The sequence below is a fragment of the Panicum virgatum genome, chromosome 4N, assembly GCF_016808335.1.
Source record: "Panicum virgatum strain AP13 chromosome 4N, P.virgatum_v5, whole genome shotgun sequence".
Lineage (NCBI taxonomy): Eukaryota > Viridiplantae > Streptophyta > Magnoliopsida > Poales > Poaceae > Panicum > Panicum virgatum.
This window is the reverse complement of record NC_053148.1, coordinates 10,469,790-10,541,878: the sequence shown is the minus strand read 5'-3', so window position 1 is coordinate 10,541,878 and position 72,089 is coordinate 10,469,790. Positions and strand designations below refer to the sequence as shown.

The window sequence follows — 72,089 nt, the reverse complement described above, 5'->3', positions numbered from 1 at the left end:
CTCTGTTGTTGATTTTCTTTGTTTGTGAATCTTTGTGATGTGAATCAATAATTTTAGATCTTGTGTTTTCTTGTGTGTGAGATAAGCATATTACTTGTGTGTTATGTGTTGTATGAAGTACTGATGCGTGATGTGTTATGAATTTTAGATCTTGATTCTGAGATTGCTTAGATCTTGATTTTGAAATTACAGTTTTGGATAAATTTTTTGATTTGGAGAACTGGCTTGCAAACGCGGAAGCGGGAGCTAGCTATCCGATTTTTTTTTGTTTGTGAAAAAAGGCATTTGTCCCGGTTGAATAGCTGCCGGGACAAAAAAGACATTCACATTTGTCCCGGATGGATAGTCCCGGTTGAAAAACCGGGACAAAAAGTAGTTACCAACCGGGATAAAATAGCGATTCTGTAGTAGTGTTTGGCTTATTAAGCTCATGGTGGACTGAAGCAAAGCAAGCAAGCTCAATTTGGAAACTTCCACGCGCATGCAAGCATACACAAGACGATCGAGTTCTTCTTACGTGTGCGACCAGTCATGGCGTAGTAGTTAGTACAGCTTGAAAACCGCGTGGACGACGACGATCGCGCGGAGAGTCGACGAGGGCATGCAACTATTAGATCCATCAAATAAAGCTTCAAGTCGCAGAGGCCGGGAATGCACTAGTTGCAGGTCCAAATCAACTATAAGACCGATCACTAGTAAAAGTCCTGCCTATACGCTAGTAGTCGTGGTCTACGCATTGTGCGTGAAAAATGTTGCCGGCCGGCCTGTTGCCGTGAAAAATGTTGCATGCAGAAAGTTGCCCAAGAAAACGGATGGAAATAGCCAAAGGAAGCACGCGAAACAGCACTTGCGAACATACTCTACCCAAGTACGATAACGATGTGTAGTCGGGCGATTCTAAATTACGGGCGACCGTAGGAGGCTTCCCTATGTCGATTTTCCGATCGTCTCTTTTTTTTCCTTTTTAGCATTTTTTGTCATTTTCTGATAAAAATATTCAAGGAATATTGGCATCAATATGAATACAAATAAAACCCTTAAAAAATTCTCTAAGTAATTCACATCAATATTGATTAAATAATTCTCCAAGTATGTCACTAAGTAATTCAATGAAATATTCACTTATTAATTCACACAGTATTTCACTAAGTAATTCACTAAGTCATTCTCCAAGTAATTTACTAAGTCATTCTCCAAGTAATTCACTAAGTCATTCTCTAAGTATTTCACAAAGTCAAAATGCAATTTTCTACAATATTTTGTAGTCGCTAAGTAATATACATGAAATATTCAAGAAATATTATAAACTTTTGACATATTTGCACAGTATGAAATTGTATTTAAAGGTGATAGAAATGTTCATGTTATACTTGCCTTCCTCAAACTGCTCATGCTGCTCGAAGTGCCCCGCGGAAGGTGGCTCCAGGTACTCCTCCGAAGGATCAACGTCTACTCACGATCGCAACGTCAAAACAAGGTCCAGCACGTACACATACATGCAAACAAAGACAAATGCTAAGAAACAGTACAACAATACATAAAAATAGCAAATAAAACTGAGCTAGAACTATTCTACGTGTTACAACGATCGCGTGGACATAAAGAACACCTAAAACGAAGCTAGAACACGAAATCTAGGGCTAAAACAAGGTCCACGGACTAAACTGCGAGAAAACTGGAACTACAAGGGTTTCTGCGCAAAAATCAGGGACTAAAACATAATTAAATGTTAGATCTAGGGTCTAACATGCAAAAAGACAGGGACCGGACGTGCGGGTTCGAAAACTGGAAAGCTCAGGGGCCTAAACGCTAAAAACAGGGTTGATCTGGAATTATTTTTGAACTGCAGTGGATCGCGGGTTAATTCTCGAAAAGTCCAGGGGCTCTTTAACAAAAAGGGCAGGCTGAAGCAGTATCTAAGGATGAGGGCCGTCGGATCTGGATCCGGCGGTTTGGGTTTGATCCGATCTCGATCTAATCTGGTGCATTGGTTGCGGATCGGGCGGTCGGGACCTAACTGGCGTGGGACGCGGTGGCGCTCGGCTCAGGCTCGCCGGAGCTCCACGTTCTCGGTGCTCCGAGGGTCGATTCAACCTGTGCTCACCGGGGTGGTGCTCACCGGGGGCTCGGGTCGGCCGGAGATGCAGCGCAGCGGCGTGCAGCAGGGTCGACGGCGATGGCGAGCGGCAGCGAACGGGCGAAGCTCGTGGAGGAGGCGCTGCAGGGGTCCTTTGGGCTCTTGGATCCCGTGATTCAACTCGTGAGGGTCCTGTGAAGATGCAGCGGGCCGGGGTCAGGGCGGCATGGAGTCCACCGGCGGCGAGGAATCGTGGCGGCGGACGGAAATACATGCGGTGGCGTTCGGCGCAAATTCCGGCCACTGCAGGGGCTGTGGTCGAGGTTGGGCGGCTCCGCGAGGTTCCTGGGCTCACGGCGGAGGAGAAGCAGCGGATCGGAGATGGCGGACGCAGCGGCGGAGAAGCAGCGGATCGGAGATGGCGGAGAAGTGTTGGGAGAAGAGGAACAAGACGCACACATATATAGGATGGGGGCCTTTTGTCCTTTTGTTCCGGGTGGTGGCTTCACCCGGGACAAAGAGGGGACTGAATAAATACATCACTAGAGTGTCAAAATAATCCATTCATAATATAAAAAATTGTAATATACTCATTTCATTAATTCATTCATGAATACAAAAATCAACTATCCACAGTATGGTCATATATACAAGTACATCACATGAAGTATCTACACTCATTCTAAAAATTTCTACTATCCACTTACTCATCTAAATCTAAAAGAAAATCACACCTACATATGCAATCTAAATGTCCAAGAAATGAGCTAGATACACATTTTCTCTATTTCTAAAGCATGAAATGAGCTATACAACCCAAGGAAGAAGAGAAAAATAAGCCCCAAACCTTTAGCGCCGATGGATGGACGGGGAATCAAAGATCTTCACAAATGTGGTGAAGAAATGAGCAAGAACTCCTCTCTCCCGAATCAAGAACAGTAAGAACAAGTGAGCTGAATGGCTCGGGCGGGAGGAGAGGGAAGGGGATAAGGGGGCCAAGGAATTTTGTCCCGGTTGGAGACACCAACCGGGACAAAAGGAGGGTCTCTTATCCTGGTTGTTGGCTCCAACCGGGACAAAAGGCTGCGCGGGCCTTTTGTTCCGGTTGGAGGCACCAACCGGGACAAAAGACCCCTGTCCCCCCGCTGGCCCGGCTAGCCGTTGGACCCGAGACAAAAACTACCTATTGTTCCAGGCACAAAGACTACCAGGACAAATGAATTGGAACAAAAACACTAGTGTCGCAGCGTATATAAAGGGTACGGATCGGGGCATGCAGCTGCTTCCTTGAACGCGGCATGCATGCTGCTGGTTATTACGGCCGCATGCCTGCAACGCGCGGAATTTGACTCCTCGTGGAATTCCCGGGTCGCACACCCTCGCCTACATACGCGGATGTCGTTGCTGCCAGCTGCGCGCTTAATTTAATTTAATTTCCTGGAATCAAGCACCGACTCCACATCAGTGCAAACCAAAATCGCGATGACCTTGCCACTTTATATTATTTATTCCAGATGATTATTCGGTAGTATATATGATGACCAACGGTAAAAAAAGTTCGAATTTCAACGATCATATAAATTACACAAAATACTTTTTTTTAGATCAATTACACAAAATATTTATTGAGCCATGTTTGAGGCAATGATCGATGGAATCTGCATGTGAAAGTGAGTGGTGAAGTATTAGAGAATTTCCCAAATTTATCCATCACATTAAGCTTCTGCCTGTCTGCATGTACAGCTCAATACGAAAGAATCATTCAATAATGAAAAATTAGTACACCTAGACAAAGGGCTGCAGGATAAGGGCTGCAGGATAAGTTATTAATTAGGCAATATTTTTTAAAAAAGGGACAACAATTTTTTTGCAAACTAAACTTTCATGAAAACCCATACAAACCACGACAAAAAAATCATATAAATTCACGAAAAAATCACACATATAGATGATATGATGATACACAATCTTGTAAAATATCTTGCCCAAACTTGACTTCGTTTGTGAGATATAAAAATAACAAATTTTTAACAAATTATCTGGACAACATGTTGGCTTGAAATTTGTTATTTTGATATCTCACATACGAAGTTGAGTTTGGACAGGATATTTTGTAAGGTTGTGTATCATCATATCATCTACATATGTGATTTTTTTCGTGAATTTAGATGACTTTTTTGTCGTGATTTACACGAAAAATATGGTTTGCATCAAATATGTTCCCAATATATATACTCTCACATGATCTCATCTGAGGCGATATATATATAGACAGCGTTGTTCAATTTCTGCTCGATTCTACGAGTATCAAGTAGATGGGTTTCTTGGGCCCAGGTCTATCCCATTTCTGGCTTTAATTTGCTCTTAGTTCTGACACTAAGGAATAAGTTTGTCCTAAAAGTGTAGTTGTGTTCATTAAAGTGGAAAGCGAGTTTTAATAGCACCACAGGTGGCTTGGTGTCACATGGATTGCTTGATCCTAATACTTCATTGGTTAGAAGAGCGCGCTTATTGTATCCTGCCCCACTGTCATTGGTTAGGACCATGCAACCATCAGTTTGACATCATTATAAGTACAGCTATTTATTTTCAACTCACCACTGTCATTGAAAATTTTCATAAATTAAACTTGAATTGGCTTTTGGGTTGATCCGATTCGAGCTTATTATTGGCATATGCACTGAGGCACTGTTAGACACCAGAATTAATTATCTTATGGTAGAGTTTGAGAGAATTGCCTATTTGACATTGGATAAAATGGAGTTTGCCTATTTGACACAAAAAATAAAATGTTACCTATATGTCCCCAACCTGAGTTTTCTTTGCCTATTTGACACTGCCGTTACGTCCCATTAAGAAGCATCGTTAGTTTGATATGTGGGCCCCATTCATCATCCTCTTCCTCTTTTCTCCTCTCCCCAATCCATGGCTTCCTAACATTTGGCCACTAATTAGGAGTATTAAATGACTAATTAAGAGTATTAAATGTGGATAAATGGCAAAACTCATTCCATAACCCCCCGTCAAAATCGTGAGATGAATCTAATGAAGCTAATTATGCAATGATTAGATAATGATGTGCTACAGTAAACAATCTTTAATGATAGATTAATTAGGCTTACTAGATTCACTCGCGATTTCCCGTCCATCCGTGTAATTAGTTTTATAAATAGTCTATATTTAATACTCCTAATTAGTGTTATAAACATTGCCAAAAAATTTTGCCCAAATTTTTTCGGGAGCTAAACGCGCCCGAAAGGCTGTGGTGCTGCCGGAAGCTCGTCGTCGAAGGTTGCCGCGTCGGTGGCCGCAAAGCCATCAAGAGGCATGACCTGGTCGACCGTGCCTGATCGAGACTGCAAACGACGTAGAGCAAAGAAATCAAACCACAGAAGACACGAGAATTTAACGTGGAAAACCCCTCCAATGCGAAGTGTAAGAACCACGGGCGCCAGCCAGCAAGAACTTCACTATATCGGATGTGTGTATAACGCCTAGCGGCGGCTTACAAGAGGAATAATAAACTGTGGAGCAGACCCTAATCAAAGGTATATGTACAATGAATTTGGATTATAATATAACATACTCCACCTTAAAACAAATTTCTTATTGTAGCATATATCAAATCATCACCTGAACACAACAAAGAACAATACTCCTGGCGCCAAATAGCCTCTTGGAGCTAAGCTGTCAAAGCTCAAACTTAGCTACAGGAACTGATTTAATCATCATATCAGCTGGATTATCATGAGTACTGATCTTGCATACCTTCAATTTACCTTGTGAAATCACATCACGAACATAATGATACTTGACATCAATATGCTTAGTCCTCTCATGGAACATCTGATCTTTGGTGAGGCATATAACACTTTGACTGTCACAAAATAGATCAATGCAAGAATCAACTCCACACAGCTCAACAAACAAACCTTTCAGCCAAACTGACTCCTTGCACGCTTCAGCAATAGCCATATATTCTGCTTCTGTGGTAGACATAGCAACAACAGGCTGCAAAGTAGCCTTCCAACTCACAGCACAACTGCCAACAGTGAACACATATCCTGTGAGTGACTTGCGCCTATCCAAATTAGCAGCATAATCTGAATCCACATAACCAATAAGTCCCTGATCAGTTCTCTCAAACTTCAAACAAGAATCTGTTGTCTCTCTGAGGTACCTGAAAATCCACTGAACTGCATTCCAGTGTTCTTTACCAGGATTAGACATATATCTGCTAACTAAACTCATAGCATATGATAAATATGAGCAAGATCGAGCAAACCATGGCATACATCAAAGAACTAACAGCACTAGAATATGGGACTTTTGACACGTATTCAACATCCTCATCAGACCTAGGACACTGAGCGGCTGACAATTTAAAGTGAGGTGCAATAGAAGTACTAACTGGCTTTGAATCATGCATATTGAAATGATGAAGAATCTTGTTAATGTAATTATGCTGACTAAGAAATAATAAATCAGATTTTCTATCTATAGTAATCTCCATACCTAGAATTTTCTTAGCAGCGCCAAGATCCTTCATATCAAATTCACTACTCAATAATTTCTTCAATGTAGTGATTTCTACTCTGCTCTTGGCAGCAATAAGCATGTCAACAACATATAACAATAAGTATATAGGCGATTCACCAACAATCTTAATGTAAACACATGTATCATATTCAAATATTTTAAAGTCATGTAACAATATAAATGAATCAAATCTTTTATACCACTTACGAGGAGATTGTTTCAAACCATACAAGGGCTTCTTTAATTTGCAAACATAATTGTCCTTGCCTAGCACTATGAATCCTTCTGGCTGATCCCTGTATATTTCCTTCTCAAGCTCCCCATGCAAAAATACAGTCTTCACATCTAACTGCTCAAGCTCAAGATCATGCATAGCAACAATACTAAAGAAAGTCCAAATTAAACTATACTTCACAACTGGAGAGAACACATCATTATAATCAACACCAGAAATCTGACTGAAGCCTTTTGCAACTAACCTCGCCTTAAATCTTGGAGGCTCACTAGGAGATAAACCCTCCTTTCTTTTGAAAACACATTTGCAGCGAACATGCTTCTTTTGCTTAGGCAAGCTCACAATCTACCATGTGCCATTCTTCTCAAGAGATTGCATCTCCTCCTGCATAGTTGAGATCCACTTCTCCTTACCAACAGAATCAATGGCTTCAGTATATATTGCTAGCTCACTAGCATCCTCCACCTGTTCTGCACAACTCAAAGCATAATAAATCAAATTACACTCCTCAATTAAACGACTTGGAGGACCACAACTCCTCTTTGATCTGCGAAGAGCAATAGGTATATCTAAATCCTCCTCTTGCTGCAAAATAGGCTGTGAAACTAGATGTGAGTGCTGAACAGTATCAGGAACATTATCAGGAACATCATTACCAACAATTTCATTTTCCTGGTCATCCATAAGCTCCACCTGCACACTAACATGTGGCTGCAATTTCTCAATTAAAGCATCATCTGGGGACAGACTATCAGTAAACATCACAGACTCAATGAAAACAACACTTCTGCTAGCAGGTCAGCTCTTCCTCTCTAGCAGTTGTGGTCCTCTCTGGCAGCTGTGTTCGGTCCAAGCCTCCCAGCGACGGGCCTCCGCTCCGCTCCGTCGGAACTTGGCCCTTTTTTTGTACAATAAATTTGGATCACAGTATAATAGGCTGTCCATTTCGAAGAGGGAGATCAAGGAAGCCCCTGGCGGCGGCCGCCGCCACGACTCAGGGTCGTCAGCTGCCGGCTGGCAGCTGCGAGCGGTCGCGTGCGGCCGCGCCCACCACCTCACCACGCTGAGCACCTCTCCTAGCAGCGCAGCTCTTGCTCTTGCTCTCCAGCGCCTACCCCCTCCCTCTCTAGCAGCACACCGGCATCCATGGTGGTGCCCGAGCACCACTACCAGCCCAGCTCCCATCGAGCCCTCCCTACGCGGCTGCGGCTAACAGCGGGACCCAGCCTGGCCGCGGAGCAGCCGACGCAGCGCGGCCACCAGCCCAGCACGCAGCCGGCGCGGGCGGCCCCAAGCTCAGGTGCTGGAGACCTCGGACGGAAGGCCAGGCACGCCCATGGCTCACCCCTCTGTAGCAAGGTCAGGCCCGCATGTTAGCCACCAGACTAACGGTGTTGCCAATAGAACATGTTAGCCAATAGACTAACGGTGTTGTCAAATATGCAAAGAAAACTCAAGTTCGGAATATATAGGCAAGATTTTATTTTTTGGCGTCAAATATGCAAACTCCATTTTTTCTAGTGTCAAATAGGCAATTCTCTATAGTAGAATCGTGGGAGTACGACTTTATCTTCATCCTAAAATGCTAGGGCCTATCATTTACACACAGTGTTTGAGGGATAAATTTTTTTGTAGCAAAAATGATAGGGATAAAATTTTATAAAAAACACTGGAATCCCTATCACACACACACACACACACACACATATATATATATATATATACACACGGGAGCACTCTCGTCGAATCCCACCAACTCTCGTGGCTATATATATCCGGGGATTCCAGTCCTGGAACCGCTGCACACAGCATCCTCTCGCGACGACGAGTCGTCACACCACCCCATTTTCAGGGCGTTGGTGGTGGTAGCCTTGGACAGTCTTTGTTGGTGGGGCTCCACGTCTCGCACGAGTGTCCAGCCGGCTTCATCGCCATTGGCGCCGGGGAGCTTGTGCCACGGCCGCCGGAGCGAGACGGCGGCAGCACGATGACCGAGCCGTCGACAACGACGCCGGCATGCGCCTGCTGGTCGCCGCCCCACCGTCCGTCGGCCGCCGCGCGCGGCTGCCGGAATAATAACCGCGATGGTCCAGGAGCCTGAAAGGACGGCCAAAAGCAGGAGCCATGGGAGAACCTTTGATCCCGTCATGGCTCTTGCTTGTGGATTTCTACTTTCTAGCTAGTACAGTAGTAGCCCACTGATCTCTAAGCTGTGTAGCTACCAAACAGTTAAATTTGGCTTATGTGTTGTGTGTTAGCTATAGCTCTAGCAGGAAGTATATGCATGTATATATATAGAAAGAGAGAGGCCAATGCAAACTACTTATTAAATGGAATGCTGCATGCTACATGTGCATGTGGTGGACTGATGAACTAAGCTGGCAGCTTTTTGGGAAATTTCTTCCATACATGCATATGCAATGCATGTAAAACGCATACCAGGTGGTCTCCGTCTATGGTTGCGGCTACCCGCCCGGCGTCTGCAACAGCCGCAAACACCGATGCGGCCGCATGCGGCGGCCCGCGTAACGCCGCATTTTCATGCGGGGTTTTGCGGCAACACTCGTGCTGCAGGGTCGGCTACTAGTAATACAACTTTATGGTAGGCCGGCGATCTACTGCTATATTTAGAATGTGTTTAGATCTTTTTGATCTAAATTTTAAAAGAGAGTCTTACTATTTCGAAGCATTAAATAAAATTTATTTACAAAACTTTTTGCACGGATGTGTTGTTAATCGCGAGACGAATCTAATGAGCCTAATTAATTCATGATTAGCGGATGGTTACTGTAGCATCAATGTTGCAAATAATGGATTAAGTAGCCTCATTAGATTCATCTCGCGATTTACAACCATCCGTGCAAAAAAAATTGCAAATAGATTTTATTTAGTACTCCATACATGTGTCCAAATATTTGATGTCACATGATGCAGTCATGCTGCAAGCTGACTTGCATGAGCCAAACTAAAACTAGTTTTAGTATAGATTTACAATCCAATCCACATACTTCAAGAATCCAGAATAATGGAAAAAAATCTGAAAGAAAATAGAAAAGAACATGGCAGGGACATTTCCCGTCATAATGTGTAGAACAAAACTAGTCTTTAGCTACTATTGAATCGACAATCCTCCTCAGCTTTGCGGGGTTCTTTGTTTCCCCACTGCAGCCTAGCCGGCTTGGCTGCTTCCCAGCCATCAGCTAGTAAGTAAAATGAACAACACATGGTTGACAAATTTGAGGTTACGATAGGATGAAGCTGGTATAATAAAATACATGAAAGCAAGGTAAAGATAGTAGCAACTCACTCCTTTCAACAGACAGCTAGGTAAAGCAAGTTGGCTAAAGCCTTTCTGGAAGGTTTAGATATCACTGCAAAGTCCTGGGAATGCAAAGGGCTTGTTCTCCAGTGTTCTTAGTTTTGGATTCCACCACCACGAGCCTAGACTGAGATAAAGCGTTTAAGGGGCACTCAGTAAGAAATTTATAGATAACACTGGCTATGACAAAATAAGAAATCTGGTACAAAGAAGTTTGTAATGCCATACAAAATAAGAAGTAATTCTTAATGAAAGGGAAATACAAGAAACTGGGATTCGTTCAGTCCCTGTTTCATCATGGACAAAAGGCAAGATGCAAAAATCTCAAGAATACATGTTAACTCAAGGCGATTATTAATATCTCTACACATATATATTTGCCATGAGAAGTTTATACCATTGATGAGTAAAAACAACATCGATTGTCCATTCTGAAATAGCACACAAAGCATATAAGGAAGAACACTTCAAGCAGGTTCCTAACATTTCACTGTCAGAATTCCGGCGAGTCAGCAACCACCGGAGCCGGGAACACAGCAGTTAGTAGCAGACAACGTGAGAGAGATAGACACAGAATTTTTGGTCCTGCGACTGGCAGTTCTTTTGATCTTTGATTGATGGGTTTAAAAGACATGGACCCAGTATAGGTAAACTACACATATAGATTCACACTATGATTGCCCTTTTACCATTACTGATTCTTGCTAACCTGTGTACTGTGGCTCTCTGAATCATCTAATTGGATCAATGTAAGGATCGAATCATTCACAACATATAGTAATCAGATCCGTCTTTTTTATGACATCTCTTTGCAGTAACATACATTAGAACATCAAATGTTGGTCGTTTTGGGAGCCGACCTGTTGAGACTTGAGAGCTGACCTGTTCTTCTTGGAGAGGGACATTGTTTGCAGCAGCCGCTCAAGTTTGTGTTGCTGGCGCCCTCCTTCCAATTGCTCGGCATGATAACCTTCCCGACATTCTTCTCCCCTACATCCTAAATCTCTACTACTAAAAGGATTGTAGTGTCCTCACCCTTTCATGTTTCTGCCTCTTCATGGTTCTGCCAACTTTACATCTCAGCCGTCGGATCAATCTATCCCACATCCCTCCATTCCGACCCACCTCACACCCCCGCGCATCCCACCCACCCACTCAGCCGCCGCCATCCCTCTGCCCCCTGCAGCCGCTCTCCCCCGAGCAGCGGTCACTGCCTCTCTACCCATGCTCGCCACCGCTGGTCCCGTGGCTATGCCTCCCCCATCGTTCTGCCTCCCGACCGCCCTGCCCCCACCCGCGTCAGCGCCTCCCCTCGCTGTCTGCTCTCGCCTCCCCTCGCGCTCGCCGTCGCTCGCCTCCGGCGGCCGAGGCCCAACCTCCGGCTGGGGAGTTGGAGACGGGAAGTCGGAGGCGTGGAGGACCGGGGTGGGTTGGTTCCGTCCTCGCCAGCCGTACGGGATGTCAGTCCGCCGTTTACTAAAATTTTAAACCCGCCACCAGCCAATGGAGCCGGAGCCGGAGCGCGAGCACGAGGACGCGCACGCGGCGGCGCACGTGGAGAGGAGCCGGTGGAGGCGCGGCGCCCCGCGACGACCAGGGATTCGACGAGCTCCACCACTGACATCCATCCCACCGCGCGCTCGCCGGCCACCTTCCGGACGCCGCAGTCGGAAGCGTCGTAGGGAGCCGCGCCGCCCCTTGCTCCCCGCCGTGCAGCCCCCTTGCTCCTCCGACGCGCGCGCCCTCGCCGGCGGCCGCTGCTCCGCCCCGCCCCCACCGTGGCTGCTGCTCTGCTCCGCTCCGCCGCGGCCCGGCCGCCGAAGGGAGCGGGGGTGGGCCGCCGGGGAGGGAGGAGGCGCGCCGCCGCGCGCAGGCCCGGTGCTGGGGACGCTCCCAGCCTCGGTGCCCGCCGCCGTGGCCACGCGCATGGGCGAGCTTCACCCCTGGCCATGCTCGTGGGCGAGGCCCCGGGCCCAGCGGGGGCCTTCATCGCCGGCCAGCCGAGCGCTTCGGTCGAGGGGAGAACGCGGCCGGCCTCCGCGCGCACCGTCGGAGAGGCCGGCGCGGGGATGGCCGAAGAGATGGGAGAGGGTGAAAGAGAGCGACGGGGGAGGGGAGGAGAGAATGGCGGAGGGGATGAGGATCCGGTGCAGTAACTGCACGTGCAGTTGTGCCGCTGACACGTGGGCCCCACGGCGCATGGGCCCACACGTCAGCGGCACAACTGCACGTGCAGTTACTGCACCGGATCTCCGTCGTGGCGGAGGGGATGGGAGAGGAAGAAGGAGGGAAAAAATAAAATAATTCTAATAGATGAGGACGTGAGGCGAGGACGGAGCCAGCCAGCCAGACAAACCAGCGCAGCCGAACAGGCTGTCAATTGATATAAACAATTATTAAGGAATCTGATACTATACTGCTGCCATGTCATTTTGAGATTGACCTTGTGAATGAATTGCTGATAAAGATATTGGAGATTACAAATCATGGTGTTGCCATTTACATATTAGTTAAGTATGATTAATGTGGGTTAGTTGTTTATCAAGTTTTTGCCGTACACCTTGCAAGTGCCATACATCTTTCTACATCTTCGTGGTATAGAAACATGTAAAGCTTTAGCGCCTTTTTAGTTACTTGATCTGCTATGAAAAGATATAAGTATGAGCAATTAGAATATTTCTATTTATTGAGAATGTTAGTATTGTGGTCACTCTCTAGCATTGTGGGCTAGAAAAGATATAATATGACGCTTTAGAATAGTTTGCTGGAATCATTCAAAAAAAAAGAATAGTTTGCTGTGATGCACAAGATACTGGAATGCCAATCCTTTGAACAAATTATAATATGATGAGATATTAGATTAGAAAAACATTATAGTATGATGATATATTAGTTTTTTTTTTGAAAAGCAGGCAGGAGCATTGCCGATTCATTTAAGAAAGGGAGCAAGAAAACAAGTCTTACAACAGGTTTTGATTACAATAAACTTAAAAAATCTCCTCGCAACATTAAAAAGAACCTAGGACACCTCCGGCTTGCCACAAGCCACTCTTTTAAGGTTAACTTCTTCTTTGATCAGCTGAAAAACTTGTGGTTGCAACATCTTTTGATCAAAAACCCTCCGTTACTCTCCTTTGTTGGCACTCCCTCACACACACAACACCCTCTTGCTTGCAGGTGGAGGAAGAAGATGAAAGGAAGAAGAAGGACTCAGGAAGAGCACACGAAGTGGAGCTGCTTAAATCTTGTGAGCTGCAGCTGCTCTCCTCTTTTATAGACACTCTTGGTCAAGGTGAGAATTTACAAGTCATGGCTCTATAGTACATTGCAGCCCCTACCTCCTACTGCTACAGCTATCTACTATTACAAGTCACTACTGCCATATAGTAATATGCAGCTACTACTATATGCTACAGCCATCTGCCGCCCAAGTCAAAGGACTAGGCATGGCAAAGCACAGTGGCAGGAGCTCCGATCCCACTACTGCTCAAACATGATGACAAGCATGAGCATGGGTAATTATCTATCAATTCTTCCCCTAATTGCACTGCTCTTGTTTGATCTCCTCAACTCCAATCTTGGTCCTCAACTCTGTGAGTCGAATGCGCCCAAGTGGTTTGGTGAGGATGTCCCCGAGCTGTCGAGCTGTCTTGACATACTCGAGCCTGATCTGTCCACCATCGACGCAATCATGGATGAAGTGATACTTGGTGTCGATGTTCTTGCTTCGGTCGTGGTGGACGGGGTTCTTTGCTAAGGCGATGGCGAACTGGTTGTCCACCATCAGGACGGGTGCCCGAGCTTCTTCTCCGGTGAGCTCTGCTAGCAGCCGCCCCAGCCAAACTCCCTGGCAACATGCCGTCGCCGCCGCAATGTACTCTGCCACGCAAGTGATCAGCGCGACGACCTTCTGTTTCATCGATTGCCAGGAGATCGGGCACGCTCCAAGGAAGAAGAGCACACCAGTCGTGCTCCTTCGTCCATCAACGTCGCCCGCCATGTCGCTGTCGCTGAACCCAATCAGCTCCAGCTTTCCTCTACTCCTCCTTGGGTAGACGAGCCCGTAGTCACGCGTCCCTGCCACATAGCGGAGCAGATGCTTGACCGCGGCAAGGTGATCCTCCTGCGGCTCCGCCATGAACCGGCTCACGTACCCCACGGCGAACCCAATGTCCGGCCGCTTGTGCGTGAGGTAACGCAGTGTGCCGACGATGCTCCGGTAGCTCATGGCGTCCACCAAGGGGGCAGTGCTGTCCTTTGCCAGCTTCACCTTTTCCTCCATGGGCGTCTGGCACGCCCTGCACTCGCCCAATCCACTCCGCTCTAGCAGCTTCCTCGCGTAGGCGCTCTGGCGGAGCGTGATGGCATTCTCGGTCTGCTCCACCTCAATGCCGAGGTATGGTGAGCAGACCGAGGTCTGACATGCGGAACATCGATTTCATATTCTCCTTGAACACGTCGATGTCCCGCTGCTCAGCTCCGGTGACGATGAGGTCGTCGACGTACGTGCCGACGATCACCAGGCCTCCCTTCGACCGTCGTGTGTAGAGGGCGTGCTCGGTGGCGCACTTGGTGAAGCCGAGCGATGCGAGGCTGGCGTCGAGCTTGATGTTCCACGCGCACGGTGCCTGACGCAGCCCGTACAAGGCCTTGTGCAGGCGGGGCACCCTGTGCTCCTCGCCGGCGATGACAAATCCCGGCGGCTGCTGCACGTACACCACCTTGGCGAGCTCTCTGTTGAGGAATGCCGATTTCACATCCAGTTGATGGACCTTCCAGCACCTCACCACCGCCAGCGCCAACAGCAAGCGCACGGACTCCATGTGCACCACTGGCGCAAAGACTTCCTCGAAGTCGATGCACTCGGGCTACACAAATCCCTTGGCGACGAGCCGTGCCTTGTGCCGCACCACCTCGCCGCGCTCGTTCCGCTTCACCTTGAACACCCACTTGAGCCCAATTGGCCGGCAACCGGCCGGCGGATCCACCAGCTCCCACGTGCGGTTCTCCTCCACCGCTGCCATCTCCTCCAGCATCGCCGCCCGCCAGCGTGCCTCCTATTCTACTGCGGCGAAGTTTGGTGGCTCCTCTGCGCTGCCCAGATGCAGCTCGAGGTTGTCCAGCACATGGGCCGCCTGCCCGGGCGGACTTCCTATGCCAACGATGTCATCCACCAAACGGAATCGGAGTGGCTCGCCGGAGTAATCGGCGTCGATGTTCGGGGAGGCGCTCGGCGGAGGCGTGACGAAGCGGATCGACGAAACGGTGCTTGTTGCGGCGGAGATCGGAGTCCCCTGCCCCGCGGTCGAGGGTGTCCCCTGCGCCTCGCTCGAGGGTACCCCTTGTGCCTTGCTCGAGGGTGCCCCTGTGCCTTGCTCAAGGGTGTCCCTTCCGCGTCACTCGAGGGCGTCCCTTCCGCCTCGCTCGAGGGTGTCCCTTCCGCTTCACTCGAGGGTGTCCCTTCTGCCTCGCTTGAGGGTGTCACCTGTGCCGCTCTTGAGGGTGCTCCCTGCGACTCGCTCGAGGGTGCCCCCTGTGTCGCACTCGAGGGTGTCCCCTGCGACTCGCTCGAGGGTGTTGCTTCCCCTTTGTTGTGAGCCAGCTTCCCCGCACCGGAGTACACCATGTACTCGACGGTGAAAGAGCTGCTCAGTCCACCTGGCGTCGCTTCCCCATCGCAGGATTCCCAGCCCTAGCACGCCGCCTCGTCGAAGATGACGTCGCGGGACACGGCCACCTTGCTGCTGGCCGGGTCATAGAGCCGATAAGCCTTGCTCCCGCGCTCGTACCCTAGGAACACCATGGGAGTACTCCTGTCTTCCAGCTTGGCGAGGTTGGGCATCGTCTTCTTCACGTACCGATGCAGCCGAATGTCCTGAGGAAGGACACATCCGGTTTCCTCCCATGCCAAGCCTCGAATGGCGTCGTGCCCTTCAGGCTCTTGGTGGGCGTGCGGTTCAGGATGAACACCGCCGTGCTCACCGCCTCGCCCCAGAACGCCGCCGGCATCTTCTTGGCCTTCAGTATGCTCCTAGCCATGCCGACCACCGTCTGATTCCTCATCTCCACGACTCCATTCTGCTGCAGCGAGTACGGCGCCGTGAGGTGGCGTTCAACGCCCTGTCCCGCGCAGTAGAGGTCGAACTCGACCGAGGTGAACTCGCCGCCGTGATCCGTCCGCAGCACGCGTAGCTTCTTCCCCGTCTCCGTCTCCACCTGTGCCTGGAACTCCTTGATCGCCGCCGGCGCCTCATCCTTGCTCGACAGGAGGTGCAACCACATGAAGCGGCTGCAATCGTCCACCAGGAGCAGGAAGTAGCACCGCCCGCTGTGCATTGCCGGCGTGATTGTTCCGCAGAGGTCGCCGTGGACGAGCTCGAGGGTGTCGCCAGCGCGGTAGCTCGCATTTTTGGGGAACAGCAGCCTCCTCTGCTTCCCGGCAAGGCAGCTGTCGCACAGCTCGCCGGCATGCTCGATCAGTGGCAGCCCTTGCACCATGCCTTGCCGCGCCATCCTAGCCAGAGCATCGAAGCTCAAATGGCCGAAGCGCGCGTGCTAGCGCCACACCGCATCGTCGCACCTTGCCCCCAAGCACACCGGGCGCGCAATGTGCAGCGCCAAGGTGTAGAGGCGATTCCTACCGCGCTCGACCTTGGCAAGTAGCTTCCGCTTGCAGTCCTTGATCCGGAGCACGCCGCCGTCGATCAGCACCTGGCAGCCTCGCTCGTCGAGCTGGCCAATGCTGACGATGTTGCTCCGGAGCTTGGGGATGTAGTACACATCCGTCAGTGCCTTGTGCTCGCCATTCTTGCACTGGAACACGACCGTGCCGTGCCCCTGGATGTCGACGCCGGAGTTGTCCCCAAACTTAACGGTGCCGACGACTCTGGTGTCGAGTTCGGAGAAGGCCGCGCGGTTTCCGGTCATGTGGTTGCTCGCGCCGGTGTCGAGGTACCACTGCTCCTTTGCCTCCTCCTCAGCTCGCCCGAGGTTGACCCGCGCGCGCGGCTCATCGAGCTCGACGCGCCCGCCGCGGTCCTCTGCCTCGGTGTTGATGGCGCAGACCTGCGCCATGAGCAGCGCAGGTTCTTCCTCGTCATCCTGGGTGAGGTGCGCCAACTCCTGGCGCCGCGGCTCCTTGCAGTCGCGGGCCCAGTGCCCGATCTTGCCGCAATTACGGCAACGATCCTTGTCGGCGGCACGATCTCCGCCGTCCTTGCCGGTGCCCTCCGCCTTCCGTCGTGGCTTGCCGCGCAGCCTGCCGCGTGCGCCGCCGCTGCGCGAAACAGAGGAGCCCTCCCGCTACTTCCTCTCGCGCGGGCGCGCTGCCCACTGCTCCTCCGTGAGCAGTAGCTGGCCGCCGGCGGTCGTGCGTGCGGGGGCCTCCGCGCGGTCCTCGACCGCCTTGAGCCGCCCGGTGACTTCCTCGATCGAGAGCGTGCTCATGTCGAGCAGCGTCTCGATCGAGAGCGCAATCTGCGCGAATCGCGGCGGCACGACGCGGAGATACTTCGCCACCGCTTCCTCTTCGCCGATGTCGACGCCGACCTGCACTAGCTGGCTCACCAGAGATGTGAGCCGCAGCGCGAAGTCCTCGATGGCCTCGCCATCGCGGAACGCGATAGCCTCGTACTCCCGCCGGAGCTGCTGCGCTTTCGCCTTGCGCACGCGGTCGCTGCCAAGCCGCATCGTCTCCAGGCTCTCCCACGCCTCCTTGGCGGAGTCCTTGGCGCCGAGCGGGACGACGTACTCGGTCAGCACAGACTTGAGAATGGCCTCCATGGCCGACTGGTCGTCTTCTTCGTCAGCGGTGCCCACGGTCACCGCCGCCCACAGGCGCCTCGTCTTGAGCATCACCTTCATCAGCACCACCCACTCGGCGTAGTTCGTGCGAGTGAGCATGGGGTACTGCGCGCCGCCGATGTCCCGCACCGTCTTCTTCACAACGTACGTCGTCTGGCGCCCACGGCCACGCTCCCGAGAACGCCCGCGCCCATGCTCACGATCCAAGGAAGCCATGGCCACCAAGCTCGAACACTCAAGCTCTGAATACCACTTGTTGGCACTCCATCACACACACACACAACACCCTCTTGCTTGCAGGTGGAGGAAGAAGATGAGAGGAAGAAGGACTCAGGAAGAGCACACAAAATGGAGCTGCTTAAATCTTGTGAGCTGCAGCTGCTCTCCTCTTTTATAGACACTCTTGGTCAAGGTGAGAATTTACAAGGCATGGCTCTATAGTACATTGCAGCCCCTAGCTCCTACTGCTACAGCTATCTACTATTACAAGTCACTGCTGCCATATAGTAATATGCAGCTACTACTATATGCTACTGCCATCTGCCGCCCAAGTCAAAGGACCAGGCATGGCAAAGCACAGTAGCAGGAGCTCCCACTACTGCTCAAACATGATGACAAGCATGAGTATGGGTAATTATCTATCATTCTTCCAAATATTCCAAGTAGTGAGATATTAGAATACAAATTTTGTTATGAGACGGCTTGTGACGAGTTTTTTCAATTCATATAATCATGTAAAATAAATTTATATTATATATACAACAACATATATTATTAAGAATACTATTTTGCCCGTAGCAACGCACAGGCCAATACCTAGTACCAATAAATTTAGTAGAAGAAACAAGGTGACCTGTTCTTGCCGTTGGGGTTGGAAGACTCGATGGCGACGAGAGGGGGGATTGGATAAGGAATCTGCCGATCCATTGGCGACGTGGGGGGATGGGACAAGGAAACTGTGGATCTGCTGCCGACGAGAGTGGTGGATCCGCCGGCAACCAGCCGCAGTGGCGCGAATGGCGACTACGGCGGCGCCGAAGTGGATGGCGGCAGCCGCGCATGCGAGAGGTCAAGTGGAGGGGAACCACATACTGTGTGGCTGAACCTCCTCACCTTTTTGCGGGCTTCGCGGCGCTGTTGGGCCCCGCTGGCAGGCCGCATAGTGCCGCTTCACTCATGTGGGCTGAATTGTGGCGATGTGCGGGCTTGCGGCGCGGGTCTGTCCAGCAGGCTTGCATCCATATTCCATAGTCTCCGTCCTTACGTGTGCGATCGATGACCATCCGGCCGCGCACAGTAACACTGCTAGGTAGGAGCTGCATGCCGACGAGGCGACGATCGAGATCCGTTCGTCGCCCACGCGGTTTTCGTGTGTTCTACGGCGGAAGGATATCGATGGATCCATCGTCGGACCAAAGCTGGGGGCGAAGTCTAGTCGTGTGCGGGTACTCGAACTACTACTTGCAGCTAAGGCTGAACAAAAAACTCGTAATTCGCTAGTTCGCTCGACTCGCTCGTTAGTAGGTCGGCTCGAGCTCGATTTATTTTATAATGAGCCGTTCGTTTTATAACAAGCCAGATCGCTTTATAATGAGCCAGCTCAAGCTGGCTCGCGAGCTGCTCGCGAGCCAGAACGAGCCAAGATAAATAACAAATATTATATGAATTAGTGGAAACGATCAACGAATAATGATTGATCATGGTCATGGATAATAACATACTTATATTTTTTATTATAAAATTTATATTATTTTATTTATTTCACTTTAAATATGCATGTGATGTGTTTTTTACAGATTTATGGTTATCATCTCTATGTAAATATTTTTATACTCTGTCTCGCGAGCCAAACGAGCTACCTCGAGCAACTAACCAGTCAAGCCGAGCTAGTTTTCTGACTCGTTTGTATAACGAGCTATAACAAGTCGAACCATAACGAGCCGAGCTATAACGAGCCGAGCTGGCTCGATATCCCGCCCTACTTGCAGCAGGTGCAAAATCAACTAGTTAGGCTAGTGGTAAAAGTCGTAGTGCGTGTACATGCATGCGTGCTTCCGCAGTCATGGTCTACGCTGTACGTATGTTAGCTTTTGGCAGGCCGACCGCCGGTTGGTCTCCGGCTTGCCGTGACAAATGTTGCAGCAGATATGGAGAACTGACCCAATGCAAGAACTTCCAAGGAAATGTCGAAGAAGGAATGAACATAGAGGGAAATAAACGATACACAGCGACGTCCATGGATGCATGGCTTATGGCTAGCTTGTTGACTAAGACTAACAAATCAAAGTAATTTTCAGAATCTTCTTTTTTCTTAGAAAAATGGCTGATTGACTTGTTGACTTGCTCTGATTTGGCCCACATTTAGTATCAATCACAAGTACAAAAGAGCACAGTTGTAGGCCGTATATGGAGCCAACATTCCGTTGGCGACGTGTGGACTTGGACTGCAAGCAGGCTATGGGCTCCTTGACTTGGACCAGTCACAATGACACAATCTTACATTACAATGCAAGGCGGATTGGTCTTCGTCGAGGGTGCCTGGTGTACACAGCACTTGATGTGCTAGTCTTCGTTGAGCATGTGCATCCATTTCAAAGAAAAAAGAGCCAACTCCCTTGATGTCATGAAAATTTTGACGAGTTCCCTCAATGCCACAAAATTTTCCAAATTTCCCAAGATATTCCCAAACCATAGATCACTGAGGCCATATTTTTCAGAAAAAAATCATTTATTATAATTTTTTTTGGATTCATCAAGTCACTTTATGTTAATTGCATACCACTGAAAGAAATTACTGTATTAATAAGGCATACACCAGAGGTCAGATATAGGCCTTGTTTGTTTCCTTCCATTCTATTCCATTCTACAAAATAATCTCGCATGCATGGTGTACTGAATGAAGTCTATTTGCAAAATCTTTTTTGGGATGGGTGTAACTTTTCGCGACGAATCTAATGACGATAATTAATCAATAATTGCTACAGTGATGCTACAGTAACCATCCTCTAATCGCGCGGTCAAAGCCTTATTAGATTCTTCAGGGTCACTAGCGCGGGGGTTCTGAAGTTGGTTTTATAAACTGGCTTTATTTGACACTGTAATTAGCGGTCAAAATGTTACTATTCACTAGCACAACACAAACCAAACGGGTTTGGTTAGTGGTGAGAATGAAGTGCAGCCACATCTAATGTACTAATCATCATCTACTCCCTCTATTCTAAATTGCAGGTCATTTTGACAAGTCTAAATATATAGATTTTGCTGTGTATCTAGATATATGTAGTATTGCTTAGTTCAAACAATTTGGGCCTTGTTTGGTTACTCCTAGCGCTAGGAGGGAATTTTGTATACATGCAGTGCTAAATAAAATTTATTTGTAAAACCTCGTTATGGATGGGTGTAACTTTTCGCGATGAATCTAATGACGGTAATTAATCAAAGATTGGCTACAGCAATGCTACAGTAATCATCCTCTAATCATGCGGTCAAAGTCTCATTAGATTCGTCTCGCGAAGTAGCAGGGGTTGTGAAGTTAGTTTTATAAACTGATTTTATTTAATACCTAACTAATGGTCAAAGTTAACTATAGTACCCAGCGTTACTAAACCAAACAGGCTGATTATTGTACTACCATCCAGCACCAACGTGTGAAAAAACCATCCCAATTAACTGCACAAATTTAACTTTCACCGTATAAGCATGTGTGTGTGTAGATACACACACACACACAAAGGTGGTCGCTTTTTTAGGAACTTTTGATTGTACGCCAGCTGGCTAAAAATTCTTTCCAGCCGGCTCGGTCAACTGAACAGTACTCTGAACTTGACATATTGACGCGCGGTCTTCAAACGTTGGACAATCTACAGAAACCGTTCTTTGCATAATCTGATGAAAAGCCTGATGACGTGGAACTCAAATTTGTGTTACCACAACTACATTGCTCTACCTTTCCCCTAGATTTTTTATCCTTGTCTAAGCTATTTTGATAGTCTCTTGCCTTTTTTTTCATTTGCTTAACTAGTTCTGCCCATTATTCCAACCCATGGGCCATATGGTTTCGATTGACGCTTTTTGCAGCACAAAGAGATGGCATTTTCGTAAAAGTTGAGAAGACCCCACCTGTGTCCACCTTTCAAGTGAAAGTTTATGGATACGCCACTGCACGTGTTATCAATATTATCATGTCTGTTTCTTAATTACATACTTTACCCCGACTGCCATCAAAGAGCAGGACCGAACTGATTAGCAACTAGCAAGCAAAACTACGTAGCTCAATTATATTATGTACTAGGCAAATATGATCGAGTGTTGCTACGGACAAAGTTGGTATAAGTATCAGAAATGTATAGTTGCCCGTACGTTAATTTGTAGGGATCTACATGATCGAGTCGTTGATGGAGAGCTAGTTCGACTCGCATACTGGATGGACTAAAACTCACCAGTCAATGACACAAAGCGGATCAAATGAAAAATTTAGATGGAAACATGTGCTTCAGAAATAAGTATAGATATAGATTCGTATTCTTTTCATGTTGATTGATAACCTGTCTCTGAGTAATAACAATTAATGAACTACTGATAAACTGATCAACATGAATTCTTTTATTCAGAAAACTTTCAGATATAGTCCCTTACAATTTTTTTTAAAGAAATACCCATTCGTGGGGTGGTGCATTATTATTCAACATGTATATATGTACATAGACGAATCCAATATGAAAGAATAAAGGTATAAAGAATCAATAAGCGAGAGGTTTAATTTATTACAAACTTAGCTATGGCTTAATGAAAGAACGAAATATATATGTACTACCCTGATGTACATATATATGCATGAGCAAAAATTTGCAATCGATCGATCAGCCCGAGGACGGTGGTGGGCACCCACCGTTGGGGCTGTTCGTCTGGCACGACGGCGCCGCTCCCAGCTGCTGCAGATACAGCCGCCGTAGAAGCTCGAGGATGTGCTCCCCGGAGACGACGGCGTCTCCCGCGCTGCCGGCGAAGCCGTCGCCGCCTAGCGGCCGTGCCGAGCCTGACGTGACCAGGAACGCCATGATCGTCGCCGTCAGGACCACAGCCACGACAATAAACTTCGACCTCATCGTCATCACCACCTCTGATCCTCTCACTAGCTTAGCTAGATTCTGATCAAGTGATCGATCGAGTCTACCTCTATAGCTAGCTAGCTTGAGCTAAAATAGTGCGCGCTCCTGTTAACTGTAAGCTCTGGCAGTGTTGTGCGAGTCGTTGCATCTGATCGAGGAGCTCGCGGGCTCCTATATAGGCCGGATCGGCAGCGGTTTCTTGGATGCAGCTAGCATGCGTCCGTGCTCGTTACGTGTGCGACCGGCACGCATGCGATGTGGAGAAGTTGACTGTGGCGTTAGAATTCTCCGCGCAGCAGCTACGCGGATGTTGCTGATCGATCCTACTAGCTGGTTGATTTCCTGGAACTAACTTTGAGCTTGTTCTAGTCTGTTCGAACTAACCATTCGATTTTCTTGTGGAATTGCTGCTAAATTGAGTACACAGTATGTAACACTTCACATATATAGTGCGGTCCAACGATCATCAGTGAATAGGGAAATTATATTGACTTTATTATCTACACCTTGATAATACTGTTGCGAGTACTGGCAATATTTGTGTGTATATATATGAACAAAAGGACAGTTCTTCCTTCAAAGGAAAAAAGTGTTTATTATTTGGAACTTAAAACATATAAAAACTAGGCGTATAGCCTGCGCATTTGCGCGGCTAGTATTGAAAATTCAAAAATTCGTATGTCGTTGTATCCTTACTTAAGGATTATACTATTTTTTACCATACATCACCTTGTTCATTATCGTAAATTATATCTTATTATTGGTTAAAACAATTCAAATATGATCTACCTATAATAACAATTTGATTTGTTAAGCTTTAATAATATTATGCATATAATTATTCTTATTTTAGTTTTATTTTGATTGATTGTTGTTACTTTTAGTTTTTATTAATAGTATATGTTTGTAACGGATACATAGATAAATGGTATTTTATATTTAATTTTTCATAATGGTATTGGTGGGTGATTTTTAATTATGCATAGGATATTTTAGACTAATTTTATCATAATGGCAGTTGTGGGTTATTTTTCTATTTTTCTTCGATTTATGGGAATTTCTAGATCTTGAAAGCGAATATGAAAGCTCCGTTTGTTGGCCAAATAATAAAATAATAGGTGTAGTAGGACGGAACATGGCTCTATAGTAACTAACTTGACACTACTCCACACTTCCATTCTCTTCTACATATATACTAACCATTTGATCTTGCATGAAGATCAGCCAAGACCAAACGATTAGTTAATTGCTGGGGCACGTACGATCTGGTTGTAGTGGACGTCCAAATCAAAGGACACGGCATGTATGAGGAAGAGCCAATGACGAAACAACATCTCAGACTCGCACTACTATGGTCGGCAATTCTCAGCATGCAGCACGTATGACGCACGCATGTTGATTCTAGTTTAGGTTTCCTTTGACTTCAAATTCAACCGGCCGCACGTACGCACAGCTTGTGAATGGTCAAATTCGCCTATCAGCATCCAGGCATGATGCATGCATTCCCCTTTATTTTGGTCTCTTGGCATTTGGCGTTCGTTAGGAGTTTTATTGGTCACCATAAAACCATTTCAGCAGAAAAAAAAAACTCTGTGTGTGTGTGACAAGCATATACATTGCACATACGCACATATATGTGACGTCATGTATTTTGACCTTGAGTTCTTTTACTATGATTCTAAAGTACCAATGGGTACTTTTAGGTATTTTTACCTTAAACTTTTTCTAGCCATTGATCTATGAAAAGTATTTATAAAAATTAAATTAAATTAATTAGTATTCGATCTCACTTTATGGTACTTGGTCTCACATTTTGGAAGTACCGGGTACTTTATCCTATGTACTTCCTACCTTCATCACCGTAGGATTTTATCAAATGAACGGCTCCTATTTTTTTCAACCATTGTAAAATTTCTCTATGACCTTACTGTTGACGCCTTTTACGGGCCAACACACAAACGCGCTAGATCGCGCGAAGCGAAGAGGAGCTCCTTGCAGCGCCTCCTGCGTGGAGCGGTCAGACCGGTCAAAGGGACCGGTCAGACCGGTCGCCGTGCACAACGGCGACGATCCGACGAACGCTCGCCCGAGAGGGACCCCGTCGGGGCAAGTGCGCGTAGGGTTGCCCTAGGCTCGGCAGGCCAGCTAGGGCGTCCTCAAACACCATGAAGACGAAAGAAGAACAGTATATTGAGATTGGAAAAGAAAAAGGTAAAAAAAGATAAAAGTGTTTTGTGTTTGATCGATTGGATGCCCTAATCGGCCGTGACCCTTTATATTTATAGGGTGGGGTGGACTTATCCCGCAAGAAATCCTATTACAGATCTAAATCTACAAAGAATTCTAGTTGTACTCGGATTCCAGGTAGACCGGTCAGACCGGTCGGTGTTGCCAGACCGGCTACATGGTCCAGACCGGTCAGACCGCTCTTAAGCACCGGTCAGACCGGTCTGTTCGACCAGTGCCAATTTTGGTCGTCAACATATGCCCCCTGTTTTTTAGTGATGCTAGCATGCCAAAAAAACAAGCCTCTGGACCAAAATTGTCTAGGGACGATGATAAATATGCATCGGTCATATTTTGTTCTAAGGGCGATAAATTCTATCGGCCATATCTTGCTTCTTTTTCAAGCTGATGACGAAACAACTTGCTTAGGTCTCCATACCTGCTTCATGGTCGCCGACCTTGCTGGTACAACCTCCGCTTGCTGTTCCATAGACTCCTTCTTGCACATCCGCTGCAGCCTTCTCTTTTGCGTGTGAGACAAGCCTGAAGGGCACCACCTCGGCTGTAAATACTTGTTATCTTGCTTTATGTCTTTCTCACCCTCCTTGCTGCAATCAGGTTTGCTTTTGACCAGATTATTATTAGCAACAATCGGTCTTTGAGAGGCACCATAACTTGGATATATAGAAGAATATTGAATGAAATATGGATGCATATACATTCTACTATAATCCATAGGTGTGTAATAGTGCGAATACGACCAGAACCATGGAGCAATCGGCCCACCAAATGAATATGGCGCAAAAGCATTATTATCTTGTTGAACATGAGAAGCCGATTGCTCACGATGATCCGATGATCGATTTGTATCTTTAGCTTGATCTGGTCGCTTCTTCTGTTTCTGAGTAGCTCCTTTCTCCTCATACTTGGCCAAGAGTTGCTTGAAACTCGGCCTCTCCTTTTTATTGTTTCTGGAATTCTTTCTAGAATTTCCAGAGTGACCGGTCAGACTGGTTTCCTGACCGGTCAGACCGGTCTGAGCAGACCTGGCGCCCTTTTTCTGTTCTTGCCCCCCAGCCAAACTTAATTGTCGTTCAGCTATATCATTTGAAGCATGTTCAACATCAGAGGCAATTTGATCAATAGAACTAACCGATGTTTCTTCGATAATCGGTTTTTCTTTTTCTAATGTCAAATCTGAATTTTTAGTTAATCGGCCATCTTTTTTGACACGATAGACTTGTTTAGTCACCTTATGTTTCTTTTTCTGCACAGACCGATTTTTATGAATAAAACGGTCATTGTTGGCAAGTGGTGACTTTTAAATTGCCGATTCCTTATATGTAATATAATCTGAACAAAAATATCTAGGAGGAAACGGCATATACGAATTATAAGACCATGGAGGATAAGGATAATGCATATTAAAATAGAACTCCCATGGTACATGTAGAGGTGCTCCATAAGATGGAAACGGCATGGATATATGAGGATTGCTCCATTGCCGATTCTGTTTACGGAATTTCTGTTTTGGAGCAAATTTTGGTTGCTTGAAATTTTTAGACCGACTAGCATCATTGACATTAATTTGCATTTTGGTTTTAGCCGGAAGCTCTCCATGAATAAGCTTCGGCTTTTCCTTTTGATGCTTTTTACGGCCTTTGGCTTCAATTGTTTTCCAAACACCAATCTCGGGTTTTTTTGGGTTTAACCATCTTAGGTTTTGAATTATTTGGCGAAACCCTAGAAGAGGCAGTTTGACCGATTGGAGAATCGGTCAGACCGGTTGTGGTGCAACCGGCGCCTTTGCCTTTGTTTTGTTGCCCCCCGAGTGTAGAACTACTAAATATAGTCTCTGTATTCTTTTTAGGGAATTTTGGGTCAACAAATTCGGCTTGAGACGGCCGAATTTCAACTTGACCAGCAGCAATAGGCAAAATTTTGCAAGGATCACTGGTCGGCTTTTCAATAGCCGACTCTTGAATAACAGGGGTTGGAATTGAACTATCTTCCTTATGAATCAAATGCTTGACAAAATCAGATAGAACATCAGATAAAGTACCTGAAGATTGCATCTCCATTAATACATCGATTTTGGATGGTGGCTGCAACTCCTTCATCTTCACGACTCTTTGCTCCGTTATACGAAAACATGACAAAAGTAGACCTTCGACTGCTCTGTCGTATTCTCGCGAATACTCTTCAAGTAGTTTCTCAGATGATGTTGGATTGCTAGGGTTTGACAAATCGGCCATCATAGCCTGATTCTTGTTCCCCAGCGGAGTCGCCAATTTGTGTTGACACCTTTTACGGGCCAACACACAAACGCGCAAGATCGTGCGACGCGAGGAGGAGCTCCTTGCAGCGCCTCCTGCGTGGAGCGGTCAGACCGGTCAAAGGGACCGGTCAGACCGGTCGCCGTGCACAACGGCGACGATCCGACGAACGCTCGCCTGGGAGGGACCCTGTCGGGGCAAGTGCGCCTAGGGTTGCCCTAGGCTCGGCAGGCCAGCTAGGTCGTCCTCAAACGCCATGGAGACGAGAGAAGAACAGCATATTGAGATTGGAAAAGAAAAAGGTAAAAAAAGATAAAAGTGTTTTGTGTTTGATCGATTGGATGCCCTAATCGGCCGTGACCCTTTATATTTATAGGGTGGGGTGGACTTATCCCGCAAGAAATTCTATTACAGATCTAAATCTACAAAGAGTTCTAGTTGTACTCGGATTCCAGGTAGACCGGTCAGACCGGTCTATTCGACCAGGGCCAATTTTGGTCGTCAACACTTACATCCGGCACCACGCAAAAAAAACGGCTCAGTGAAATTCAGCAGCTAAAATTTCATTAGTAGATCCAAAATTGATGAACACTGCAACGAACCAAACTAACATTGTGTACAACCACTGTGGCCACTCCTCTAATTATTAATTAACATGAAAGCAAACAGATCATATACAAGCTCAAAGTTTTTGTTTTATATGCTCTCCAATACTTTTCTGGCCATACCAGAATCGGGCAGCCACCATTTGAGCTGTTCGTGCCGCACGAGGGGGCCCTCAGCTGCGCCGGAGGAACTGCATGGCACCGTCGCCACTAGAGATGGCAGCTTCCGGACGGCATCGACACATTTTTTTTAGAAGAAAAAGAAAACGTCTCCGGCCTCTGGTACAAAATAGAGAAAAACTAGAGAAAAGAGTACGTAAATGATTTAAAGAAATTAAAAGTAAAATCTATTATTGCTTCTCCATCCATTATTTTTAGAAAAGGAAAACTTTATTAATTTCAGGTTTGATACATCGAGGTGATAAACCGCCTTGAAATGTTTCCGGCCACTGCCCTAATGACACACAACCCTATAAAAATTTTTGGATAGAAACCAAGCATACTAATAACTGTCAATCCTAAGACTAGACTGCCACCCATGTACCCGGGCAAAAAAGCCCTTGGCCACTTAGGCCAAAAAAAAGCGACGCTGCCACAAGAGTGTCCTGCGAAGAAGGCCGTTGTAGGATAGCCCATGTTCGTAGTCAATATGTAGTCGCGAAGATAACCTGCAAGGAAGAATGTTTTTTGTACGCATTAATCGCAAATTGATCACCAGCATCAACCTCTGATCCTGATCTCGATTCGACACAGTTGAAGTAGCTTGTTGATTCAATTGAACTACTGACCATTTCTTGTACGTATTCGATCTTTTGGACACGATCGATGAGGCGATGAGAGTTGCATGGACTGTCCATGCAATGCATATAAAAAGGACATCAAGGCCGTACTCATCGTGGTAAGTACCTATATAATCAATGCTAATTTCCCATGTGCTTGCTTAACTATGCAAATTGACCAGCTCGATAGTTAGTTTATTCCAAATTTTCATGTGGAATTGCCTAACTGAGTAGCCAGCAGTATTAGTAGTCTATGCCGTAGCAATGATAGATCAACCGAAGCGAAATGGACATATATACCGAGGTCAAGCTATATATTGCAACGGGTGTGACTGGACATTTTCAGGTGATGGAAATCAAATCCATCAGCTGAAGACATGGTGCGTGGTCCGTTAAAAAAAAAAAGCCCACTGACCCTTCCTCCACTCCCGCACTGCCCACCATCCCCCTTACCCCCACTCCGTCGTCTTGGCTCAAGCGGCGGGAGCCACCGGAGACGCTACCGCCTCCCGCGTCCCCATCCTCCACAACCCCACACCATCCGCCATCCTCTTCGGCTCCAGGGGCTCCCGCCACCCGTGTCCCTGTCCTCATCAGCTCCGGCGGCCACTGCAGGATCCGCCGCCACCAGCTCCGGCACAACCTCCGTCGAGAAGCGCCGCTCCCCCGCCGCCTACCCTACCCACCGGATGTCCTCCGCCAACCGCGGTTGGCGGCGTCCCACCGCCTCGCAGCCCCGCTGTAAGAAAAATGGCCCTATTAGGCCATTATTTTGTGATTTTGGTGATTGAGTAACAACACAATCAATAGGACTAATGTATTTGTCAAGTGAACAATTATAGATCCTAGGGATGAAGCAAAAAGGCCAAGCAAAGCAAAACACGAAGAAAGAACTCAAAGATAAAATGAAATGGACGAGTTCTACAAAACCCAGTTGCACCGGATGATCCGAAGCAAAGGCACCGGAGCATCCGGTTGCCATCGGATAAGCCGACACTAGGGCGTCGGAGCAATTCTGCTCGGGTGTCAGGTCACGTGGGAGAAAACCAAGTGGAACCGGATGATCCGACGCTACCAAAGTTAGGGTGTCGGTGTATTGCCCGGAGTATACATCAGAGAGCTTGTAGAGCGCACTGGAGGCAAGTCTACTGCACCGGATAAACCAAAGAGGCTCTGGAGCAAGCGTCGGAGTAATGACATCATCAGCAGCTGAAGATCCCTTCAGCACTGGAAGATCCGACGCCCCACCGGATGAATCGACGCCACATCACCGGTTCATCTGGTGCCTCCTGCGTCATGTGTCAGAAGCCCCAACGGCTACCTCAGGACACAGTGTGACCGGATGATCCGGTGCCTACCCGTCGGTTTATCCGACGCTACGTAGAAAAGCTGAGTAACGGCTCCCAACAGCTCTATTCACTTGGTGGTCTATATATATGCCATGCCCCGGTCATTTGGAGTTTGCTGGAGTTCAAAGAAGTCACAAACACACCCAAGAACATCTCCAAACCATTCAAGAGCTTAGCACTCATATCCTTAGCCCTTAGCACACTTTGAGAGTGTTGTGTAGAGGATTAGCTCTTAGTGAGTGAGATTGCAAAGCCAAGTGCCTTTGTGCTGAGGTTCTTTAGTGAACCAAAAGAAGAATTCGGTGCGCCGGCACCTTGAATCTTTGAAGGCTCGCCGGCACGTCATCGACCCTCCGACTTAGTGTAGAGCGGCGACGACAATATTGTGCGGGGGATGTGGAGACCCCATCCTTTGTGGAGAAGCTCCTTAGTGGAACCCGCGGCCAAGGTGACCGTGATTGTGTTCACGGAAGAGACTTGGTGGCCGAAGTAGCAATACTCTTAGTGAGTGCTACAACAACGTGGATGTAGGTGTGTCTTTGTGGCTAACCGAACCACGGGATAAACATCCGCGTCAAGAGTTTGCTTTCTCCTATCCTTTTCTTTAACCTTCCGCATTTCATACTAGCAATTTGTGTGCCTTTACTTTCATAGAGTAGTTTCTTGATAGGAAAGGAAAGTAGTTTCTTGATAGGAAAGGTTGTAGATTGCTAAACTCTTTTAGGATAGGGGTTTCACATTAGAACAACCATAGTTGCACATCTAGTTAGTATATTTTAGTTTAATATTGTGCGAATAGTTGGAGCCATAGGTCTAAGTTTTTAGCTTGCCTAATTCACCCCCTCCTCCTCTTAGGCTAGAGCACGCTACCGGTCCTTCCAATTGGTATTAGAGCCGGGACTCACGTCTCTCACTAAGAAAGCTAATTTCATTGGCAATTTGTGTTTACCGGCTCATTTGATCGGTTAGGCTTCACCGCCTAGTGAGTTAGCTCTTTGGGGAAGAATGAATTCCTTAGAAATGGCTTCACAATACTACGGGGAAGGGTCAAGTATTTTACCATCTAATTTTCCCCAAAAGGTTGAGAGAAAGCACAAGAAGAAGAAGCAAAAGAAGGAGAAAAAGCCCAAGGATGAACCTCGCATTTTTCTTGGAGAATGGGTGGATGATGGTGTAGAATTAAGGTCAAGCTCAAGCTCAAGTGATGAGTCTATCAAGAGCACCACCACCCGCACCAACAAGGGAGTTTCATCATCATCCAACACGTGCCATGTGGTCAAAGATATGGATAGCAATATAAGTGATGATGACTCCGACTCTTCTTCAATTAAGGATCTTCTTGACTTAGTTCATAAGCACCAAAAAGTCATTAGAAAGTAATAAAAAAATTAAAAACCTTAATGCTCTTAATGCTTCTCTTGCTACAAATTATAAAGATTTGTTGTGCAAATTCAAATTGCTTAGCAAGAAACATGAAGAGCTCAAATTAAAATTTGAGAGCATTAATAATACAAATGACTTTTTTGGAAATGAAGCAATCTACCCCTAATACTAACTCAAATTCTAAAGTAGATGCTTCAACTTCTTGCTTTGATTTAATTGATGAATCTAACCCTTGCAATAAGAAAAGGCTATGAGAATGTTGTTGTAGAATTATGTGATAATCTCATTGCTAAGAAAAATGATGAGCTCAAGCAAGAACTACAAAGACTCATGAAGGACTTGGCTAGTTTAAAGGGCAAGAGCATAAAGAGCAATGTCCAACATTCTCAAGATAACCGTGAAAACATAGTGAAGAAACTTGAGAAGGGGTCCGCCGTGATTTGCTCAAAGTGCCATCACAAAGGCCACAAGTCCAACAAATGCCCTCAACCAAAAAAGAAGCTTTCGGATGAGAAGAACAAAATAAACTCACAATCAAGAGTTCTCTCATCTATACCAAGCCCAACCGGAGGAACAAAAGCAATAGCACCACCTATATGATCAAGAAGAAAATCAATGGCAAGGTGGTTGCTCACAAGGTTGGGAAGCAAGAAAGGAGTTAGAATCACTCAATTTGGGTGCCCAAGGATGTCATCACCAATATGAAGGGGCCTCAAATGGTGTGGGTTCCAAACGAGACTTGAAGCCCAAGGATGTCATCACCTAGAAGATGAAGATTCAAGCTAAAGAAGCCAAGCTCACATCTTGGATATTTGTTGGCCAAGTCCCCCATAAGGTAATGGTAGGTAGATTTCAATTCAAGCATTATGTAGCTCCATTGCTAGGTTGTTTGCATTGCATCACCTAGTGTTATATATGGTGGGTTGCTTGTGTCATGATTCTAAGCCATGAGCAACCTACATAGTTTGATAAGTGTGTAGAAAACTACACAAGGTTACCATTTATGGTACATGGACTTCATGAGGTATGTATTTCATTTGTGTACCATTAGCACAAGCTATAGAGTAAACTTCCCATTGTTATCAATAACAATGTGCATACATTTGATTAGTGATTCAAACACTAAATACACACATTTAGGGGTAGTTCATCCTATGATTTGTGATTTTGAGACTAACATGTTTACAAACTTATCCTTTGTAGTCTCATATTGAGACATGGTCTATGGAACTAAATTCCATATCTAAGATCATAGGCTATGTGCTCAAAGTTCATCTTGATGTACCAAGTGTTCTTCAATTCAAAAACTTTCAATTGATATTCAATTTCAATTGATATCATGAGAAGTCACCTTCAAATTGGTACATGCAAGGTAACAAGGACCCCCGGAAGTATGCATGGTCTATAACCCCTTCAATTGGTATTCTTGTCAATTCTATGCTTTTTAGGGCTACCTCTGTGCATGATATGATCGAAGTTTTCTCTTTCAAATGACTAGTTGTGCACTTGATCTTCACATTATCATTTTTATGCACATATTTTATGGAAAGCTTAGCTCATATCATGCTAGTTTCGTGATTTTGTGATCCACCTTAGTAATCATTCAATTGGTATCTTCATCAATATCATACTTTTGGATCATAATTTATGAAACTAACTCCCTAGGCTACTAACTTTTCTCTTTGAGTTGTTTTATTTGCCAAGCCTTTTTAGGTGATTTGATTCCAAAGGGGGGGATTTGGATCAAAGAAGGTGAAAATGATTATCTTCGCAAGGGGGAGCAATATTGATTTCAAAGGGGGAGAAAAGAAGAAAATAGGGAGAAACAAAGGGGGATAATAGATTTAGGGGGAGGCCAAGTCATCATTGGATGATGGTAAGCATCCAAGCAAGTGTAAGTAGTTTTCAATTGTTTTTAATTGGTATTAATTTGTCAATTTTTGCTTGCTTTGATTGTGTTGTCATCAATCACCAAAAAGGGAGAGATTGTAAGGAAAATGGCCTCATTAGGCCATTGTTTTGTGATTTTGGTGATTGAGTAACAACGCAATCAATGGAACTAATGTGTTTGTCAAATGAACAATTATAGATCCCAGGGATGAAGCAAAAAGGCCAAGCAAAGCAAAAACACGAAGAAAGAACTCAAAGATAGATTGAAATGAACGAGTTCTGCAAAACCCAGTTGCACCGGATGATCCGAAGCAAGGGCACCGGAGCATCCGGTTGCCCTCGGATAAACTAACGCTAGGGCGTCGGAGCAATTCTGCCCCGGTGTCAGCTCACGTGGGAGAAAACCAAGTGGAACCGGATGATTCGACGCTACCAAATTTAGGGCGTCGGTGTATTGCCCGGAGTATACATCAGAGAGCTTGTAGAGCGCATTGGAGCCAAGTCTACTACACCGGATAAACCGAAGAGGCACCGGAGCAAGCATCGGAGTAATGACGCCATCAGCAGCTGAAGATCCCTTCAGCACTGGAAGATCTGACGCCCCACCGGATGAACCGACGTCACATCACCGGTTCATCCGATGCCTCCTGCGTCATGTATCAGAAGCCCCAACGGCTACCTCAGGACACAGTGTGACCGGATGATCCGTTGCCTACCCGTCGGTTTATCCGACGCTACGCAGAAAAGCTGAGTAACGGCTCCCAACGGCTCTATTCACTTGGTGGCCTATATATATACCATCCCTCGGCCATTTGGAGTTTGCTGGAGTTCAAGAAAGTCACAAACACACCCAAAAACATCTCTAAGCCATTCAAGAGCTTAGCACTCATATTCTTAGCCCTTAGCACACTTTGAGAGTGTTGTGTAGAGGATTAGCTCTTAGTGAGTGAGATTGCAAGGCCAAGTGCCTTTGTGCTGAGGTTCTTTAGTGAACCAAAAGAAGAATTCGGTGTGCCGGCACCTTGGAGCTTTGAAGGCTCGCTGGCACGTCATCGACCCTCCGAATTGGTGTGGAACGGCGACAACAACATTATGCGGGGGACGTGGAGACCCCCATCCTTTGTGGAGAAACTTCTTAGTGGAACCCGAGGCCAAGGTGACCGTGATTGTGTTCACGGAAGAGACTTGGTGGCCGAGTAGCAATACTCTTAGTGAGTGCTACAACAACATGGATGTAGGTATGCCTTTGTGGCTAACCGAACCACGGGATAAACACCCGCGTCAAGAGTTTGCTTTCTCCTATCCCTCTCTTTAAGATTCCGCATTTTATACTAACAATTTGTTTGTCTTTACTTTCATAGAGTAGTTTCTTGATAGGAAAGGTTATAGGTTACTAAACTCTTTTGAGATAGGGATTTCACACTAGAACAATCATAGTTGCATATCTAGATAGCATATTTTAGTTTAATATTGTGCAAATAGTTGGAGCTATAGATCTAAGTTTTTAGCTTGTTTAATTCACCCCCTCCTCCTCTTAGGCTAGAGAGCGCTACCGGTCCTTCCACCCGCTCACAACCCGTCGCCACCGTCGATCCGTCGCCGTTCTGAGCCCTCCCTCAACTGCCGGTGGTGAGCAGCGGCCCCCTGGTAGCCCCAAAACCCTAACCTAGCACGACAAGGAATGATGGCGAGTGGCAGTGTGAGTACGAGGAAGCAGGAGAGGAAGTGATGGGCCGCAATTTGCTGAATTGAGGCCGTGGATTTCCTTCCGGCGATGGTTTCATCACCTGTAGCATATGCGAGGTATAGTCTCCATGTATTATAAATGTGGTGAGAAGATAGTACTGTTGACTAAGCCCTCGGCAATGCTCTAGCTCCTAGCTCCACATCAGATTAATTTGTAGTCTGTAGGTTGACATAAAGTAGTACTACTATGGTTTACTCACATATTGGTCAGTTCTTAAGGAAATTTCAGACGGAAACCACGTGCATGGTTCACTCAAACTTGCTCTAAGTTTAAAACTAAGCAATTTTAGTAAAATGCACCACCGGTCCTCAAACTTAGCATGTAGTATCATCTAGGTCAAAACTTTCTAATGTTATCATTATTAAGTTATAAAGCGGAAGTATTTATGCTGATGTGGAGCTTACATGTAGCCTCAAATTTTATGTTTAAATTTTTTTGGCTCAACTTTTATATTTTGAAATTTTCTACAAAATTTTATTAGGAACATTATGTCCGAATATTTTTTTCCCAATGTTTCGTCCAAAATTTATGCCTTTTCATTTTCTTATTTCTTTTTACAAATTTTGCAATATGAGTTTCATTTTTCCTACAAAATTTTATACATATCTTTTGTATTTGAAGATAATTGTACAAGAAAATTTGTCATGATTTTTTTGTGTGTATATGTTTTGCATTTAAATTTCAATTTGAACAAATTATATAACTTTCAATTTAGCGTAAACAATTGTGATTTGGACATCACGTGATACGATTAGCACGTTTAAGGATCTGAAATTGTATTTTGAAAGTTTGGGAACCTGGATGACATCTCGAGCTAAGTTTAAAGTCTGGTGGTGTATTTTACTCATGTTAGAAGTACTATGGTTCCCTGCAACGTGAACTAACTTGCCATGAATTTGAGAGAAGAACCGTGGTCCACCTCCTAACCCCCTCATCCATTTGGTCATGTATCCACGAAGCGCCAAGACCAAATTAATGAGTAGTAATAGATGGTTATTACAAAACTAATCGTAGGTAGAGTATTTAGGTGGTGGTAGTCCAAATTAAAGAGCATATATAAAAGAATTGAGATCATGATTATTTGCACAGGGGAGCAAGAAAGAAGACTGAGATGGTCGGCCAATTGATCAGCATGCAGCACCTACGGCAACCACAGGCATGTTGCTTTCAGGTTTTCTTTGACTCCAAGTGGAACCGGACGAGCATTCACAGTTTTGGGGTCAAACACCATGACATATGAAATCGCCTATATGTTGGCATGGATGGATGTATTCGTTTTGGTGTTTTGGAATTCGGCCATCTTTTTCTTCGTTCTCTTTGGAAAACTGACATATGTAAATTTGCGACCAACAACATGACCTTGCACATATAGCAATACCACCCATACATGTGACGTCATGCAAATGGGCCTTTCATTTGGACACGCAACGACCATATTACTTGAGGCGTTAGCTATGGTGACTAGTGTTTTCCTTCCAAATTTGCCTTTTTAAAAAAAATGGAAAAAGGAGGACGAGCTGTACTACTATATAGGACTAGATGCTTTATTAGAGGAAAGAATCTGGATTAGCTAATGGCCGACGGATGGCACGTAGTGTGGCTGCTGAACCTAATTTGGCCGGAAATACTAACTTTCGCCCATTACAAAAGCATTGGGTCGTTGAACAATTTCCAGTACTTGGTCAAACAGAACCTTCATGAACACCACTGCTGAACATTCATGAATAAAGCTATACTTTATTTTACTCACGTTGGATTCATTATAATGCATTTGAAGATCTAACCCTGCTTTTATTGTCCTTATCAACAATTAGTACTCTAGGAGACATTTCTATTGGCAGGACCCATGCTCAAAATTTATTTTGTATACTTATTATTATATTTTCAATATGACTTCAAATTTTCTAAAACTCATCAACTTGAATTGAAACAGCTGGCAAATTAAAATCCCCGGCCCTACACCATGCATGGCAGACATGCATGAACCGGAACCCTCATAGAAATCAGCCTAAAATGTGGTCAACAATGGGATTATTTGTTACTAAATTAAGCATTTGTCTTGAAAACCATCACTCGCAACAATGGGATCCATGTCCATAATTAAACACATGCAACAATGGGTTTGGAATAAGCGCATAATTAATATTGTCATCCCTACGATCGCAAAAAAAAACATATTGTCATTCTCATATATCCACACCAATTGTTGCTATATATTCATTTTGTATCCCCTTAGCATATACTTTTAAAACGGATCAGTCTTGAAAAGTACACAAGCCACGCACACTCACGCGTGTGTGCACCCCCAATACTAGCTACACTTAGGTACGATCGACTTTATTGGGTGACTATAAGAGCGATTGGAATTCATGTTTGTAAAACAAAACTTATACAAACTTGTAATCCCAAAGCGATTACAAAACATGCCTTTTGTAGTGTTGAAGGCATTCATTTATACTAGTCTATCAACCCGTGCTCCCGGACGGGCTAAAAATTAATATAAGAATGAGATCAATAATTATAATTATCTATCTCACGTCCTTTTCATCAAAGTAACATATCAAGTGCAAACCAACCTCTCCGTGCAAACCGTGTAAACTCCAATCTGGGCCACCAGATCAACATCCAAGGGGCATGTGGGGATTGAATAATTGTACAATTAACCACCCGCCCTTGGATTGGGTAATCACACTTTTGCAAATCCCCCCTTCCACTCCATCTGCGCCTCCCCTTAGATGTTGATCCGGTAGCTCAGATTGAAGTTTGCAGAGTTTGCACGAAGAGATTGGTTTGCACCTGATATGTTTTCTTTCATCTATTAAATATTCTAATGCATACTCTAAAATATATATTTATCATTATATAGATACAAAGATAGATTTTATTTTGCATCACACCTCCATATGTATTTAATATATGTTTAGTTGAACTATTTATTTGTGAATTGGTATTCTTATCTCTTCCGTCATACATGAATATATGATGACATATATCATGGGTAGCATTTTTATATAAATAATAATATTAATAATATATTAATAATGATAATAATATTAATTTAGAATTTTATATTAGTGCACATTAATATATTGTTATGATTTTATAATTTATATTCAGATTTATGAGTAATTTAACCTATAATAATAATGATATAATTGGATAATTTATATGCAAATTTAGGGGATTATTTGTATTATTTTTATAATAGCATAGGTGGGTAATTTACACAAAAATTAGGGAGTTACTTTAGATTTTTATTATAATGGCAGAGGTGGGTAATTTAGATACATGTTTAGAGGGTTACTTTAGTCTATTATCATAATGGCAGAGGTGGATAATTTAATAGGAAATAACAGATCCGATGGTTATTATAATTAGAGTTGTTGGATTGATGGTTGGATGTTTCTGATTTTTGTGAGAATTTATAGAATTTCTTTTTTTTTCAGAGTGTCCACTTAGGATCCTAGGTGGCTTCATGTGGAAGCTCCAAAGGAGCCTCCAATTAGTAATAGTAAGATACTTATAAAATTGGCATGAACAAAGAAAATGACTAATAAATGTGCATAAATCTATATATTTTCAAGTTACATGTGTCCCATTTTATTACAACATGGGGTGGGGGGAGAGAAAAAGGAACACAACGAAATCAAACCAGTATAAAGCATGAGCCAAAGTGAATAAAAAAACTATATAACAAATAAAGAAAGAATACAGGCACCACTACTTCCACTACTCTTATTAATAACATTACCCTCTCTCTCACATGAAAGCAACAGATGATGCCTGATGCCATGCTCAAAGATTGTTTTGTACGCTGTCCACCAATTTTCTGTCCCAGCCAAGATCTTTCATAGATCATGGGCGCCGTGGACATCCACCATTTGAGCTGTTGGTGCCGCACGAGGGCCCCGCCCCCAGCTGCTGCAGGTATATTCGCTGGAGGAACTGCACAACGCCGTCGCCGGAGACGTCCTCGCCTGCAGGCGACCACACTTCGCCGCTCAACCGCCGCGCTGCGCCTGAGATGGCCAAGAACCCCAGGATCACCAGTAGCATCACCAGCACGGCTGCAACAATCCCTCTCGCCATCGATATATGTACCAAAAAATTTTCTGTTACCCAACAACAAGCAAGCTCCTAATCTCTCGCTCGATCAACACTGTTTAGAAATGAGAAGTAGCTAGCTTCTTGCTTCGACCGGTCTGATCTGCTTCTTGTGTTCAATCTGTTGGACACGATGAGATGAGAGCTGCATGCACCGTCCATGCATATATATAGGTCATGGGTCGTACGGTATGAGTTCCTAGCTAGAATTGTTCGTGCGTATTACGTGTGTCATGACGAGATGGAGAAATGTTCTACACTATGTGAGGGCAGCAGCTGCGAGGATGTTGCGAGAATCGACAGGAATTGAACGTTCAAACGGGCACTAACTTCACATGTCGCTATGCTGCTAACCACACCCGGTTTTGTTAAGTAGTAGTGCCTAGATTATTTTGCTTTGGCAGGACCATATAAGCAGCAGTGCACAAGTTCTTGTGGTGCGCATTCACCTTTTCAGTTGCTCCGGCGTTTTTTATCAAATGATTTTGCAGAATGCGCGGCGAAAGGCAGGCACAATCAGGTTAGAGAATGGTGGATCGGAGAGTTTCTGGCGACAAACATGCCTTTTTGGATACAAATATAATGCTTCTACGGTTCGTTTGATCTGGACGGAATTGAGTTCGTAATGTGGCCGGAGTGATGTTCTGGTCGTCAATGCTTGGTCAGGCATGACTCGTGCTCAAAAGACTTGCTTCCACCGTTCAAAAATATAAGATTTTATTTTCATAAGTTAAACTTCTCTAATTTGTAGGAAGGTGCACAAACATCTATAACAACAAATTAGTTCTATTAAATTAGAATGAAAAATATCCTGAAAGTATATCTATTTGAGTGTGTGTGCACCACTACAGAATTATTTTCAATGCCGACTCTAAAACAATTTTCACCACCGATTTAGGTGCCGGCGGTGAAATATCGGCGGTGAAAATACTCATTTTCACCATCGGCCAGTGAAAATAAGTTATTATCGCGGGTCAGTAACAAGGACCGGCAGTGAAAATGTAATTTTCACGGCCGGTTCTATTCTCCACTTCGTCCACCTACTATAGGACCGGCGGTGAAACATTTTCACCGCCAGTCCTTTAAAAACCGGCAGTGAAAATACCGGTGCTGAAAATTATTTCTGTAATAGTGGTGGTGGCAAAATTCGGAAATATATTTTTTCTAAAAATAATTATTTTTTGTTGTGGTGGCCAAATGACAGTTTCATTGACCAATCAAATCTGAGAACAAATAAAAAAACTAACTTATTGGTGGATTTCGTTTCTGTTGCCAATAATATATATATATATATATGCCCATGCATTATCACGGTTAAAGATCTTGTACGGATCACGGTTGACTTTTTATGATGGATTTTTCAACATAGATTTCGTTAATGTCTTCTCATTAGCATTCGAGTCCATTTAGGTTACATTTTTAATTGTATTCGAGTTTAGGTTACAATATAGTATAAGTTTTCAATTCTAGTTATATACGCTTTGGGTCCACCCATAGGTGATGTGGGACCAAAGCAAAAATTTTGGTGGAAACGTTACATGATCTAGACATCTAGTAATAGGTAAGATTAAGCCAATTTGTCAATGAATTTTCAGAGACCAGAGCAAGTAGCAGTGTATGTATAACTGAGTTCTAGCGGTGCACGTGCATTTTCCATTTCGTTACGAGGCACGATTTTAACTCTTTTTTTTTTAATCCGCGAAATGAATTGAAACATTAGCAGTTGCAGATTGCGGCGGAAAGGCAGGGTTGACCATAGATGGCGTCTACGAACCATCGTCTTCGTCTGATTTGAGATTTCGAGGAGACCAACGGGGTTTTTGCTTGCAAAACAGTGCGATTGGTTGGGTTTCTGGTGTGCCGCGCGCTCGTGCGGTGGTGCCGAAACTGATTGGTCAGAGTATCTTATTCTGACCAAAATCAAGTAGCGTAAGACGACACGTTGAAGGGATCGTCTAGGAGGATTAGGGCGTGTACAATGGTCTAGACAGCTACCGCCTATAAGTGCCTCGTATATATCACACAGACAATAAAATAGATAACTCACAGCAAAAAAATCATCTAAATTCACCCAAAAAATCACACATATAGATGATATGATGATATACAATCTTGTAAAATATCTTGTCCAAACTCGACTTCGTTTATGGGATATAAAAATAACAAATTTCTAATAAATCATTTGGACAACTTTCTGGCTTGAAATTTGGTATTTTTATATCTTACAAACGAAGTCGAGTTTGGACAAGATATCTTACAAGATTGTGTATCATTATATCATCTACATGCGTGATTTTTTTGGTGAATTTAGACGACTTTTTTACTGTGGTTTGCACGAGTTTTCATAAAGTTGTGGTTTGCACTAGATATGTTCCCCTCATACAATGGTTTGTCTATTACTCTGTCTTCAAAGCATTTAATTCAAACATGGATCCATATATCATGATGATCAAGCATAAATTATATCTCTATGTGGTATTTTGTTGCTTGTTCTACAGAATATATGTTCTATGCTAAATAATATAATAGAGTTGTAATGTAGTTTTATATTTAATTTCATTCTCTTCATGCATGACTAAAGATTTTATTTGTAACTTCAGCATTCTACAAGGACTATTTCACAAAATAGCTAGGGGCTATATTGTAAAAATACCAAAAATAGCTTCTCATCCTCATCGTCTCCATCCATGAGTGGTCCTCTCCATCTCTCTTCGACTCTCCAAGCAGCAGCGCACCGGCAGCGGCAGCAAGACCTCCACCGGCAGCGTCGAGAGCAGCAAGGCATGGTCGCCATCGGCAGCGGCACAAGCAGCCGCAGGACCTCCACTGGCAACAGCGCAAGCAGCAAGGCGTGGGCACGTCGAGCTCGGCATCAACGGCAAGGTCTCCACCGGCAGCGGCGCGAGCAGGAAGGCGTGGCGAGGGCTGTGCGGCGGCCGGCAGGCTCGGCACCAAGCGGGCCAGCTTGGTTGTGGCACTGGCCTGACCGCTGCCCGCATCCCATGGCCTGCCCGACTGCCCGGCCCGGCCCGGCCCGTGCCGTCATTCGTCTGCCTAGCCCATGTCATCGTTCATATGCCCAGTCGCAGCTCCTATCATCGTGCATCCTTGTGCCTGACGAGCCCCTACATATGTCTATTCATGTGGCCTCTCTCATCGTCGTATTGGAGGAGCTAGGGTTATGGTCTTGCGGCTGGAGATTGCGGAATCTAAGAACTGAGAGGGCGCACGGGCGCGGTTTGTCGATCAGGCTGGCTCATTGGCTGCCTAACCGCTAATGGGTCTGTGGGCCGTCGGATGGGGAGGGTTGGAACGTGGGCTGCTATAATTTTTAGCACAAGCAAAAACTAGGAGTTTGGAATCCCGTTATGGGATGTAATTTTCATATTTTTATTCATATACATATGATCGGTTTTGGCAAAAAAAAATGAATATTCAGTTGAATACCTTGAGACAATGCAGACCCCGCCCCGGTCTGTAACTTGTCTACCGGAAAATGAGCCTGCAAGCATTGCCTGCAGATCATCCCCCTCCGCACACCGTCATCGCTGCCGCGAGGTGTGTAGTTTGGCTGCTCCCTCGTTAGTGCTGTTGGCGGGTGTCTTCATACTGTGCAGTGGCCCGGCAATGGCAAGCAGATGAACGGACGGTTTATACTCTCGAACTATCACAAAAATTTGATTTTCAATATTCAACTATGAAACCCGATAACAAAGATCATACAACTATTGAAATCAAGCAAATTTAACTCTTTAGGTGGTTTCAAAGGTGGTTTTCCATCTTATGAGAATTAAAAATACTCAAATTTAAACTTAAAAATTCATAAGTAATTTATTTTAAATAAAAAATACGTAATGAGTATCGAAAGATTTCTAAAAATATAACATATCTATTGGTACAATACTTGTTAGTTATTTAGATCCAACTTTTTTATGATCATAACATTTGGTTATTTGTAGTTATGCCTATTATTTTTGAATAACTGTGATTCAAATAGAGCAGTAATAGATATGTTAAATTCTTAAAAAGTTTGGTGTTAGTTTCACATTTTTCTGATTTAAAATAAATTAGTTTTGATTTTTAGATCTATTTAGTGTTTTTAATATATATATATATATGTAATCACCTTCAAAACCACCGAGAGGGCCAAATTTACCCGATTTCAACAGTTGGATGGCGTCTGTTATTCAGTTTTATAATTGAATGTTGAAAATCAAATTTTGCAATAGTTTGAGGGTGTAAATCAAATTTTCCCTATTCTAAACTTATATATAACAAAGCCCGAAATTTTCCTCAGGTATCTGCAAAGGGGCATAATCTTAACTAAAATTAACCTCGCTAGGAAAAATTGGACAGGAAGTAAAAAAATGATGTGGAAGTAATAGTAATAAGACTATCAATCATTTCTTCTTGGACGGCCATTATGCGAGAATAGTTTGGAGGGTTGCCTTTTTTGCTACCAGTTTAACACCGCCTAGATCGATCAACCAGATGTTAGTTCCTGGCTCTCTAATCAGCATATTAAGATTAGACAATTGATTTGGGTAGGGCTATCTGGCGTAGTTGGAATGATATTATTTTAAACAGAATCAATTTTAATTCGATTATGCAGTTACGTTTCTGGGTATAGCTGTAGCGTAACGAGCAGGCCAGGAACACATTCTCCTCGCTGAGCACAAAGATTGAGATGGTCGCTCTAAAACAAGCACAAGGAGGGTGGAAGCACAATTACCGTTTGCTTTCATTTTTTCTTGTTTGAGACTGGTTTTGCTCTTTGATTCTTGTATTAAAACTTTGTAATAATTGGTTGTATACGTCTCTGACCTGATGATGTTCATCCTTTTATCTAAAAAAATAAAACAAAGCCCGAAGAATGGTATGGTCCGACCATAACCGCGGGTTTACACCCTTACGACCAGCAACAACCATGGCCTTATTAGGCCCAGGTCACGAACTAGGGCGGCAGCCCAAGTAAGCCAAGGCCTTGTGCGTTATCAATCCAAAGAAAAAACCTAACAGATTGTCTTTATTAAATAATTAAGTCATGTTCTCCTAACACAATCTTTTTTTAAAGAAGACACCAAAAAAGTGTCTCATATCTGATTCAAATCAAGGAAAACAATTGGTAGAAGTATAATGGAAGGACAACTTGACACAAGACGACAAAAAATACACTGAAGCGTCATACACAACGATGTGGCCATGAAAAACAATCTCTCTTTTTCAAAGAAGTACTGTAAAACCATTTCTATTATTCATTAAGAAAAGCAATATTCAATCATGCATGTATATGTTGTCTGTACAAATTGGCCCCCACCGTCCGTCCTACTGAAAACATGCGCGTCCATTTGGGCAAAAAAGCTATCAAAAACCAATCAATCAACGAATAACCAGTGGATTGAGCCATCGAGAGCTCCATCCATATGCCTCCTTGTCCATCGATCGCGCGCGTCTCCGGACACGATGATCCACGCACAGCTAGCCCGATCGGCACGCGATGAGAGATCATCATCAGATCTTTCGAAGCGAGCTGAGCAGATCGACCCATAAGGTGCATGCGCCGCCGTCGTCGTCGTCGGCCACGGTCCTACGGAGGGCAGCCGTTGTTGGGGCTGTTGGTCTGGCACGACGCCCCCGGCCCTCCCAGCTGCTGCAGGTACAGCCGCCGGAGCGTCTCGACGATGAACACGCCGCCGCCCGGCAGCGGCCCGGCTCCCGTGGCCGCCCACCCGTCGCCGCCTCCGCCAAAGGGCCGCGCCTCCGCGCCGGTCGCCGCCACGAGCAGCAGCACCGCCGCCGCCGCCGCCACGAGCACCGGGAGAACGAGCCCCGACCTCCTCCTGGTGGCCACCGCCATGGCTGCCGGCTCTGCTTCCTGAACTCTCCCCTCCTTCGTCCCACCTAGCTCGATCTAGCTCTTTCTTGCAGGAGAAGATCTCTGTGCCGTCGGAGTAGGTTTCGCGTGCCGCAAGCTAGCTAGCACGACAGCGAACGGGTCGGCGCGTATATATAGAGCGAGGAGGGCGAGGAGCGGAGGCGGCACCGCGCGCGATTTCCCCGGGGAGGAAGTCGATCGCATTGCATGGCGCGCGGTTCCGTGCGGCGACTTGGTTGGCGAGCGCGTCCGTCGGAAAAGTCGCCGCGCGGGACGGGCGCGGCGCCGCCCGACCAGCTTGATCGGCTCGTCAGCATTGCGCGCCGGCGCGCCGAGCATGCATGCGTGCCTGTCTGGTTGTAGCAGCAGCGCGGAATTAATGGCAGCGCATACATGCTCGGGTTCGTTCCTCCTCGCGGGCGGTGGGGGGCCCGGCCCGGGCCGGGCCCGCGCGGCGGCGACCGGCCGGTGAGGACGTCAAACGTCGGGGCGCGCCGTGTTGACCTGTGCGCGCGGCGCGCCGCGCAGGTGACGTGGCAACTAGGTGAGGTACCAGCCGGGTTTAACAAGTCAAGACATCTACTTAGAGACCGATTAATTGGGCCAACGTTGGCTACTTAATTACTCAGCTCTCCGCTACACCAGGGCTGGCTGCCTGGCTGCTAGAGAGAGAGAGAGAGAGAGAGAGAGATTTTTTTCTGTTTGGAGAGAGGAGGAAGGTGGCTACAATTTGACCAAGAAAAGTGCCTTGTGGGCCAAGGCAGGTTCGGCCGTTTGGGTGGGGGGGTCTAGTCTGACTTCTTGGGTCAGCTGAACGATTCCAACTCGTCAAGGAGTCTGCGCGCGCACGTTCCCGCACTACTCGGGTCGTCATCTTCGTTCACACGGTCACAAACATGGGAGTCCTTGCCTCATTGCTTGCATGGCATGGCATGGCATTCAGCAGCCGGAGCACGCACACACGCTCGCTCTCCATGGTGACATCGTCCTTTGGTCAGAGTTTTCATGTTTATCCAAGTCAAACCCCCGCGCTGATTTCCGAGAAAGTGCTTGACAGCAAAGGGAAAAAAGCTGCCCAAAAGCTTTGTTTCGGCCGGCCGGCTTCACCTTTTTTTTCCACATTGTCAGCTAGCTTGCTTGGATAAACTAGTGCAACGACGTTTTCACTGTCCCAGGGCGGCACGGTACCAAGCTATACATGTCACGGACAGCAATGACTGCAACCACTACATTAGCATTTTTTTTAATCGTTTCTTTTTGCTATACACTGGTACATTGTCATTTGGCAGACAATATGACATTTCCCCTGTGCCCGTGCACGAGATTTGACCGCTAACCACTCCGGATTATATATAATCCAGCTGGGTCAAGCATGTAGGCAACGCTAATAACCTACGACCGCTTCAAGCAAGCAAGAGGGAATGAAGGAGACCGTGACTTGCACAACTCTCCGATTCGGGCTGGGGCTGCACAGCTTCGCCCGGCGACGGAGACGTGGAGCTGTTGGTCGCAGCTAGGCACATGCAGGCGTCACCGGCCGTCAGCTGACCTGTCCTGACAGATGAAACATTCTGTTCCGACTTCAGAGAAACCACACCCGAGAGTAAAGTGAACTGCAGGTCATCCGTCAGTCCGTCACTGTTCCAGCTGACCGGCGGGCTCGTTCGTTCCGGCAGGCTCCGAGAAATGGCGCCTTCATGTCACCTCCCTGCACGACAGGTCACGCTGCAGAGTGAGCACGTTGATCGTCGGTTCAAGGTCAGCACTGTAGCTGTGTGTGTCCTCGATTAGTAGTAGCCAGTTTCCTCTCTGGAGCTACAGACAAGAACGACGGTACCTGGGAGCTGGTGCGGCTCGGAGATCATGTGGATTGTTTTTTTCCCCCATGCCGGTGCCGGTGCGTGACATTTGACCAGGTGCTGCATGCCAGCAGCGGCACGCATGTAAGGCAACACAAAACCTACGACCGCTTCAAAGGAGAGACGCAAGGCTGTGGCTTCTACGGCTCTCTTTCCTGCTCGTGCCTCCGAGTCCATTGTGTGCCGCACGGCGGTTTCCGTCATCAGGGTCAGCAATATACCACCCTCGTCCCAACTCCCAAGCGGGAGCACTAAGCTCCGAGGAAAATGCCCCGGGTAGGCTGTAGATATAATGGAAATTCAGGCTTCAGCGCGGCCACGGTTGGCAGGACTCTGTTCCGGCTCCAAGGAAGGGGGTGTCTTGATTGTCAAGTTTGCCGCCTCCGACCCTGCAAGACCGGCAATACAGAAAAGTAAGCACAACTTCTGTCATTGTAAGTCTTAAACTCAGCGATTGGAATACACACCATAACCACATTCAAATACGACACCTCTGAACATATTCATTCATGATCTAACCTGTACGGGTGAAGTGGTCTGCAAAATTGGAAGTGATTTGCCAACTCTAGTCTCTGTTGTTTTCCCCTACCTCGTTTTTTCTTAGGCATCTCCGCTTAGCAGCAACATCAATCAAAATCACCAACAGTACGAAGGCCAGGAGACGAGGTTACTCACACCGGCCACAGATCACTAAAGTTGCAAGGGGGGACACGGTTTCCCTGCCATGCTAACTTGGTTTCTGCTGACTTATATGCTAGACGTGGTACTATAGCTCATGTCTTCCCAGCAGTAGAAGAAACAACTGGCAGGAACAAGTCAACATGCATGGCTGTCATCAACTGACAAAATGTGTACCACCGCCAGCGTTGCTATGGTATTTCATTTTCTTTGAAACACGGACACAAATTTTAGCATGCTTAGCACAAGGATTGAGTGCTGGAAGGAGATCAGATGCCATCTTGAAAACCTGGCAAAACAGTATAGTGGGTAAAACCAGGAATATGTAGCATTGTGCACTGATGATAGCTTTGATAATTCAATCGCAAGTGGCTATTGGTTATGTTGAAGGACAACTAATAAGGAGAATATAACAAACCAAAAGCATTAGCTTATAACTTGTTGCTAACAAAAGCCTTTCATCCTATTTCGACCTCTTCTATTTTTTTTTAGGTATGTATACAGACCTCCATGGCAGGGCAGACCTGGTGCAGTGGTAGAGACTCTCCTCTTTGCAGAATTTCAAAGAAATTTCGCAAGGGTAAGGCTGTCCAGGAATTCCGTTCCACAGACACCACCTTGTGTGGGAGCTTTCGCACTGAGTAGTACGCCCCTTTATACAGATCTCCATGGTAGTACACATTCATTTCACAAAAATCTGAAATACAAGGAAGCATGGAAAAAAATGAGGCATGCTTTTATACTCATCGAACTACTAAAAATTAACACTTTTGCAAGAAACAGTCACTCTGAATTTATGTCCATTGAAATATCCTCTTCTTCCTTGAACCATGGAAATAGCACAACAAAAGTTACTTCAAACAAAATCAAATTTGTTTAAAAGAACACAGCTTACACTTCACTGCAAAGTATCATCATATTATGACCTTCAATTTCCAAGAATTAAATCCATAGATAATTTTAGTTTGTGTTATCTGTCAAGATAGTTGCACTGTGACTGCACTCAAGGAAACTGATTCAAAGTTTTGCTGCTTAAGGGCAGTACCATTATCTTTATAACCACGAATCAAATCGTTGCCGGCATTAAGCTTCGCACAGGTGACACATCACTAGAGATTAATTGATAGTGTGAATAAAATTTTAAAAGATTAATCAGCAAGCAAGGAAACACTGGAGACAGGGTGCATGTGGCAAGCCAGAATTGGATGAAGCTTACATGTGTTTCTCAGTACAAACTACACCTTCCTAGTTCAATAATCAACAGTATCAATCTAAAAAAGATAGCATAATCAGTGCAACGAGCAGAAATTGGAATGCAAGAGAAGTGACAAGACAAAAGAAGACCTTGTTACAACGAAGAGCTCCCAGTCCAAACAGGCTCCTCCACCTGCATCTTCACCTCCAAGAGCAAGTGCTTCCATCGATTCCAGATCTACAGGCTCCATTCCAGGCAGCACCTTGTACAGCCGTACAGGTCATTTACACCAGCCACACACTGCACGGCAGTGAGCTCAGCCAGTACTCCGAGAGTGCCATCTGCGATGTACCAGTAGCATACCCACTCGGTGCAGCCAGGCGGAACATTGTTGCCGATGTGCCTGCTGCATGAGCAGCAGCAAGGGCTTGCTGGAGGTGGCATCGCAGGTGGAGGCCAAAATCAGCTCTCCTGTAATAGAACATTGATACTTTACATTGTGTTATATTATTCAAACTCATTGCACAAAAAAAGACCGACTTCCGACAGAGCGAAGCGGAGGCCCTTCGCCGGGAGGCTTGGGCAGGTTTTTACAATTGTCGAGAGCAAGTTAAATATATAGCCTTGCAAGAGGGTCTTTCTTCTAATGAAGGTTCACAACAGAGGGTCATGAAGATTAACAACATATGGCTATGTTCTTAAAGTCTTATTATTTCCGAACTGAAATTAGTCAACATTATCTGTTAAAGAATAAAAACTTCATTTGTCATAGACCAATGTCAAGAATGACTTGGTACATTGGTAACTGTTTTCAACTATCATCTATTTCAGGGATAGAGTTGCTACAAAGGAATAACCCGATGAGTTGCCACTATACTTAAAAAGATTCATCTGAATTTTGTATGCCTTACAATCCTATAAAATCGAATGTACACAGCCAGTTCTGATTGGGGGGGTCTGGATCCATCTCCCAAGGCAAGCAAGACGTGGACGAAGCTTACATGTGTTTCTCAGTACAAACTACACCTGCCTAGTTCAATAATCAACAGTATCAACGTAAAAAACATAGCATAATCAGTGCAACGAGCAGAAATTGGAATGCAAGAGAAGTGACAAGACAAACGAAGACCTTGTTACATCGAAGAGCTCCCAGTCCAAACAGGCTCCTCCACCTGCATCTTCACCTCCAAGAGCAAGTGCTTCCATCAACTCCATCTACAGGTTCCATTCCAGGCAGCACCTTATACAGCCGTACAGGTCATTTACACCAGCCACACACTGCACGGCAGTGAGCTCAGCCAGTACTCCGAGAGTGCCATCTGCGATGTACCGGTAGCATACCCACTCGGTGCAACCAGGTGGAACATTGTTGCTGGTGTGCCTGCTGCATGAGCAGCAGCAAGGGCTTGCTGAAGGTGGCATCGCAGGTGGAGGCCAACATCAGCTCTCCTGTAACAGAACATTGATACTTTACATTGCATATGAATTCATCCATGCATCATTTGATTGCAGGTTTTTACAATTGTCGAGAGCAAGTTAAATATAGCCTTGCAAGAGGGTCTTTCTTCTAATGAAGGTTCATGACAGAGGGTCATGAACATTAACAACATATGGCTATGTTCTTAAAGTCTTATTATTTCCGAAATGAAATTAGTCAACATTATCTGTTAAAGAATAAAAACTTCATTTGACATAGACCAATGTCGAGAATGACTTGGTACATTGGTAACTGTTTTCAACTATCATCTATTCAGGGATAGAGTTGCTACAAAGGAATAACCCGATGAGTTGCCACTATACTTAATAAGATTCATCTGAATTTTGTATGCCTTACACTCCTATAAGATCGAATGTACACAGCCAGTTCTGATTGGGGGAGTCTGGATCCATCTCCCAAGGCCAGCTAGGATTTAGAAAATGGTTTTCAAATTCTTATGTCAGCACAGTCAGGTCTGAGCTTCCTGTTACAAATTAAATAGACATTGCAACTCTAATTAATTATTAGTCTGACGCAAGATTCATTCCTCCATTCATGGTCCAACATGCAAGACAGAACTCATGGTGCCTACTAAGCTCCCCGTGCTTTCACATGGTTATCCTTTTGATCCCACTGCTGCATGAAAGGTTTTAATCTCTCTGTTTCACCAATTCCAGGGAGCCATTCCATGAGAATATCCAGAGTCACATAATCCAGAGTGCACCTCTCATCTCTCATCTGGTCCATAAGTTCAAAAGCCTTTTCTGGCATATTCTTATCTTGAAGACCCTTCAGCAATGCATTGTAGGTTGTTACATTTGCTGGCACATTGTTTTCCCTCATCTCATCAAACAGCTTGATAGCTAAATCAACATCTCTGCTCTTGCAGAGAAAGTCAATGAGAGTATTGTATATTACGGTGTTGGGCTGAACCGTGGACTCATCCATGGACCGGAAAATTCTTAACGCCTCATCAAGTTTACCAGCTTTGCAATATCCATGTACAAGTGTACCAAAAGTGACCACAGAAGGCTGACAGCCATCATCAATCATCTTCCCCAATAATTCATCCACCGCCGAGAAATCTCCTGCTTTGCACAAACAAGACAGCAAGGTATTGTAGGTATACACGTCTGGCTGAAGACCAGCTCCTTTCATCTCCGCAAGCAACTCGTAGGCCTCATGAAACCTTTTTTTCCGGCAAAATCCACCAATCAAGATGTTATACGCCTTTGTATCCAGCTTAAAGCCTGCCTTCTTCATTGATGCCGCCATGGCGCAAGCATCCTCCAACCGTCTTGATTGTGTCAATCCAGATATCATGGTGAAGTACATTATTGCATCTGGTGGGTGTCCTTGGTCCGCCATCTCATGGAATAACTCCATGGCCATGCCCACATTGTTGCAGTGGAGAAAAGCACTAACCAAAGTGCTATAGGTTGTAGCATTGCCCCTGGCCTCCGGCCAAGCTGTTCTCTTCTCGCAGAAGAACTCCAGAGCAGCTCCAACCCTCCCAACTCGGCATAAACCACCAACAATCGTGTTTATTGTGACAATGTTCGGTGCCACACCCTCTTTCTCCATCCTCCCCACTACTTCGCAAGCCACGCCAACATCCCCCACCCGGCAAAACGCATCAGCCAAGCAGTTATATGTAACCGTGTTGGGCACACACCCATAAACGCGCCTCATCCGCTCATCCACGAACGTAATGGCCTCCTGAAGCCTCCCAGTCTTGCACAGACCATCCACTACAGTGTTCAAAATGACAATATCCGGGCGGACGTCCGAGCCTGGCCTGGACATTCCGTCGAGCACCTTCAGCGCTTCCCCGACGCGGCCTGCCTTGCAGACACCGTAGAGAAGTATCCCATAAGTGACGACGTTGGGCTGGGCGGACGCGCCCCGCATGGAGGTGAACAGTTCGGTCATCCCGCGCAGGTCGCCGGCGCGGCCTAGCGCGGTGAGGAGCGAATTGAAGGTGGAGACATCCGGCGCCGGCGCGCCGGCGGCGAGAGAGTCGCGGAGGAAGCTCGCGGCATCGGCTGGGGAGGAGAAGCGCGCGAGGAGCTGGGAGAGGAGCGACGCGGAGGAAGGAGGGACACGGTGGCAGGCCGCGAGGGAATGGAGGATTGCGAGGGAACCGGCGGTGAGGGGGGCGTCGGACTTCCCGGACACGGCGATGAGGGCGTATAGCTCGTCGGCCAGCCTGGGCTGCGCGTGTATGAGGGTGAACGCGTCAGAGGAGGTACGCTCCTGGAGGAGGAGGCTGGACAGGACGGCGACGGCGCTCGGGGCGGAATGGTCGACCGGGGATGAGGACGAGGACGAGGATAGCCGGCGGAGGGATAGGATCTTGTTGAAGGCCGGCGCAACGAGCCGGCTGGTAGATGGCATGGCGGACGGCGGCGGTGGCGGTGGCGACGCAAGAGAGGCGGCGGTGTATTCGTCCGGCAGTGGAGAGGAGCTCTATTACCATGCTCGGCGGCGAGCGCCGCGGTGGCCGCCGGTGGCTATTATTCTGCGGTTTGCAGGATGGGCTGGGCCTCATACCGTCTTCCTCGCAGCCGCTGAGGTGATATGGGCCTTAGTTGGATTGTGGGATAGTGCAAATGTTTGGGCTGGAGGGTGACCGGGCCGTAGAAAGGGAGTCAAAATCCTATGGCGAAAGCCCAGTCTCCGGCTCCAGACCGTGGCCGTGGCAGGCAGGAGCTACGAGCGCAATGTCATCGCCTGAAGGCAGTTTGAAGGTGACATCACCACTCCTTCCTCATGGTCACGCCGCAGCCGCTCGCTGTTGTTCATTGTCGTACTAGTTTAGGGTTTCGGAGCTGCTGGAGGCTGTTGCTCATCACCAGCCATAGAGGGAGGACCAGCCATGGCAGGCCAGCCCGGCGGAGGAGGCGGGGGCAAGGGCGGTGAGGCCAGCGACGGGGGCGCCACCGGCTAGACGGCGGAAGATGGCAGTTGGTCCGGGATGGGAGAGTCGGCGACAATGACAGTGGCGGTGGGAAGCGATGGCGGTGGGGGTGGGAGGGCAGCCGGCGCGGGTCTTTAACATAACTTATTTTTAATGGGACGAGAGAGGAAGATCCCCTACTTATTAATTATGTAAAAAAAAGAAAATAAAATTGTTACAAGAAAGTAAGAAAAAATGAGGAGACAAAAAAAATAAGAGAAGAAAATCTAAATGATTACATTATGACAGTGTTCGGTTGGTCTCTCTGGGGTGGAGCCAGTCTAGCCAGCAGCAGCCGTGCAGCGGCCCGGCTGCCTGGTTCAGCTTGCAACTATAGCAGCTACATGGCAACAGCTACATGGCTGCTATAGACTGGAACGGCTGCAACCTACCAGCCGAACGGCTTTAGCCCAGCCTGAAGAAGTCAATCGGCTGGTTTTTAGCCCAGTGAAAGTGATCGGGTGCTCTAGCCTAAGAGGGGGAGGGGGTGAATTAGGCACTCTAAAACTTAGACATATGGCTCCAACTAGTTTGCACAAAACTTAAACTAAAACATGCTATCTAGATGTGCAACTAGATTGTTCTAGTGTGAAACCCCTATCCCAAAAGAGTTTAGCAACCTATAGCCTTTCCTATCTTGAAACTATTCTATGAAAGTAAAGGCACACAAATTGCTAGTATGAAATGCGGAAGCTTAAAGAGCGGGATAGGAGATAGCAAACTCTTGACGCGGGTATTTATCCCGTGGTTCGGTTAGCCACAAAGGCACACCTACATCCACGTTGTTGCAGCTCTCACTAAGAGTATTGCTACTCGGCCACCAAGTCTCTTCCGTGAACACAATCACGGTCACCTTGGCCCTGGGTTCCACTAAGGAGCTTCTCCACAAAGGATGGGGGTCTCCACGTCCCCCGCACAAAGATGTCGCCGCCGCTCCACACCAAGTCGGAGGGTCGATGACGTTGCCGGCGAGCTTCACGCTCCAAGGTGCCGGCGCACAAAGCTCTTGTTTTGGTTCACTAATGAACCACAACACAAAGGCTCGAAGCCTTGCAATCTCACTCACTAAGAGCTAATCCTTTACACAACACTCTCAAAGTGTGCTAAGGGCTAATAATATGATCTTGATGCTTTTGTATGGCTTGGAGATGTTCTTGGGTGTGTGTGGGATGTCCAGCAACTCCAGCAATCTTCAAATGGCCGGGGTGAGGCGTATATATAGGCCACCAAGTCTTGTAGCCGTTGCTCCAATGGTCAGCAGAAAATTTGCGTATCATCGGATGAACCGATGCCTTTGGCAGGGGTAGCATCGGTTCATCCGGTCACTCTAAGACACGAAGTAGCCGTTGAACTTCTGACTGCTGACACAGTGTTGTCGGTCGAAACCCACCGGCGAGCAGCGACAAGCAACACGAAGAGCCAGGAGGTTGCCGGGGCGCTGGCAGGCACTGCTCCCTCGTCGACGGCCCGCAATTCCAGCACACGCCGTGGCTTATGAAGACGTAGGGTGTGCCACCTGACCTATACCCGATCAGAAAGGTGCGGACGTGCTTGCAATGATTTGCATGCATACACAAACACGTGGAAACATAAGTTCGAGCCGTGGTCGGCTCCCCGGGACGACTCTTGCATCGGCTTTAAAGAGCCGATCGAGTCCCGGTGTCAGATTGGATCTGTTTGCATCCAGATATTGATAAATAAAGCAAATAACTGTAAAGCTGTTTCAATTAAATCTAATGAATCTGATCCACGATGGTAAAAGCTTCACTCTTAGATCGGAACATCCTACACGTGATTGGGCCTAATAAACGTAATAGATAACTAAACCATAACCAAAACAGAGGCCTAAGAACTAGCAAGAGCCGATTCCTGGATCAATTCCCTGTTAAGACTAGAGCAGAGCATCTAACACGCCACCGGATCATCCAACCCGTTTGCAAGGCCTAACCTAGCAGATGTTACGCCAACTCTTAAGAATAAGAGCAAACCATAACAGATTAGATCTACCAGACGTAAAAGAAGCAGGGTGTTGCCTTTACGCAGCTAACTCTATGCAACAAGAGCTAGTATAAGATGATGACATGATCGCATAAAGACAACATGATGTTCGTAGATGATAAGCAACAAAGCACAACAGATCTACTAAAAGCCATGCTACGAACATCGAGATAACTAGTACTACTCACCATTAAAAACACTTCAGTACGAGTAATACCAAGGTAAAGGTAAGAACAACGCTGCCCTGATCGCGAGAAGCAATTAGGGCAGCATGACGCTTACTTGGATGAAACCCTAAGATTAGGGATGGCGATGCGCCGAGAGTTGTTGCTTGTGAGATGTAATGACGTTCTCTCTTTTTTCATGAATAACATAGGGTACATATTTATAGTCCGGAGACTTGGGAAACAATCTAAACTAATCTTGTCCCGATCGGACTCTATCTCTAATCTCGAACTAAATCTAAGGATACATTGCCCATGTGGCCCAAATGCCCACGCATGAGCCGATTTCACAAGCCTTCTTAACCTTCTGCTTTAAACTCATCTTGCTTTCGGCCCATAAATTAATCCTGTTAATTTATGGTGATAACACATGCCCCCTGGTTTTGGCAATGATAGTTCCAAAACCACTCCGTCGCTTCATCTTCCCGTTAATGCTCATTAAACACACTGCAACCACCAAGGAAGACGCAACGTCTCTGCAACTGGCTCCTCGTAGCACGTGAAACTGCCGATCCGTCTTCATCTTTTCACTATTTAACCTCACCCTGAATCGGCTTTTCTTCACAGCAAACTCCTTCTTCCTCCCAGAGCCAAATAGCACAGAAAATCCCACTCCTCTGCCAGCCATGGCGATCTCTTCTTCCTCTAGCTCCAACTCCTTTGGAGATTCCTCTTCCTCCTCTTCTCCCTCTTCTTCTTCTTCTCTTTCCGCCTCCTCCATCGACTCCATCCCGGAGGGTCGGGAGCCGACGCCGGAGTGGGATGCAGAGGAATTCGACGTATGAAGCGCTGGCTCCTCTGCACTGGGATGCAGAGGAATTTGACTTCGGGACCGTCTCTGAGGAGGACGAGCCCAAGACCGAGGGAGAAGACCTCCGACTCCTGTTCCAGGAGGAGTCGGAGAACAGCGACGAGGAAGACCCCTCTTCGGACGGAGTCGACTCCTCCTCGGAAGAGGAGATCGACTCCTCCTCCGACGATGATGAGCCGATGGGCGGAAAGCCCTTTCGGTTCCTCGGGTCCTCCGAGGAGGACAGCAAGGAAGAGAACAGCGGCGGCGACGACGGCTGGAGCGACTTCGGGTCCGAGGGCGGCAGTAGCGCCTTCGGCAGCGACGATGACGACGACGACGACAACGACGACGACGGCAGCGGGGACGCGCCTGCCCGAAGCCCCAAGCGCCGTAGGTACTAGGTACCTACGAGCAGCAGAAGTAGTACTGTAGCATCGTAGGAGTAGGATCACAAAGCCGAAGGATTAATTCCTTTGTAACAATCGGTTTTCCCTTGTAAGAAACCTTTCTTTTAATGAAATCGATTTGCTTTAATTACTGTGTGCTTGTTTACTTTCCAAAAAGCCGATAGCAACGCATCAGGCTTCTATAAATATCCAAGAGCCGACGAAATTCAAACTAGAAGCAACCCGCACAAGAGAAGAGTATTACTTCCACCTTGAACCGAACTCGAAACAAGCTCTCAAATCCGAGCGTAATTCGAAAACCCAGCTCTACAAATTCGAGCAAGAACTCTCCAAGCATCCGGAATTCGAATCAGAGCCCACAGCAACCAAACCCCAAGTCAACAGATCTGAGCCATGGCAGACTCTGCAGCCGGTGATGCGGCAATCTGCGGCCTGAAGGTAATATTCGGCCTAATCCTTTAGCTTCCCTCAGCTTATTAAGCCTCTGAAACACTAAACTCTGAAATATGACACCATATGCATACTTCTGAATTTCTGAACTTCAGGTATCAGACATCCTTCTGCCGCATCCCTCCAATCCAAAATCTTTATGTCTTGGCCCACGAACCTATGAAAATCCCATAGATTTGATCTCTTGTGAAACAAATAGGATCTCTTTCGTGAGTCAAAACATCGATTTGAACCTCTGGGCCGACTACTTAAGAGCCCGGCCCAACCCTCCTGAGAGCTGGATTACATGGTACAGCAGAGTAGCAAAAGCTTACATGCCCTTGTGGCAGGATTTGAACATAGCCGATGCACTTAGCTTATCATTATCTCCTCTTGACAAAGATGAGAATCTTCTGAAAACCATCGGCTATTTCTGGTCCGATGCACTGAACTGTTTTCTCTTTGGTCATGGACCCATGACCCTTACTCTGCTAGATGTCATCATGATCACTGGCCTAGACATAGGATCTCCTAATCCAGCTGCCCACAAAATGGCAGAAGTCTCCTTCAAGCTTTCTTCCAAGGTTAACTGCACAAACTGGGGCACTTACATGAATCAGCACATGAAAACAAAAGGTCCAGTGACTGAGAAGGAACACACTGCCTTCTTAAATCTTTGGCTAGAGCACTTCATCTTCTGTGGCCCTTCTTTAGCTCCAACTAAGAATTATCTTCCCTTGGCCTATCACCTGGCCCATGGCAATCACATCGGCCTAGGCAAACTTTTTCTTGGAGAAACCTACAGATATCTCCATTTGATGATATCTAACTTGCTTAACCGAAAGAAACTGCGAACCGGAGGCCCTTGGTGGTTTATTCAGTTGTGGGCACAACTGTACTTTCAGCACCAGATTCAGAACTTCCAAGGCCTAACCAAGAACTCTTTTCCTGATGAGAGTGGCAAACCAATTAGATGTACTAGCTATGGCCAAGCTTTATTTAGTCTTCCTGGCAGCAAACTGAATTCAGCAGGTGCAGCAAAGTGGTTCAGAATCTTCTACAAGGGACTGGATAATCCACTCTATTTCCCATTCACTGAATCTGAATCCTTTGAAAACCCAACTGTCTTCAGATTAGATAACTTCGCCGATGACAACAGCACTCGGCATTTATACTCTTTAATGATCCGTCCTAGCTTCATTCCTGTGGGCATTAGCACCTCTAATAGAATTATCAAGCCAGGTTATGAATCTTACCAACCAGTCATAGCAGCTCGGCAATTTGGCCTAGGACAGGTCCCTCCCCACTTCCATATTCACCACTTGGTGGAGAGTAGAGCCGATCTGCCTGATGGCCTCACCAGTTCAAGATGCTACAGCATGTTCGATGATCTCCACATTCCAATATCAGCCGATCTATTCTTTAATCCTTCATCAATCGATTTTAGCACATGGTGTGGAATGTGGAAAACACATATATTCAGGAAAGCTCTAGGTCCTCGACTGCAGCAAATTGATCCTGAATATGTGATCCCCGAGGAAGAGGTACTGAATCTATGCACTTTATCTTTTCTGAGTACTCTATCCTTCCACTTGTCTAATCCTCGCTCACCCTGTTTGCAGCAACAAGATGGTCCAGAACCTATGACCAGCAACGGGGAGCCATTCCACTTTCTTCCAACTGCCCCTGATGTACTCTTCTGCAAAGGATTGCCATCAATGAAGAAAGTGATAATGACCATTCAGCCAGACTTACTTCAGTCGGCTTCCAAATGAAGACAAGCTTCTGCAATTGTTGTCCCCCGAGTCTTAACCAAGAAAAGGAAGATGATCACGAGGCGCGTTATCAAGAAACCAGCACCAGCTTCCCCGAGTCCATCAGAGTCCAACACCAACCAGGTAACTCATCTTTCTAAAACTTCTTTTTTTATTGCATACACATATACTCTGGTTGACTGTAATTCTATTTTCAGGACGCAACTGAAGACATCCTTGAAACTGACACTTCAAATGCTCTGACGGATGTACATGACGAACAGGTTAACACAGTCGAAGCCCCTGTTGTCACCCCCAATCCAACCGGATCAGCCACATCAGAGCTGATCATCACTTCCTGTTCAGAACAGGTAACATTATAAGAATCAATTCTGAACCAACCGATAGCTTTATAAATGCATCTTGCTCTAATTTCAGATATGTCCATAGGGCTTTGATATTTCAGGTTTGCTTTCCTTTGACCCGGCATCAATGGGTCTGACTGCCCCTGGAGTAAAAACACCATCTTTGCAGCAATCGGCTAATTTGGCACATTAGCTTCATCTCATCAAGGATCTACTATCTGCTCCAATTACTACTTTGGTTGATGATTCCAGCAAAATAAAGAATATCTTCGAGCAAATAGAATCCCAACTCCCGGAGCTGCTGCAAATCAAGCTCTAGCCAGCCAGCAACCTTCCATTCTTCCGAGTAGAAGTGAATAAAGCACAACAAAGAATAGAAGCACGTTGCTCTCAAGCTTCTCTGAAAGCTGATATTACTCAAAAGTGCAAGACCCTCAACCAGAAGAAGGCAATTCTAGATATCAAAGCTGACGTGTCTGCCAACATGAACCGACTCGACCTCCTGAAGAAAGAACTGGCAGAACTCGAAGAAAAGGTTCGTACCACCAAGAAACTCATCCAGGCCGAGGAAACTTCCATTGCAAACTCCAAACAGGAAACCCAGGAAATAGCCGAACAGATACAAGCGGAGTTTGCAGAGATAAGCACCTTGAGTCGGCAGATAATAACAGGCGATGACAAGGATGACGAAGCAATCATAGCACGAGCAGACGCCGTCCGCACAGAAGCCATCCACGCCATAGAAGAATTCCTGAACCAATAGATAGGCTCTAGAAACAATTAGTACTGCCTGCTAATCCTGAAACTTGTAACTGTTTAAAATAACTTAAGTCGATGGTCGCACATCGGCTATCTTGCTTCTCATATGTATTTTTACTAGCCAACTCAACGTGTTGGCCCCTCATTCATCATTTTTTTACCGGCCAACTCAACGTGTTGGCCTGTCATGATGACTTTTTTTACCGGCCAACTCAACGTGTTGGCCTTTCTCTTTTTTTTTACCGGCCAACTCAACGTGTTGGCCTTTCTCTTTTTTTTTACTGGCCAACTCAACGTGTTGGCCTATTACACTGCAGCCAGATGGATCTCATCGGCTTTCGTTACTTGCTTTCCCACATGCTCGGGAAATATTTCTTGAGGTGTTGGCCATTGACAGCAACAGGAAACTTGACGCCGTCCAATTCCTCGAGCATGTACGCATTCCCAGGCAAAACCTGATCAACCTTGTACGGCTCGTGCCAAGTTGGAGACCACTTGCCATACTTTTTATCTTTGGTTCCCAATGACAATACTACCTCCCAAACCAAATCTCCAACCTGAAAATTCTTTGGCTTGACCTTTTTGTTGTACGCACGAGCAACTTTAGCCTTATTTTCCTTGATCTTCTCCAGCGACCAAAGCCTTAGCTCTGTCAGATCTTCCACATTATCGTTCATCAAGGCTGCATACTGTTCAGCAGATAGATCATTCTGAAACTCAACACGCCTTGATCCGGCCGTGATTTCCCATGGTAACACAGCGTCTTGGCCGTAAACTAAATGGTACGGCGATGTCTTGGTGGACCCGTGACATGAAATACGATACGCCCACAAAGCTTCTGACAAAACCTCATGCCAGCGCCTAGGATATTCATCAATCTTTCTCTTTATGAGCTTGATGAGGCTCTGGTTGGATGCTTCAGCCTGTCCATTAGCTTGGGCATAATATGGAGATGATCTGATCAGCTTAATTCCCATGTCATCAGCGAACTTCCTGAATTCCTCTGATATAAAGACCGATCCTCCATCGGTTGTAATGGTTTGAGGAATCCCAAATCTGTGAATGATGTGCTCTTTGACAAAGTTGATCATATCTTTTGACGCTACTGACCTCATGGGCACTGCCTCTACCCACTTTGTGAAATAATCTGTAGCAGTTAAGAACCATTGGTGACCCTTACTAGACGACGGGTTGATCTGACAAATCATGTCCATGGCCCATCCTCTGAATGTCCATGGTTTGATGATAGAATTCATTACTGATGCTGGCACTATCTGAATTTTGCCAAACCTCTGACATGCCTGACATCCTTTGTAATATTTAAAATAATCCTCAAGCATAGTGGGCCAGTAATAACCCGATCGCCTAATCAGCCACTTCATCTTATGAGCCGATTGATGAGTACCGCAGGCTCCTTCATGAATCTCATGCAAGAGCCGATTTGACTCTGAAGGTCCCAGACATTTAAGCAGTAGTCCTTCCAAGGTCCTGTAGAACATGTCATCCCCTATCAGAACGTACTTCATGGCCTTGAGTCTTATCCTTCTGGGTGCCCCCCGAGCCGAATCCTTCAAGTAATTGGAGATATCGGCTCTCCAGTCTCCGGGTTCTTGAAACTGAACTTCTACATCGACTCCATCGGTTGTGTCCTTGTACCCAGATGCCATCTGTGCTAAATCATTAGCTTCATTGTTCAGAGTTATGCGTATCCAGTGGAAATTGATGTACCTAAATTGTGACATCAACTCACGGCACTGCATCCATATTGGGAAAAGAGCCTCGCTCTCACATCTATATTCTTCCGTGAGCTGAGAAATCACCAGCTTCGAATCTCCAAATATTTCCACCGCTTCTGCACCAGCTTCGAGGAGTAGTTCCATCCCTTTACGAACGGCTTCATATTCCACCAAATTATTGGTGCATGGGGCAGTCATTCTGATGGAAAAATAGTAAGTCGCCCCTCGAGGTGACACCAACAGAATTCCCACACCGCATCCATCATCACAAGCCGATCCGTCAAAAAACATAGTCCAAGCACGAATAAATAATGCAGCAATATCAGTGCTGATCCCGTCTGCAACAAGATCCGCCAGTGCCTGTCCTTTGACTGCTTTCGCAGGCTGATATTGGATATCGAACTCTGATAATGCAAACATCTATTTGCCAAGCCGGCCTTTCAGGACAGGAGCCGACAGCATATGCTTTATGACATCCGATTTGCATATGACAATTGTTTCCGCCGAGAGCAAAATATGACGAAGCTTTGTACACGTAAAGAATAAGCAAAGGTAAAGCTTCTCGATTTCAGGGTACCTAGTTTCGGCGTCTAACATGCGCCTGCTGAGGTAGAAAACCACCCTCTCTTGACCGTCGTGCTTCTGGATTAACACCAAAGCAATAGAAGTGTCACCCACAGACAGGTACGCATAGAACGGCATATCTTGCTGAGGAGGAACCAACACTGGAGACTTTGATAAATATTCTTTAATTTCATCGAAAACTTGCTGCTGTTATGCCCCCCCAGCGAAACTCATCATCGGATTTGATCTTCACTAAACCCATGAACGGTTCGATGCGCCCAGACAAATTAGAAATAAATCGTCTGACAACGTTAATTTTACCGATGAGCTTCTGCAACTCTTTCTTTGTGGTAGGTGGCTTCATCGTCTTCACAGCTTCTTGACTCTTCAGGCTGATCTCGATTCCCCATTCATGCACCAGGAATCCCAAAAATTGACCGGCCAACACGCCAAAGGCACACTTCTTTGGGTTCATTTTGAGCCCAAACCTTCGAGTCCGCTCTAAGACTTGACGCAGATCTTCTAGGTACCCCCCAGCTGATTTGGACTCGACCACAACGTCATCAATATAAATTTCTACCAGTTTGCCGATGAGATCATGAAAAATGTAATTCATGGCACGTTGGTACGTTGCACCGGCATTTTTCAGTCCAAAGGTCATAACCAAATATTCGAACAAGCCGACTGCGCCTGGTACTCTGAACGCGGTCTTGTTCACGTCTTCTGGGGCCATGAAGATCTGGTTGTAGCCGGCATTACCATCCATAAAACTCATCATCTTGTGGCCGGCAACTACATTGATCAATGTCTCTGCAACAGGCATCGGGTATTCGTCCTTTGGCGTCGCTCTGTTGAGATCTCTAAAATCGACGCAGACACGCCATCGGCCATCCTTCTTTTGCACCGGTACCACGCTAGAGATCCATTCTGCATACCAGCACGGCCTGATGAACCCAGCGTCCAACATCTTCTCCACCTCTTTCTTGATTTCTTCTAAGACTTCGGCCTTCATCTGACGTGCTCGTTGCTGAAACGGCCGAAACCCTTTCTTGAGCGGGAGCCGATGCTCGACGATGCTTCTGTCTAGACCGGGCATCTCAGTGTAATCCCAGGCGAAACAATCCCGGTACTCTTTCAGCAGTGCAATCATCTCCTCACGCAAGACCGGATCCAACTTTTTGCTGATAAATGTCAGCCGTGGCTTTTCCCCAGGACCGATGTCAACCTCTTCCAAATCATCAGCTGACATGAACCCGTATCCTAGCTTGCCGTCGTCTGAAAAACCAGCTGTGAACACAGGCGAGTCCTCATTATCCACAAGATCAGCGGCAAACACAGGGAGATGACAAGAAAAATTATTTGGCCAACCGCATGGGCTGGTCGTTTCTATTCTTCCATTATCATTCGAAACCGAATAATCAATGAGTGGCCAACTGCTAGAGTAGGCCATCGTATGTACATGATGTAACAATTCCGACCCCAAATAGGATTTTTCTATTTTTTGGGGCCGGTCGCTGGGACCGGCCTCTCTATCTCTATTACACCCCGTAGCATGCCAGGATGCGTTTACACTGTGAGGCGAGTGGATAAGACCAGCCTCAGTCCGTTTTTTGTCGCTTTGATCCGATCACAATCTTCCAGGGCGATCCCTGAGATCGGCTCTTGTCCTTCTGCGTCCCAGGCATTCATATCTACAAGCGAGACTTCGCTGGAATCATCCGTAGGGACCACTTCCGCTTCATCGCCATCCCATTGGACTAGATACTGATGCATTGTGGAAGGGATATAATAGTTGACGTGAATCCAATCCCTCCCAAGCAGTACCGTGTATGTACTCTTGCTGTTGACGATGAAGAACGAAGTCGGGATCGTCTTGCGACCCACTGTCAGCTCCACATTAAGAACCCTCATTGCCTCTGATGGTTGTCCGTTGAAGTCATTGAGCATCACATTGGTCTTGATTAGGTCGGCAGAAGAACGCCCCAACCGGCGCAGCACTGAATATGGCATCAGGTTGACTGCAGCACCGGTGTCAACCAGCATCCTGTTAACAGGTTTACCATTGATGAAGCCCTTGAGATACAACCCCTTCAAATGTTTGTAGCTTTTTTCCTTTGGCTTCTCAAAGATGATCGGCTGGGGGCCAAGATCCAACTGTGCAATAGGCAAATCCTCCGGCTGGGGTGCCCGGAACTCTGATGGGAGCACGAACACCATGTTCACATCAGCCGATGGCTTCTCATCGGCTTTTGTCTGCTTGGGGCGCCACTCTTTTCTTGGAGGGCGCCTTTCCACCCTTTCGCGGGTGTTTTACTTGTTCCGCGAGATCCGGACGTGCCTTCCTCAGCACGTCAAGGTACTTTGCTTCTGCTTCTTCTAGATTGCGCAAGCGCTGCACTCTGCGCTTCTGCGAGCGATTAAGCCCGTCAGGACACCACCGTGGGCGATGGTACCTGTCTTCTTCTTCTGGCTTGGAATCACCCCTGTTCGACCGCTCAACATGTTCATTGTGACGCACTTTGGGCCCCAAGCGTCGAAACACCGAAGTATCACCTGACTAGTGTGTCCGAGGACTGCACTCCAGACAATCATCTATAGTGGGCAATCGGCTCATGCCGGAATTCCAGCAGTACCTGAAGAATGGGTAGTGCCAGTGGTCGCGTACAGCCTGGCGCCTTCCCAGCGTCCCCCCTGTGCGGTACTCGTACTCCTCTTCTTCCGATTGATATCGGCGACGCAGCTTGTGCTGATATTCATACTTTTCCAAAAGCCGTTCGGAAGCAGGAAGCTGATTACGGATGTGACGCACTTGCTCTTCGGTAATATGTTGTCGCCCTGGCTCATTTTGATCTCGGGGCCGTTTGCCGAAAGCGGCCTCTCTCCTTTGCTCGTCACGACGGCGTACAGGCCCCGCCATGTTGATCTGGAATGAAAAATTCTGGCCCGTAGGAGTGAAGTCCGACAACTCTACCACGTTAGCTTGCGGGAAGGGCTTCGTGTCAACCTTCATTGTGTGTTGAGCCAAGATTAATCGGCCTTGTTAGATAGCCGATTGAATCTGACGACGGAGCTCCTTGCATTCACCCGTGGCATGAGTGAACAAATGATGCCATTTACAGTATAGCCTCCCCTGCAGCTCTTGCGCGGTCGGCAGCTTGTGATTCTCTGGGAGCTTCAGCTGTTTTTTTTAGCAGCAGATCAAATATCTGCTCTGCTTTAGCTACGTCGAAGTCGAAGCCCTTCACAAGCCCCTGCTGCTTGATCCATTTGCACGGGATGGGGTTTGCCCCCCCCCCCCCCCCGAGTCCACTCTGCCACTGCCACCTCTTGCTCCTCGCCGGAGTCATCAGATTCATCTACTTGGGCCATGTTCACATGGCGCTTGAACTTGTCCTGGTACAGCTCGGGATGGTAAAGCTCATACGCTGTCAGCTTCTGCACCATGTGTGCCAGAGAGGTGAATTCCAACTGAAAAGCCAGATCCTTGATCGGCTTAGCGAGTCCCAGAACGGCCAGATCGACTGCCTCCTTCTCTGTGATGCGTAATGAGTAGCATCGGTTCTTGACTTCTCTGAAGCGCTGTATGTATTCCGACACGGTCTCTCCTCGCTTCTGCCTGACTTGGGCGAGGTCGGCAATCCCAACTTCAGCAGCCTCTGAGTGATACTGGGTATGGAACTGATCTACAAGCTGCCTCCAAGTTCGAATTGAATCTGGAGCTAATGACGCATACCATCCAAAAGCTGGGCCTGTAAGAGACTGGCCGAAGAACCGGACCCTCAGAGGATCCAATACTGAGATCATCCCAAGCTGCGTTAGGTATCGGCTCACATGCTCTATAGAGTTGGCTCCTTCCGACCCATTGAATTTGGTGAACTCAGGGAGCCGATACTTGGGTGGCAATGGGATCAAGTCGTAGTCACTCGGATACGGCTCGGAATAGCCGATCGCTTTTCTCTTGGATAGGATGCCGAACTGGTCTCTCAATATTGCACTGACCTGCTCCACACTAAGAACTCCTGGGGCCATTGGCTCAGCACTCGGCCCAGTAGCGTACTTTGCCAACCACGCTTGTTTCTCCGCGTCTGCTCCAGAAACTCCTGGGTTTACCAATTGCACCGAGCGTGTTGGACTGACGCTATCAGGGATTTAGGCGCACGTGTAGCCGTGCGTGATCTCCTTGGGTGGCTCGGTGAGGAACTGGCCTTCTCTAGGATCACCGCCGATCTTGTGGACGACGTAGATCGGCGAATTCAGTTGTATTGCTGCCGCGAGCGAGTAGGACACTGGCGGCTTGGTTTGCAATGCAGCTTCCCCCCTGTGACTCCCCAGAGTTGGTCCCGATGGGGAGTACTGGTTCTTGATTACCTCCTGGACAATGCGATGTGCCACGCACTCAAGCTCGTTCACCAGGCTTTCCAAGTGCCGATGGAGCGTGTGAGCCACCATGTAGTTCATCTCCTGGCGTAGGGCCCTGGTACGCTCCTCTGACGGCACAGACAGATCAACGTTGTCGAGAGCGCCTTCTGGTGAAAACCCCTTCCACCTGATGCTATGGTTGCGGGTCCTCTCAAAAGAGCCGATGAGATCGGCTTCGAATTGAGCTTTGATCTTATCATATTTTTGCTTGTGCTCCATAGTCAGTTCTTCATACGTGATGGGCTTGGGAGCGGGTTCTTGATCTTGAGTTCCTGCCGTCTCTGCGGTGGGCGTTGTTGTTGATGAAGGTCCCACCGGACGTGCCAGAATGTGTTGTCGGTCGAAACCCACCGGCGAGCAGCGACAGGCAACACGAAGAGCCAGGAGGTTGCCGGGGTGCTGGCAGGCACTGCTCCCTCGTCGACGGCCCGCAATTCCAGCACACGCAGCGGCTTGTGAAGACGCAGGGCGTGCCACCTGACTTATACCCGATCAGGAAGGTGCGTACGTGATTGCAATGATTTGCCTGCATACACAAACACGTGGAAACATAAGTCTGAGCCGTGGTCGGCTCCCCAGGACGACTCTTGCATCGTCTTTAAAGAGCCGATCGAGTCCCGGTGTCAGATTGGATCTGTTTGCATCCAGATATTGATAAATAAAGCAAATAACTGTAAAGCTGCTTCAATTAAATCTAATGAATCTGATCCACGACGGTAAAAGCTTCACTGTTAGATCGGAACATCCTACATGTGATTGGGCCTAATAAACGTAACAGATAACTAAACCATAACCAAAACAGAGGCCTAAGAACTAGCAAGAGCCGATTCCCGGATCAATTCCCTGTTAAGACTAGAGCAGAGCATCTAACACGCCACCGGATCATCCAACCCGTTTGCAAGGCCTAACCTAACAGATGTTACGCCAACTCTTAAGAATAAGAGCAAACCATAACAGATTAGATCTACCAGACGTAAAAGAAGCAGGGTGTTGCCTTTACGCAGCTAACTCTATGCAACAAGAGCTAGTATAAGATGATGACATGATCGCATAAAGACAACATGATGTTCGTAGATGATAAGCAACAAAGCACAATAGATCTACTAAAAGCCATGCTACGAACATCGAGATAACTAGTACTACTCGCCATAAAAAATGCTTCAGTACGAGTAATACCAAGGTAAAGGTAAGAACAACGCTGTCCTGATCGCGAGAAGCGATCAGGGCAGCATGGCGCTTACTTGGATGAAACCCTAAGATTAGGGATGGCGATGCGCCGAGAGTTGTTGCTTGTGAGACGTAATGACATTCTCTTTTTTTTCATGAATAACATAGGGTACATATTTATAGTCCGGAGACTTGGGAAACAATCTAAACTAATCTTGTCCCGATCGGACTATATCTCTAATCTCGAACTAAATCTAAGGATACATGGCACATGTGGCCCAAATGCCCACGCATGAGCCGATTTCACAAGCCTTCTTAACCTTCTGCTTTAAACTCATCTTGCTTTCGACCCATAAATTAATCCTGTTAATTTATGGCGATAACACACAGTGACCACCGGTTGAACCGATGCTTGCCCGTCGGTTGAACCGGTCACTCACAGCCTTCTTCTTTTCTGCTGACGTCAATGCACCGACGCAATACTCCGATGCACCGTCGGTTGAACCGGTGCTGAAGAAAACTTCTCCTGGGCACTTGATATCGTCTCTGGTACACAGTACGCCCAATGCACCGATGTCCTTTTTTGGACCGTCGGTTCAACTGGTGACTATAGGCTGACTTGGCTTCGATTCCCTCCTGCACCAAACATCATAGCCTCGGTTCTTCCGACAAGTGTCGGATGCACCGATGCTTAGGCATCGGTTCTTCCGGTGCTCCTGATCCGAAGAGCTTTCAGGGCGCTGCCCTGAGACTCGCGAGGGGCGGCTCCCCCTCGACCCCCATCCGCTAACCGGGTAGCGGAACCCCCGTAGGGGCAGCCCTTCGGGCCTTACTACGCCTATTTTTTCTTTCTCTTTGTCATCACTTGAACCTAAAAAGCCTGAAAATGGTCATCTTAACAATCATATTAGTCCAAGTGTTGTGTTGTCATTCGATCACCAAAATCACTCGAAATGGCATAAATGGTGCCATATTCGTTTCACCCAGCCGAACAGAGTGATAGCATCTTTATATTGTGCTCTTGCTCTAAATATAAGGTGGATCTTCTAGTGTTTGGAGAAAGAATTTGCTCCGGTTATACTTAGAGCAAGAGCACGATATAAAGATGCTATCACTGTGTTCGGCTGGAGAAGGTGGTTGAGGGATTGGGTGGCGAGCGGTGGACGGTGGGAGGCTCAGGAAGAAGCTGGAAGAAGTGGTAGAAGACGTTAGGAGGTAGACGGACGGCTGGTTTCAGGCGATGGTTCTAGCGATGGCTAGCTGCGGCGCCCGGTGTGGACGGCCTCTGCCTCCGCCGCGTCTCCGTGAGCTCGTGTTGCCTCCGCTACCTCCGCCGCGCACCGGCGCTCCCTCACCGCACACGACCTACGGCGCCCCGCCGATGAAGCCACCACCACGGCACGCACGTACCAGGTAGGCAGCAGCCGTCGCCGGCCGCGTGTGGTCGTGGATGGCCTAGCAGGGGGACGCGTTCGTGCAGCGGAGCAGATGACGGACGGGTCGGCGACGCATTTTTATTTTTTTGGCAAGCAGCGCGAGACGGGCTGCAAACCATCATGGCCCAACAACTGTTAATACGGCCCAGCAAAAACCTTACAGATGCTGGCAGGCCTTTTGCCTGCGGCAGCATCCAGTCGATTGTGGCCGTTCGGGCTGAGTTATTTGAACGGAGAATTTAGCCCAAATTTTCCTTAAAAACAAGAATTAGCCAAATAACCTATACATCTCTGTGTAGCAAAAACCTTACATATATTGTTAGTATTTCTGTTATACACATATGGAGATTAGTGAGTGTATGAAGGCTCGGCTAGAGGAAGAAAACGTTTTTTTTCCTTCCTCCGGTCCTCTCATCACGGACATGGTGGAATCGCCATGGATTTTTTTTGAATCATCTTCATTCATATTTTAATTCTTTTCCTTTGGACCTCGTATTTGCATACACTGTGAATCAGCCCATGCCCAATCTGTACAGGCTCGGTTCTTCTCTCTTTACTGCACGTATATGTATATGTACAGCGACACAACCGGCCAGCATACAGAGGTTAAAAAAAGAGCATGTAATGCTGGGATACAACACTCACTCCGACTGGCGCCCTCGGCCCTTCTACAGTGAACCACTACTCGCCATCTTCCTGATCGTCGTCGTCGCCTCCGACCAGGTAGAGCTTCTGGCCGTCATTGACCATGTCGACGTCGAGCACCCTCGCCCCGTCCTCGCAGAGCAGCCGCAGCCGCGCGCCCGGGCCGGGCACGCCGAGCTTCTCCTGCGCCGACGCGACCAGGCCCTCGATGGTGTGCGGGATCCACAGGACCACCCCCTCCTTCCGCCGCCCCGCGCCGGTGCCTGCCGCCGCCCGCCACGGGTGGTACGGGAACACAGAGCACCGCCGCGGGTGCATCTTGTCCCTGACCTCATCGCCGCGCTCGGGGAACTTGGATAGCTCCTCGGCCCGCGCCTGCTCCAGCAGCGCCAGCAGCGTCCGGCCGCCGCACTTGCGCGCTTCGTCGAGCGGAGTGGTGCCCCATCTGCACACCACAGTGCGACACCGTCGAGCTCGCGTTCCGAATAAGTTACTACAAACTTGGCATCGGATCAAGCTTGGATGCATACCTGTCCGTGGCGAACACGCTGGCGCCAGCCTCGACGAGCATCTGGGCGATGAGGTAGAGGCCCTCGGCGGCGGCGATGTGGAGCGGGGTGCGGTGGTCGTAGTCCCCGCAGTTGGGGTCGGCGCCGAAGGCCAGGGCGCGCCGGATGAAGTCCGAGTCACCCTTGGCGACCGCCGTGCACAGGTGGCTGCCGGCGTTCTTGAGGCTCAGCTTGGCACCCTTGGCGAAGAGCAGCGCCGCCACCCGTTCGTGTCCCTGCTTCACCGCCTCCAGCAGCGGCGTGTTCCCGAATTGATCTGGTAAGAAAAATGTTAACATGATCAAAGAGGGAGCAATAATCTAGGGGGCGGGGGTGAATGGACATCAACGGACGACAACGGCATTGGATCTAATTTTCATCAGAAACAAAAAGAAAAAAAACAATGTCATTGGATCCAGCATGGTGTCATACCGGTAAGGTTGATGTCGACACCTTCGGCGAGGAGGAATTGCACGACGTCCTCGTACCCTCTGCAAGCCGCGAGGTGCTGCGAGGAAGACGCAGATTACATCACAAACTTGTTGAGCTGATCTCAGTTAACTGCCAATGACAGAGGCATTCTGCTCGTACCAGAGGAGTCCGCCCGTCGTAGTCAGTGTTCTTGGGATCGGCCCCTGCCCGGATCAAGCTTTTCAGCTGGTGCAGGTCGCCGTAGAAGGCGGCGCTGTTGACCCGCAGGATGAGCTCCGCCTCCTGCTTCCCGATGTGGAACGTGATGTCCGACTCCAGCTGCTTGACCCGCCCGCCATACTCGCTCTGCACCCAGCCAGGAACAGAGCAACAGCATCAGAAGGCATCATCCACTGACCACTGGCCAAGCCACTGCAGAATTCGATGGCACCAAGTGCTATTTCAGCTGCCTGTGTACGTTACCTCGGATAGGTTGCTCAGGATCCTCCTCCCATCGACGAAGTAGATCTCCAGGATGTTGGTAAAGGACTGCTTGTCGAGACGCAGGAGCCGGCAGAGCTCACAGACGCGGACAGTGTAGGGCTGCGGGATGTTGCAGAGGATAGAGATCTCGCCGAAGGAGCTCTCTGGCTCCAGCATCAGCAGTGTCTCCTCTTGGCCATCTTCACCAATGCCAACACCTTCCTGCAGTGAGCAACAGCATGTATCAAACACACAGGTACCCACTCACTCAAGCATGAGATGCTTATGGAAACATCTGATGCTTGTTGTATGCGCTGAAACTCACCAGTGCACCGTAGCAAACAAAGTATAACTGATCAACCGCGCTTCCTTGCTCCAAAATGACTTCTCCTGGTAAGAAGAACTCCTCTTGCAACCTGATCACCTATAGAGTACAATAACATGTTACATAGATCTTGGGAACAATAT

General features: G+C 46.9%; 4 protein-coding genes and 1 long non-coding RNA gene across 5 annotated transcripts in view; all 5 read right to left on the bottom strand.

Moving 5' to 3' along the window:
- Positions 1–13,708: 13,708 nt before the first annotated feature.
- LOC120669113 (secreted RxLR effector protein 161-like) lies at positions 13,709–14,452 on the bottom strand. The gene has a single exon (XM_039948922.1). It carries the CDS (start codon positions 14,450–14,452, stop codon positions 13,709–13,711), a length of 744 nt encoding a protein of 247 aa, XP_039804856.1.
- Positions 14,453–44,667: 30,215 nt separating this feature from the next.
- Positions 44,668–45,539, bottom strand: LOC120670987. Its single transcript, XM_039951175.1, has one exon. The coding sequence runs from the start codon at positions 45,295–45,297 to the stop codon at positions 45,028–45,030; it is 270 nt and encodes an 89-aa protein (XP_039807109.1). The 5' UTR covers positions 45,298–45,539; the 3' UTR covers positions 44,668–45,027.
- Positions 45,540–46,433: 894 nt separating this feature from the next.
- On the bottom strand, positions 46,434–47,915 carry LOC120670374. The gene is made up of 3 exons (XR_005673196.1): positions 47,694–47,915; positions 47,153–47,563; positions 46,434–47,023 (listed from the first exon to the last, which is right to left on the bottom strand). It is a non-coding gene; the product is annotated as an uncharacterized LOC120670374 (long non-coding RNA).
- Positions 47,916–50,697: 2,782 nt separating this feature from the next.
- Positions 50,698–53,007, bottom strand: LOC120670905 (pentatricopeptide repeat-containing protein At5g28460-like). The gene has a single exon (XM_039951097.1). It carries the CDS (start codon positions 52,919–52,921, stop codon positions 51,116–51,118), a length of 1,806 nt encoding a protein of 601 aa, XP_039807031.1. The 5' UTR covers positions 52,922–53,007; the 3' UTR covers positions 50,698–51,115.
- A 16,958-nt stretch (positions 53,008–69,965) lies between these two features.
- The window catches only part of LOC120670002 (potassium channel KOR1), a 6,536-nt gene continuing 4,412 nt past the window's right edge, over positions 69,966–72,089 (bottom strand). Inside the window, exons 6-11 of the mRNA XM_039949951.1 lie at positions 71,947–72,045; positions 71,622–71,843; positions 71,319–71,504; positions 71,160–71,235; positions 70,710–71,004; positions 69,966–70,624 (exon numbers count right to left, since the gene is read on the bottom strand). Coding sequence (XP_039805885.1) covers positions 70,216–70,624; positions 70,710–71,004; positions 71,160–71,235; positions 71,319–71,504; positions 71,622–71,843; positions 71,947–72,045 — 1,287 coding nt within the window. The 3' untranslated portion in view covers positions 69,966–70,215. The remainder of the gene's footprint in view (positions 70,625–70,709; positions 71,005–71,159; positions 71,236–71,318; positions 71,505–71,621; positions 71,844–71,946; positions 72,046–72,089) is intronic.

What these genes read in the sequence shown, in the direction of transcription:
- LOC120669113 (XM_039948922.1), bottom strand. Translation starts at nt 14,452, where the DNA reads ATGGAGGAAAAGGTGAAGCTGGCAAAGGACAGCACTGCCCCCTTGGTG.
- LOC120670987 (XM_039951175.1), bottom strand. Translation starts at nt 45,297, where the DNA reads ATGGCGGTGGCCACCAGGAGGAGGTCGGGGCTCGTTCTCCCGGTGCTC.
- LOC120670905 (XM_039951097.1), bottom strand. Translation starts at nt 52,921, where the DNA reads ATGCCATCTACCAGCCGGCTCGTTGCGCCGGCCTTCAACAAGATCCTA.